General features: G+C 39.0%; 3 protein-coding genes across 3 annotated transcripts in view; 2 read left to right on the top strand and 1 right to left on the bottom strand.

Annotated features, from left to right (window-relative positions):
• The window catches only part of lrp12 (low density lipoprotein receptor-related protein 12), a 17,598-nt gene extending 15,303 nt beyond the window's left edge, over window positions 1-2,295 (bottom strand). The window contains exon 1 of the mRNA XM_056741365.1: window positions 1,367-2,295. Within this exon, the coding sequence (XP_056597343.1) occupies window positions 1,367-1,433 (67 nt within the window). The 5' untranslated portion in view covers window positions 1,434-2,295. The remainder of the gene's footprint in view (window positions 1-1,366) is intronic.
• Window positions 2,296-21,833: 19,538 nt separating this feature from the next.
• Window positions 21,834-61,958, top strand: zfpm2b (zinc finger protein, FOG family member 2b). The gene is made up of 8 exons (XM_056741376.1): window positions 21,834-22,002; window positions 31,564-31,719; window positions 34,115-34,210; window positions 41,378-41,502; window positions 45,494-45,590; window positions 57,529-57,735; window positions 58,174-58,398; window positions 58,670-61,958. The coding sequence occupies exons 1-8, from the start codon at window positions 21,963-21,965 to the stop codon at window positions 60,952-60,954; spliced, it is 3,231 nt and encodes a 1,076-aa protein (XP_056597354.1). The 5' UTR covers window positions 21,834-21,962; the 3' UTR covers window positions 60,955-61,958.
• A 3,535-nt stretch (window positions 61,959-65,493) lies between these two features.
• srsf4 (serine and arginine rich splicing factor 4) lies at window positions 65,494-71,120 on the top strand. Its single transcript, XM_056742049.1, has 6 exons — window positions 65,494-65,639; window positions 65,946-66,088; window positions 67,492-67,601; window positions 67,770-67,978; window positions 68,111-68,176; window positions 70,262-71,120. Exons 1-6 carry the CDS (start codon window positions 65,533-65,535, stop codon window positions 70,647-70,649), a joined length of 1,023 nt encoding a protein of 340 aa, XP_056598027.1. The 5' UTR covers window positions 65,494-65,532; the 3' UTR covers window positions 70,650-71,120.
• Window positions 71,121-72,089: the final 969 nt, after the last annotated feature.

The raw sequence follows: 72,089 nt of genomic DNA, 5'->3' as shown, positions 1-72,089 counted from the left end.
ATGCCGATATATTAAAGCCGATAATTCTTAAATCATTTCCTCTGGTTAAACTTCATCATCTGCACGCTGCTCGCAGTTAAAATACAGTACAGTACTGTCTTTCTGTCGTGATCCTTTACTTACAGCTATTATCAAAATATAATACAGTATGTAGATACAGTATTTATGAATGTGTAAATTAAAGGAACAAAAGCATTTTGTTTGATTTCAGACTGCTGTCGAAATGCTTTCTGTCTTGAGACCTGATAGACATGTGGCTATTGAAAAAAAAAAATGTGGACATCTATAATTTGTTTATTAAATATACTAGAACAGTTTAAAGGTTAAAGAATCATTAACTAGTGTAAAGTAGGCTTCGTACATGATTTTCAGGAAAATCTTAGGGAATTTTATATTAATATTTAGATACTGCATATCGGCCAATACATCAGTCATCGACTTCCAATGTTAAAGAAGTATCGGTTATGTTTATCGGCCAAAATGTACATAGCGGTACATTCCTAGTTTTGAGAAAGGCTTACATTATAATGTGTTGTTGTTTTGTATTGAGTGTATGGTCAATAAATAAAGGAATTTATAGAGAAGGTCACAAAAGTGATGAAATTTCCTCAAGTTTGACATGTCTCTATTCCCCACCAGTGGGGCCGCCCCATAGTTAACTACTGTAGATCAATTGGCGTAGCATTTTGTTTACAGCACAAAAGATCATCATGGCTTTGATCCCCACATCCTTTAAAAAAAAAAGGATATCTTGTAATGCACTGTCTGTAAATAGGTTTATACAAAAAAATCTGCTATGTGCATAAAACAAAGTAATTTAAAGTGTAACACTTTCCTGTATTTTACCCACTCATGTGCTAGAATTTGCATAACTTCCCATTTTTTCTTGTTCATTACTGTAAAGCGGCTTGGAACTAATGTGTATAGTAAAAAGCACTTTAAGAACCAACTGCAAAGTTTTAACAATTCCAAACAAAAGCGAAAAGATTTTTTTTTAATCCCATAACAACGTGTAGAGATTGGGGGGGGGGGCGTATTATATTATCCAGTAAACAAATCTTTGTTCCCTTTATTTACCAGGGTCTGATCTCAAACACACAGGTCGTACATATAAGAAGCTTTGAAAGAGTTGGTTTAAGAGTTACACTTCATCTTTATGGGAGAAACAAAATCAAAGCCTATTTTAAACATTAGGGGGAAAAACACAATGGCCAACAAAGTGACTCCCATAACGGCACTTCCATTTAATGATATACATGAGTCAAATCATACTTGTATAAAGTGTTATTGTGTAGCATGCAGTGCAAAACACAATCATAACCAACCATTATTAGTACAGTGAAAAACGACAAATAAAATCTCTTACCTATGAAAATGAAGATTATATGTGTCCGCAACAAACAGGTCCTCTGTGATCTTAAAGTGTAGGCCATTATAGCGTTATCTAAGCATAAAACGTGCCACTTGTAGCTTTGTATGGTTATTTATATACAGTATGTCTCTGTGTTGCTCTCTTTTAAAGAGACGCTATTCGTGTACCTCACTTAACGCAACACTACAAGGAAGATAGTTAAAAATACATGACGTGCGAACGATAAAAGACAATAAAATAAAAGCAATAAAATAATCAATTTAAAGTCATAAAAACGACAGTTTCCCTTAGCAAAAAGGCAAAAGCCGTCAAAGCAAACCGGGTTTTTTTCCACAACAAAGAAACCGCTAGTGCTAACAAGCTAACGCTATATGTCAACCTACACATCTAATGCATGATATTAACCCCATGGATGATCGAATGCATCTATGAGGTTTGCAGTAGAGTTAACGCATTAATAATGAAGGCAAATTAATTCTGTTGTCCATCGCTGGTGCATTTTAACAGCAAATGATTAAAGACACCGGTGTTTGACTAGCCGGCTGTGCTAGCGCTTTTGTTGTTGGCTCTCGAGCTCCTGCACAACAAAACCCGTGTCCCTAAACGCCTAAAACGAGATCAGCACGGATCTATTGGAGGTCCGACGTGAAAGAACTAATTCCCAGAGTTTAAAGGTGTTAAAGAGCCCTAATCCAGACAAATATAGCCGTTTACTGATCTACAGCATTATGAGACGCGCTGCTATTATCTGTAAAAACGCTGAATATGAAGTTACATTTTTGGGTTCGTGGAAACAACTTGTTCCTCTGCTGTCCTGACTGTAACCCACAAACACACGCTGAATTTTGGCCTTTCCGATCGGTTGTGTGTTGTTACAGCCGGGTATTTACCGTCACAAACCATCCCTTCCCCCTACCCACATCTCTCTCTCTCTCTCTCTCTCTCTCTCTCTCTCTCTCTCTGCATCATCTTCCGATTGTACTAAAGAGAGATGAGGTTATTAATTACACATTTTAATGCCCATCATGTTTGCGTAATCTCTCCTTGTAATCAAAATATTTTTATGCAACAGTTGTTGATGGTTTCCGTTAACAGTTCGTAAAAAAATGCTTGTCTTATAGTGAGAGAGGTCATTGCATTCAGGATCCCTAGTTATTGTTGGGCTCATATACAAGGGTTATAAAACATCTGTCTCCATTCAGGTCCCTGTGCCCCTTTCTGACCCTTCGTGAGTGACAGATGTCGTGTCAGACACTCATGCCCGAGTAAAAGGGTTTAATCCGTTAGGATGTAAACAGATGGCTCAGGATTTTTTAGCTTTTGTTGGAATGCTGCTAAAAGTGATGGTTCATCATTACATCATTTCCTCACCCTTAAGTCACGGCAAACATGTATGATTTCATCTATAGAAAACAAAGAAAGATTTTGAAGAACGTTGGTAACCAAACAATATTGTCCTCTATTGACTTGCACTGTGGACACAAAAACCACTGGAACATTTCTCACAATATCTTCTTTTGTGTTTCACAGAAGACCGATATAAGGATGACAATTATGACAGAATGTTTATTTATGGGCTTAAGGGATAGTACTTACATAACACTTTTAATTTCAAACCCGTATGACTTTCTTCAGCAGAACACAAAAATAAGATAAAGAGTGTTGGGAACCAAACGATGGCTGTACCTATTGATATTGTGTCCATACATTAGAAGTAAATAGTCACTGCTGTTGTTCGAAGGCCAAAATTCTTTGAAAGATCTTCTTTAGCATACTAAATTAATATATATATTAATAGCATATACATTTTCTTAAATATTGTCCTGAAGGTCCGGCATGGTGCATTTTTGGTTGATAAACAAGTTAACATTTTGTTTTAACATCAAGATTTTAGGTTGATTTTGAATAATAAGTTTAGCCTATACTTTAAGATTCTGTTCAGTGTGAAGAAATTTGTGCACAATATACTTTATTAATATGAAGGATGAAAATGTCTGTAAAATTGATGAATTTAGGCTACTGGCAGAACATTTACATTTTCTGTTATTTTTACAGTGTAAATGTATCTTCTGTAATTGATTACTAGTTTACAAACTAGTCTTTTCATTACTATCTCCCTCTTAAAATGTTATATTCCATATACTCCAATAATTATAGACGACTTTACGCCATAAAGGTGCCTTTCATTTTTGCTCACTAGATGGCAGCATTGGTGTATTGCGTCATTATCCTCTGTATTTCCTCTGTTTTGACATTTTTCCTAAAAAATGTCCAACCAGTTTCTTTAGACCACAGACATGTGCGGTAAAGACAATCTTGGAAACATGCATGACATCTTGACAGATTTACAAAGGAGACATGACATTTGCACCTATCGCATTCAAATCAACAAGGACATTTTCAGTATTACTCGATAATGTTGAAATGCTTTTCAAGCACGTCTGGGCGTCTGGTTTGTTCCAAAAGGCCACAAAGCTCTTCCTCGCAAATGGACTGACGGATGAAGACATTTAACATATTACATCTATCAAGATTAAAAACCAAACTGTTGTGATCTTATAGGCTGCGTCCAAATACCCCCACTTGCGGTCTTTGCACTTGACCACTTGACTACTTTCATGAAGTAATTCCTGTTTTTGGCCCAAGTGTTCTAGTGGGTGTAAAGATCCCAATTGGGTATGTAGTATTTATATGTGGTCTTTCTAATTATGTGATAAAAAGCAGTTTAACAAAATACATAACTGGGAAGTTTTCACCAATAAAATGTGCAAAACTACGTTTTACAACAAAATTATATGAAATATCTAATTATACAGTCAAGTCAAATCAGATTTAATTTTGCAGTGCTTTATTAGCATTTCATCATGCAGCTGTACCCCAAAAAGAAAAAACAAAAGAAAAACTCCCGTTAGCCCAAAATAGAATAAATAGAGATCTTACCTTAAAGAGTAGTATAGTATAACTTACACTGTAAAGCTTTCCAGACATCTCGCGAGAAGTCAAAAAGTCTTATGAGAACGTGATGCACGATCCTCCGAAGCGGTATTTAAGAAAATATTTAGATAGTGTGGGTTTATTGTGGGTTAAAGTCCCAGTGAAATAAAATAAATTTATTGCGATAAAAGTATAGTATAGTAAAAGTATAGTAAATAGCTTATAAATGTGGGTCATTCTCTTTTTAAAATTCATGTACCCTCATAATCTTTGAATAAAATCTGAAAATGCTCTTCCGCCTTGTAAATACTAGACATCTCTAATGACGTAAATAAGATGGCTTGTCCAGGTACTCCTCCCCTTTAGATGTCAGTCTGCTGCCAGTTTCATTTCAAAATCAATGCAACAGCTGTTTTTACACATCCAATCAACTCGCACTGAAAAACACAGGCCACGTCCACTCATTTTATCCTTTCAAATACCCTTTCACTCGAAAATGGGTCAGAATATGGAAGTAAAAATGATCGCAACTTCCGGTTCACAGCGGCTCTAAAGGCACAGCACTTTGGCGTTTTTAAAGCATTGGACACTCTTGCGCTCTTTTACTGTCGCTTGCAGATGGTCTCAAGTGGCCAAGACCGCACTCCTGTTTGTTCATATGATTTTGTAGTTATTTGTAGTTTTTTGATTATTGGTTCATTGTTCATTTTTGTCAGGTTTCCTTGTTTGTCCGCTTGTTATCCTTTGTGTATATATCCCTAGTGTTCTTTTATCATTTGTCAATCGTTGTTTTGGCATCCGTTTTTTTTTCCGTTTTTGTATTTTTATGTTGCACTTTGTCTCATCTTTGATAAATCTAACACTGCGTGTGGATCCGCTTCCCTTCTTAGTTCCTCAATGTTACAGTCAGTCACAAGATTTTATTATTGATGTCTGAAGCAATACCCTATCACTTATATAGGTCACTACAGCGGACAGCTATTCAAAAAGCCATTTCTTGCATATGCATGGGTTATGATGGCATAGTTGTTCAGGGAACGCTACATCATTTCTTGTGTGTGTTTTTTGTACCATAAACTAAATGTTTGTTTCATTCAGCCTTTTTTTTTCATATAAAAAAATATGAAATTGTACAACAAATGAAAAGGCCTGTAAAGGGCACTAAGATTAAAGACAGAGGCTGGTTCAGAACACATCGGTGTTTCCTCGGCTAAGATCGGTGGTGCTATCAGAGCGGTTCAGCACACTCTCATCGGTAGTAAACCCCAGAGAGAAGAGCTTAAGACACAGCCCTCGATAAGAGACTGTTGACTCCATAAAATGTCACCCTAGTCATATCTCAGTGCTCAGATGAAGGGTCTTTAGAGAGGGGGTTAAAAATAGTAACCCTGCTATACACTAAGAAGAAGAAACAGAGAGGGGGGTTAGTTGAAGAAGAGAAAGATACATTAAACATCAGAAGATGACACTGAACTTCAAGTGAACCGTCTGTCTAATCCAAAAAAGAGATATGGGAAGCATTACCATTGTCCTGTATTATAGCAGTCATCTGTGTTTTACAGACTAACACATTGTTCCTCTCTTACGCATAAAATTAGCAAGAAAAGTAGAAAATGCTTATGGATTAAATCATCCTTTTAGTTTGCTCTGTCCGGTTGCCAGGGTGTTGCTATAGGCCAGGGTGTTATGAGTGGTTAAAGTGTGTTTTGTCATTTATGTTGCACATTTTTTTATCGGTCAGCAGAAACGAACAATTGTTAGTCTGATCTCATGGGAATATATGACTATTTCACAAGGTGACTAATTCCTATGAATCTGTATAATGTCAATTTGTTCAAAAATTCTAAAAAAGCTAAAATAAAGACCCACCCTTATCCTAATCTTCAGTGGCACGCAAACAGATCGTACTTAATCGTGCTAATGAGATTCATACTGTACACCGTTTTTTTGCTGTAGTTATGCAACTAGTTGCCATATTACTGGCAACCACTAGTTTCCGGTAATACTGTAATTTCTACAGATTTTTTCAAAAGTGACCTGGTAAAAATAGGTTTAAATTGCAGTGATATTCTGTTGTCAATTGAAGAGTGAATTTACAAAAACAGATCACTGATACATTTTCAAAGATCATGTTCTTCATTGTTTTTTTCCGTCTTTTTTGTGTGTTAGTTAGCTGTATTCTTTGTGTAATAATTACCTAATCAAAACAACCCAACTGCAGTGGATTGATATTAAATGGAACACACAGTAAAAACATGATTTTTGAACCCTTCAATTGTACAATCCCAACTTCAGGTACCATTCATGTCGAATGATACAGAATGCAGGATGAGTCAAATATTATTTGAATACTTACCATCTTTAATTCAATTATGTCCCAGTTGCCCGAATGAACTTCATTTGTGTAAAGTAATAGCTCAGTGTCACTGCTTAAATGACCAAGTGTGCTGTGAACACTCAGCGCACAGCTGCTTTGCATCAGTTTGCTGAAGCGATAAGCATCAACTTTTCTGATGAAAGCTTGTCAACCCCGAGAGCACCATTACGGCTGATGACTGACAAGTGCAGAACATCGCAGGATGCCATTTGGGATTTGCTTTTCCAGATGTTTGCCAACTTCTCCCTGCTCGTTTTCAGCGGTATGGCGGGCAAATAGCGTGCAACGTGAGCGTGCCACTGCATTGTGGTCTGATACTGTAGTGCCAATCGGGAGTGACGCGTCTCTTTTGAAAGATTCATCAATTTTGACAACCATCTGCACTGATTACTGGTTTCTTTCCACACATGCAGAAGTTTGCTGTTGTCTTCTGTTGTTCTGACTGGATCATAGACTGCATGCAATAACTCTCAGATTTGTTCATAAAGAAAGTACCATATGGATTAAAGTAAATATACATATGTGTGGCATATGGGCAAACTAATTAATGATTCAAAATAAGTTACTTTACAAAGTAAAAGACACATCTAGCTACCTAATCTATTACGGTCTGTGTGCACATCAACCTAGAGAAAGAATTTATTGCTCAGATGTTTCTTTTACGTTATCAGTAATATTTTAACTTTTTAATGTATCAACTTTGTCTTACATAAACAACATAAAAAATGACTAAATAACGGTGGAACAATTTGAAATGTTTGACCTCATATTGACAACAGTTTATGAAACTGTCCAACTGAGATTCTAGAGTTTAAAACAAAATTGAGAAACTGGAGAGTCTGCATTTGCTTTTTCTGGATTTCTGTCTGGAAAAATCTTACAGAAGGGGCAGAAAGCAATGTTCAAATGGACATCTTTAATGCCATTTGTTCAATTATATATTCTTAAAGATTTGGTATGTATGCTGTTTGGTCGTGTTTGGGATGTACACCGAAGCCCAGCTTTAAAAAGAATGTAAGAAGGGTTTGCAAAACATGCAACACAACACATGCAGGCAAAGTTTATTAGGAGCCAGGAGAATGACTGCTGAAGTGTCCGTAGAGTGAATTAACAAAATATCATTGCTGAAGTTTGCCATTTTTTATTTTGTCATAAACTTCCAATTTTGATGGTTTAATCTAACGTGAGGGGCCATATAAAGCCAATATTGTATAAACATGCCCTCCGCACATCACTCGGCACATTTCCGTTATATGGGAACACCCAACACTGGATTTTTTGTCTGACACTCGCAATACAACAAACGGTTTTGAAATAGCAGGCACAGAATGGTGAATGCACAAAAATAGTTCAACAGTGCTTTTCAAACAACCAGCTCACTTCTTTCTTTGTTGCGTCTGTCAATTAAAACATCAAGTGGCATGTGCGCATGCTGTGCGATGATAATCTTCCACAAATAATGAGCACATACCATACACAAATGGCTGGAAGTATCTAATCAATGTCTCACAGGGATGAGAATTGCGTTTTTTTGGATCTGTTTTACTTTATTTTCCCCCTCCGGTAAATACAAATTGCTTATGCATCAGAACCGTCATTATCTCAGCAGCCAAGGTAGGCTGAATCTCTGAAACACATGCATTTTCCCGCAGTCTCCAGATCACAGGGATAGACTCAAGTTGCACGGCTATTACAGCAGAATACAGGCCCGGTGTCATTCTAATTATTCCCTATCTGCAGATATGCAAGCACTGTAATCTGTTTGGGTGAAATAGCCATTTCTGATCAGCGGTGCCCGCGTCAGGCTGTTTAGGAATTCGCTGCGTTTTTGATCTAATCACAACATCAAAATATTCATGACACACAATGATATCTCGCCAAGGCAGGCTGACAGCCATTAACGGGGAAACATGGGTAATTTATTAACACTTATCTGGACCTGAAAAGGCCTTTCACTCTGCTCACCACGAAGGGAAGCGTAAAATAGTTTTACGTGATACCAAATGATTTATAATGGTCAGTCGTTATTTCCCAAAGAGATTTAATTAAAACCTGTTCCCAATTTTTTCCAGAGAACTCTCGGAGGGACATCCCAAGACACTGAAATCAGCGGTAGGCCTAAAGGGTTTGTTTGAGACACTTCTGTATATTTTGTGCATTTAAATATAACGGTTCTTCCTTTGGTTATGTTTTATAGGAATGGCGTACGATACGTCTCTACAATGGGCGTATTTGGCTCTTGCTGACTTTTTCGCTCAGTCTCAGCGGCTAGTCTAACCGGCGGTGGACTCCTTGTCTTCTCGCAAGCCTTCAATTCCCCCAGTCACCCAGCATCAGAATCAGCGACGAGCTCTGATCTCGCTCTTGATAAGCACAAAACAAATCGATAGGAGCATTGTAAAGGTTAAATGATGTTATGTTGTCTTGTAATGGCACTTTGCGCGAGAGCAGTGAGCCACTGACCCGCTCTCTCCAGAATTTAAATTTTAACTTGTGTTACAACCAGCCCACCGGTAATTCATTCAAATCTTTGTTTTTCATGTTTCTAATCCAAGAGCGAGCATAACATTTGCTAATTAACCTAAATGAGACGATACATATGCATCTTTCGGAAAAGGTTGGTTAGTCGATGCTACAAAAAGCAGACTTTGGTGTTGAAGCGAACGCTTTCCGGCTCAAATCCTGTAAAGGGTCCGGCAATCTCTTCTGACAGCTGTACAGTCACTTTCAAAAACAATTAAGCCAATGACATCACTGTAATTACAGTAACTAATTACCCTCTCTAAATGAATAGCTTAGCACAACGCTCACGCAGACACACAGTTTCAGGAAAAGAGCATCCACTAAACTTCTTTTCTGGTCACCTCTCCAGACCACACAAAGGAAGCTCTTGCTTTTTCTCACGTCCGTGCCATTCTGAAGGTACATCATAAATATTTGCGCTCAGTTCTTATCAGTGCATTTGCATTAGTCTCTTATCGGTCCTTTTGCCAGGCTTAACTTGATAAGGAGGAAACGCATCACACCCCTGCTGTTAATGAACATCTGCTTAGTCTGATGTCATTCTTCAGGAAGGACAGTATTCAGCATTAATGAGTTTACGATGTTGATGGGATAGTTCACCCAAAGATGAAAATTCTGTCATGAATAACTCAACCTTAAGTTGTGCAAAACCTGTATTCATTTCTTTGTTCTGTTGAACACAAAGAGAGATATTTGGAAGAATGCTGGCGACTGAAATCTCTGGGACACCAAATGATTTATAATGAATCATTAAAATGAAAGCCATTAAAATGGCTGTCAAAGGGGTTCCAGAACTGTTTGTTTTCCTACATTTTTCAAAATAATTTATTTTGTGTTCAACAGAACAAAATAAAAGGATACAATAATTCGATCTACTATGGTAGTCAATGATGCCCCAGAAATCAATGTTAAAAAAACAAAGAAATTCATGCTGGTCTGGAACTACTTGAGGTTGAGTACTTTATGACAGAATTTTCATTTTGTGTGAACTATCCCTTGAAGTTTCCGGATAATAGTGGTGTTAACTAAAGAAAGCATAAGCTGATCCATCATAGTTGACCCACAAAAATATTATTGTTTGTTTTCGATGTAATGCAATGTGTCTACACCATTTTAGGCTTTCAAAAACGCTGTATTTACCACATACCGTGCATGTTTCTATCTCCTCTTTCAAGATAATTTACAAAGCTCATCGCTCTGAAAAGTGAGGTGTGCTATGATTGGCCAGTTAACCAGTGCGTAGTGATGGGTCGAATACTGCAAGCGTGTGACGGAAATGTAACACCTCTTACCATATTTGGAAAATCAGGTACGCCCACCTCACTTGCGTATAGATTTGGGCGGTCTTGGTCAAATCATACCACAAACTGACGTAGATTTGTGGGGGTGTGGTTGCACGAGGCGTTTCATGCATGGGCAACTTATAACATGCCTATGACCCCTTTAAGCAGTCAGACTTATTTACAGATTTTTTATTGTTATGCATGCCGTGTTTGTTAAAACTACCAAATGTCCTAATTTAACTAAGCCCTAGTCCTGAACTAATCTTAGCTCAGTGGGAAACTGCCCCATAATGTTTAATTCTCGTTGTTATTCTTGTTAATGGTTGCAAAGCCATAATCGATAGATAAAGCATCACTAAATGCAGTATGGTATACACAGGGGTTAAATTGGGCCGGGGCTGTTATGGAGCAGCACTCTGTCGTGCTGTTCCCCATTATACAGCTCAAGTTTAATGAACAATTTATCTTTTTTGTCAGTGTATACACTCAGCCTACATGCATAATCGTGGAAAAACAGATCTATGTGCAACGTAGTAATCCAATTCGCTGTCGCACACTAACCGCAGAAATTCTTTCTGCAGCGCCCAGCATATCTGCCAGTTATGATGCGTGGCTCTGCTTCTCTTCTGGTGCGCACTTCTGTATTTCATAATGAGCTGTTTTTGAAGAAAGGCTTGACTTTCAAATTATGTCATTTTAATCATATTCAAGCATTAAAAGTATTTGGTGCACAGCGTGTGCGGCAGCATCGATTCACAAATGAATGGGTCATCTTAATCATTGTGAATGTTGTAAGAAGTTTTGACAGAAAAGTACTGGAAATCCTCAGGTCATACATAGAATTCTGTGGATATTTATAAATGATGAAAAATAGGGCACAGACCTATACACAAAGATTTTATTCTTATTACATGTAGCTTTGTCCACTTCTGGAATCTAGAATATTTGGATGAAATTTTGTTGTTCATAGGGCTCTCTTTATATTTTACAGTTTGTCGAGTAATAAGATAATATTATAAACTATGTATACGCACCCCTCAAATCCCCCACAGAGCCCCACCACATAAACACAATTTTTGTTTGTTGGCAAACAGCAACAGCTTGACCTGCATTGTGTTCTGCTGCTGATGAAGTGATGTAAACAGTTTTCTCTCTCTTCTCTTTTCAGCTGATTGGAAATAACTCCTATCTCCGGTCTCTCTTCACCTCTCGCTGTGAGATTCCTCCATCTGCTTCCCCTTCATTCATCACTGAGCCGATCGACGGCAGACCTTCTCTGTGTCACAGTCACTTCACTGCACGCCACCGATCTGAAGATCACTCCCAGTTTTTTTTTTTTTGCTATTTATCTCCACAAGATTCTGCCGTACTGAGTGAAACAAGAGCCACACATCCTCAGCTGCATCGAAGCCTTTTAATAACATAAATAATCCAATACTGTGAATAAACTGATGAGGTAAAGCATGTCTGGTAAAATTAGGGGGGGATGATGAATGATCTTTGTGCTTGCTTATTAATTTCCCATCATATTACTGTGTTTATCATGTATTCTTAAAGTTGGCATGAAACGGAAGTAGCGATTGTCTTTTTTTCCGTATCGTGAAGAACACCCGCGTAAAAAGACTTCTGAAATGAGAATAAATGTAGGGCGGGACTTTGACAACTGATTGAATCGTTAAAAGGTGAAAGATTTGAACGCCAGTTTGCAATGTGTCATTCATTACAACCACGCCCTCGCGCTATTCCTCATGATCAGAAGTGAAGAGAGGTCGTTTCAACACGGGCAGAAGGTTTTTGAGGAAAGATTACAAATGCAGTCACGTGACCTATTCTGTTGAGCACTGTTGATACCAATGTACAGCCGCTCTAGCGCTCTCCTGATAGCCTGCCAAAATGGCGGAGTTCAGATTGCGTCCGGAGCTCTATGTGCAATAGGCTTGTTCGACGTGATGTGGCGCCGCAAGATCCGACAGGCGGATGACATCAAAGGACATTCAGAGAGCCGATTTAAAGAACCACATAAAGTTTGCTTTCGAATAGCTCTCGCGGTACTTTGATGTCATCCGCCTGACTGTCGGATCTTGCGGCGCCGCATCAAGTAGAACAAGCCTAACACATTCTTCTTGTATATACAGTACATGATCTTCAGTGTTTCTCACAGACATGATGCTCTGGAAGCTATTGTCACCTCACACGCTATCAGCCTTTAATCTATTGTTATGACGCAGTGATCTCCGACAGAAGCGTAATTACTGTTGAAGTTAATTACTGTCTCTAAACTGCCGCTCTGACTGTAGTTCAAGCCTCTCAGCAGCTCATTGAAACATCAGTCTCTAGCTTAAAGATGAGGGTGGCACGCCATTGTTAAACCTTTAATGATCAGGTGCATGTATGGGTTTCTATCAAGGCCTGTGAACTGTTGTCGCCCCTGTAAAGACCACATCTCGATCCGTTTGCAGCTTTGATGCATGTGATGCTGTAGGGTTGACAGCGCGTGGAGAGGATGTGATCAGAGAAAGGACCCCAGGCACATGACGGAGAATACATATGGAATTGTTCATTTGATAATCCTCTCTTCTGACCCACTTGAGAGCTTTTATGAAGCGTGCATCTGTCTCACTGCAAATGATAATGGGCCACAGTTCATTTGAATTGAAAATGTCAATGGCAGAGTGGGGGGAGTTGGGAAAAAGTTCCTTTAAGGTTTGTTGTCTTTAAGGTAAGGGAAGCATTTATGCCACTGTGAAATCTGTTTTGTGTAAACATTGTGTATGTACAGTTCGATTTAAAACATTAACCACCTATCAAACTCAATATCATGTAAAAATCATAAAATCTAATTTACTTTTTATCATTGCTGAAGTGTGCTTCACTAGCAACAGCAAACAGAATAATACATAAATAAAGAATTACAAACATTGATAAGACCCCAAACTCGCGCCATTCATTGTACTAATATAGCCTACGTTTATCAATACAAACAGTTTATTATTGGATTAATTGTTTTATGAGATTAAGCTCTGATATAGTGTTAGATTTAATCACAGAAAGATTTTACACAAACGAATGATATAATGTACATTAATAAATAAAAGACAAAACTTTGTCATCAACATCAAAACGTATTTCATGAATATGGTTGGCATACCATTACATTTTTTTACATTACATTGGCACTAATCCCGTTTTTACAGGGAAAACTATTGAAGGATTCATTTGCTAAAACAGATCATTCTCAAAAATCACTTCTTTATTGTTTTTTATTGTGTTAGTTAGCTGTATTTTTTTTATAATTAATTAATCAAAACAACCTAACAGAAGTTTGACTGAGAATTACGTAGAATGCAAAAACATCATTACATTTTTTTAAAAGAGTTGTCTGTTTTTTTCAAATTAATTCACAGTATTTTAATTTGACATAAAATAAGCAACAGTTATGATCATACAACTGTAAAAATAAACAAAATAATCTGTTGAAATTGTTAGTTCATTGTAAATAAATAATACAAAATAATCAATGCATAATAAATAATAATTAAAGGGCCACAATCCCATGTGTTTTCTGCAATGTAAAAATAGTCAGAGGTATCCCCAGAATGTGTCTTTCAAGTTTCAGCTCAAAATACACCACATATCTTTCATTAAAAGACGTCGAACATGACCATTTGCAATGGAAAACACACCGTTTTTGTGTGTGTCTCTTTAAATGCAAATGAGCTTCTGCTCCCCTCCCCGTATGCTAAATATGAGGTAGAGCGCTTACACGTGTGCTTTGGATGACATCAAGAAAAGCAATATGGCAGAAAGCGCAATTACGTGTGTTATGCCCTTTCCAACCAAAACAATACACTAACTGGAATAAAAATCACCTTAATGCCTTCATAAATACGAAATAATGGAAATGACAAAAACATAGACAGAACAACATATGCTGACCATTGCTGAATGAAATGTTGGCCATTGATGATTAATCATGTGCATGCATATTACTAACAGACATAAACACGGATACAGGCATATATATGCTATCAGAGTACTTGTATATGTCAGACAGGTGTTATTACGTTGTGAGTAGCAATTTCTGTGTAACCTCAGTGTCTTACAAAACGCAAACTCTGTTTCTATTCGCTCTAAGTATTGTCGCACTTAGGACATACGAGAAAACACTGAACTCACAGAGAAAGACACTGCTATAACTTTCTTTCGTTGTAATGAACGAGCTTTACAGAAATGATGTCGGTCACAAGTCTTCTGAACCGATGGGCATGATGCGTTTTACCACTAATGTCACGACATAACACATGTCTTTGGACCATGTCTCAGGTTTAGCCGCGAATATGTAAACAACAGCCAGTAACATGCTAAACACATTATTTAAGAAAGGCGATTTAAAAACGATGTGTAATACTTACTCCGAACAGTTGGTACTGATACACTCTTGAGAATTTTTTTTTTGGGTGAAACCCATGCTATACTGACAGGCCATCGGGTCCCGGAGCTTTGGTTTTTCAACGAACCTGGCTCGTCGGAAAGGTCTCCTCCCGGCCTCATTTTATGTTCCAATTTACATCAAACGACAGCACACATTTGTTGTTTCTTAGACATTTTTGTCGCAAGCTTGATGCGCTCTGGGCTGAAAAGGAGGACAGCGTGTCTCTGTCGGATGGTGGAACTAGGCGGAGTCTGTGAGCGGTCATGTGCAGGCGTAAATCAATGTGACTTCAGATTGTTAGGGGATCCCCAACAGCCTGTTTTGTGTCACTGTTGTGGTTTAAAGGAGATTACAAAAAGAAGAATAGATGGATTTGTTTAATTACTGGATGTTTCTGGACACATGCTGGCGACCCAATTTCAGGTAGAAAACCATTTAAAAGTGAATTTTATGGGATTGCGGCCCTTTAAATAATAAAACATAATTGTAATGACCAAAATGTAGTTTTCTCCCATCTAGCCTGTTACAACAAGAATATCCCCATTTAAAAAAAGGAAACCCAAGAAGTAGTTTAATTTTTAATCATGTTACAGAATTAAAATGGGATAACAAATGCAAAGTCACAGTGCATTAAACTCGGTGGTTAAAGATAGTATTCTTATGCACTTTTTTCTTTGAGTTCAAGTTCAAATTTGAAATTGCTCAATCTAAATTACAAAGGGTTTTGGGTCAGATTCTGATCAATTCAACATTGTAAAGTTAAAATGGATAGTATTGAAAAAGCTAACATGAAACACTTCATTACTTCTTTATAGTAATTAAAACGATGATTAACCTTTATTTACATTAATTTATAAATTAATAATAATGCAAGTGGTTTGGGACTGTGGAGGAGCGATACAACAAGAACTGTTGGTCCTTTATCATTATTCTTTGATTGCCTCTCATTCATTCAGAAGGACAAGAACTTAGCTGTCGTACAGTAATCTTTGAAAACAAGGATGACGTGAATGACTTGACCGCTGTACAAATTGTTTTCTGCAGTAAGTACAGTTGTTGTTCTCTCTAAATGATTAATAGGCAAATGTCAATGTGCACGCACAAGGACAGGCACTCACTCTGTGTACGTGCATGTGTGTGAGATTACAGCCCAACCCCATCGGGACACATATTAATGAGTTCACATATGTGTTAACAATTAATATCAATTCTTAAGGCAAGGACCAAATTAATTAAGCTCTCATTTACAGCCAAACACCGAAACCCCTCTGGATTTGACCTGAACTGAGATCATTAATAATGCTTTTTGGAGTAGAATTTACACAATTAATTCATTCTCATTAACAGCTTGTGAAATATGATAATTAGCAGACGTATAATTAACATGATGTCTCAATAATGACAAGCCGGATGCGTTACTCCCTCTATGGTCAGTCAGTGTGAAGTCTCAATGACTGTAGCAGGTGTATTTCAGTCAGTGCATTATGCCTGTCGAGATTTGAATGTTTGCAGCAAATGTTCATCTATATTTAAGGTAATTTTTAATAGTGCGGGCGGTTAAGTGCAAAGGTAGTTTGTAAACTGCATATTGTACGTTTTGAATCTGAAACTAGATCTTGTATCTTATGACCTACACATCAGTGATGTGTGGTAGGCGGTCACAGTATGTCGGAGGACCAAAGAGTGCACGTGTGTGTTTGTGTGTGTGCGAGTGTCCATGTACACGTGTGACCGCCACCAATTTGGGCCCAAGGGACTTGCTCCTTCCCATTCCATCAGCAGCCGTTCTCAGAGGGCGTGCAGTAATTTCATGGCTCGTTGAGGGTGTGCAAAACCTGGGCCACCGTCACTGTTAACGTTCCTCTTGCCTGGAGCCTTTAAATGAAGTTATTAATCCTGCAAACACAAGCAGACCAGTTCCTGTCGTGCGGGGAGGGGCGTAATTTAACTCGCACCCGCACATCCACGTCAAAGCAATTTCATTAGTTTTTCGAGATGACTTCGACGTCACCTCCGTGCATATAACCTGTCAGACGCCAGTGCTGATTCTGACTTCCTCTTGTCGTACTCTTCGTGTCTCGTCCGCCGTGTTTCCACCGCAGTGGTATCCCTACCTCCCTGTTCTAACAGCGCATCTGTTTCCTGTTTAATTGAATCAAGCCTTTCGAGTTTCCACACACCCCCTGAACCGAGTAAATGTGGTAAGACCACAGAAGTAAACATCAGAGGTTGTAGGAAGCGGCTTTTGCCATTCACCGCTTATCACCAAAGACCCATATGTTCACATAATATGCCTCCAATTTGAAAGAAGGGATAACATTGTCCACGAAATATCCCACACAGACAATGCTCGAGCAATGCGGAAAAATACATCAAACTACGTTTGTTTGCCTTACTGTAAATATAATCTTGTACTTTCCTTGTTTTTGGGAGGAGCGAAAGCACTCTAGCAGGGGTTGAGCAAGTATTTGATCAAGTTGGGGGTTTAGCATGGACAGCACACAGGTGGGGAAAAGGTTTGGGGGATGATGTTTTGCCAATTTATTTTATCAAATGAACTAAAAATGAACTTCAAATGTATCTCGTGCCAGAGGCGAAAACATATGCAAAAGCCATTACGCAGACCTCACTCAACCCCATTTCACACTATAATTCTATCTGATATCTTTTAAATGGTCTTCAGAAATGTGAAGGTGATGGAAGTAAAGGGGCAGGTAGTTGAGGGCTTCAGACAAGCCCGATAAAGGAACGGTTGAATTTGGGTTTAATTGTGCTGCTCGAGTCAATCTTCTCAGCCAGATCTTTGGAGATGCAAGCAGCAAAACCGCATCACAGTGGTCCAAAACTACACCCTGGTACAAATTGCCAGCGGGTGTCCACTACAATGGGCACATCTTAAGAAGCTGTTTTTAACCATGCAGGGTGTGATGTCATCCACACCACCACAGGTCCACTCTTAAAAATAAAGGTGCTTTATGATGCCATAGAAGTACCTTTTTTGCCCAAACGCTTCTATATAGAACCTTTAACGTCCGAAGAGCATTTCTGTTTCACAAAAGGTTCTTGTCGGTGAAAAAAGGTTATTCAGATTATAAAAAAGTAAGAAAGAGATGCTTGTTTAAAGAACCTTTGACTGAATGTTCTTCTATGACACCACTCTAAAGAACCTTATAAGCACCTTTATTTTTAAGCATGCACAACCTTTGACTCTTAACTACTTGACCTCTTGATATTTCACTGTGTGTTTTCATTTCATTTGATCTATTAATCAAAAACAGAAATTCTCATATTACAACATAAATTACATGAAATAATAAAACGTTAATTATTGCATTAAATAATGCATTTATTTCCATTTTGAAAAATATATTTTTAAGTTTGTGTTTTAATAACAAATACATTAACCTGAATACAAAGACTCAATTCAGTTAAAATAATTCTGCTTTCAGCAATGAAAGAGAAAAGTGGTATGTTTGCTGTAAACCAAAACAGTACGACAATTCTGTAGCAGCAAAGATTGTTTTAAGAATTCAGCAAACATTTCTGGAGTTCTTCTGGACATCTTTACTTCCTTTTTAACACAGTTTGAGATCAAACATTTGAAAACTGAGATCTTGATTCTGAGTAACTGAGCTTCTGAGAATGCACCCTGACCCAACATTTCTAAAGTAAAAAGAAAGTTTCCTTATAAAGGCTTAAGAGACTAATGCCACTCAAGAACCTTTTTATGTTCTCCAAGGAACGTTTTATTATTTAAATTCTCTTTACAAAAACTCAACACACTGATCTCAAGAGCCTACAGTATAATACAACTTTTTACACGATAAAAGCCATAAAGCATAAAACTTTACACAAACGTTTGCATTGAATAAAGCAAACAAAGAAAGGAATGAACCGCAACAATACTTCTTTATGAAAGCAGGATTCTTAATCATTTCAAAAAAGGGGAACAGTTCTGATTTATACAGTTTCACCTTTTCTGTGTGGTTTGTTCCATAGAGGTCATCCAGTCCTGTGTGTTTTATGAAGAGTGTCTTTCCTCACTTTACAGCACCGTTATTTACATCGCATTCTTGCTTGAGCGAGATATGAGCATAATTGCATGTTAGTTTTTAATTATAAAAGAAGTAAGGCGATGGCTTGTAAGGTAGCATCGCATTGTTCCCGTCTTATCCGGGCTCTGTGATCGTGTGAGCCTGCCTCCTGTGCTAAGTGATGATAAGCCCGCTTTCTGCTCGCCCATAATTAATCCATCTCCAGCGCGCCCCCGCCCTTATCACGCTCGCTCCCGCATCTCAATGGACCTGGAATTCTCTATTGATATCTCCCATAAAGAGAGAGCGGAAAATCCCTCCAGTTGAGCCGCAGATTGAAGACATGATTCCTCTTGCCCCCAAATCTCAGCATTTTATTATGCAAATGCATGAGATTTAACAGTACATTGTGCTTACTGTTTTGATGGCATACTTTACAAAGCATTAAGATTTGTACTTGTATGTATCTTATTTATGAAGGCTGTCACCTATTGTATAATTTCAATTTGTTATTGTAATAAGCTCATCACGAATACAATTTTGACAACAAACAACTCAAAACTTTACTTCTTCATCATTAATGAACTTTACATCTCTCAAATAGCAGAAGCAAATACCTTATCATATCTCTGATCTAACCTGATATGGTAGGTAAATGAGTCGCTTTACTTTTTCTTTTTCTATCTAATGTAGGATGTTTTTGTTCATTCCATGTAAACTGAAATGAGATTTCATGTTTTAACTACATTTAACTACATTTTTATGGACAGAATTTCTAGGCGCAGCCAGGGGCCGGAGGGCGTCGGGTTTGGGGACCACACGAATTCATCTCTGCTCTTTGCGGATGATGTCATCGTGCTGGCCCCATCAGACCAGGAGCGGAAGAAAAAGGATGGATGGATGGACTACATTTAGATTCAGTAATATACAGTGTCATAGCTTAAAGGGCTTTCACACAGGAGGAACGTTTTGGTATGTCTACTATTTGGTTGTTGTCTCACAATGGGAATAATTTTAGCTCAGAAACACACACCTTTTGGTGGGTCTAGATCCTTCACGGAAGCAGGGTCAAATCCAACACTAGGAACTACCAGTGGCACAAATTGTTGACTGGCTAAACGCATGCCACAGAACAGTATTACAACACAGACAGACAGGTAATGTTAGTGCCATTTACTTGTCGCCATTGATCTTAATAACAAATTTTCTTTTAACAAAGATGCTGCCTAGGGATTTTATTTGATAAAAACATTTCTAACTGTATCACATTTTTTATTACAAAATTTTACTGAGTAGAAATTGTTGTCAACAATGCGAAGATCCTGAGTCAGCTCAGCAAATTATTTATATTATATATATCTGCAGTCTTCCAAATCCCAATCAGACGCTTAAAAACATCAATGTAAACGCAAATGCTCAAAATAATCAAAGTAATGAAAATGTAATTTGATAAAAAAAGTTATAGTTACTTAAATATTTTAAGTTCCTGAAACACGTTTTAACTTTTGAGTAAAGTACATTTAGAGAATGATGATTTCGGATTAATTCAAAGTTTTGACTAAAGCTCAAAAAATGTATTTGCTCCTTGTTCAGTTTTTTTTATTTAAAGACGTTAATTTAACACAATTGGTCGTGAAGGATTTTCAATTCACAGCATCCTTAGGGTCAGACTGCATTAGGACAGTCAATTTTAGAACGAGATTATTTTGGTTGATTTCAGTAAAGTTAAAGACTTGTTAGTGTTTCATGTTCACTTATCTTGGATAGAAGATGTTGACATATTTTTCAGTTTTGTGGTGGTTACCATCGTTTAGAACAGTGATGCATGTGCTTATCCTGTGGGAGGCTAACATGTGATGTATCATTAGTGAGCAATGACTAACACCAGACCTGAGATCAATCACTTCTTACTCATTTTGAGTTGCATAAGTCAAGGTTATTGATTTATGCACATAAAGACTAAGAAATATGTTAAATAAGAAACTGATAAAATAGAGTTTAGTTTAGGCTACTTAAAAATACTACTGTGTACTTATTTTACTTACGTTATGTCTACTTAATTTCATAAGCAGATGAATGAAATATTTAAGTCACACTTACTAAGACTTAGTAAGAACTTTAATTTAACAGTAATCACAATTTAGAGTTGTGCTTACTTTAACATAGAACCTATAAAGCAAAACAAAAATTGAGGGAACGAGTTGCTTTAATTATATTGAGTATTGCCAACTAATCGACAGCTTACAGAATTCTAGCATAAATGGAACATACACGGTCTATTTGAAAATAAACCACTATGCAATGATAATAGTTAAAAACTTACATGATCTCATTGCATCCTTTGTTTGCTTCAGCAGCTGACATCCACTTAACATCTCACAGATAGGCTAAATGTTTTTTGCATTTTAAACGAATTGTTGTGTAAAAACTTTTTGTCAGTCTACTTAAATGACAATCCAAAGATGTTAAAATTCAAGGCTCATATTATTTGGTTTATTAAAAGTGCATTGCAATTTCGGATATGGTTTCCCATGCAGTGTGCACTGGTTGTAAAATCAATTTTGATCCAGTAACATCTTATCGAGAACATACATGAAACTCATGATACAAAGCATGATTCACAAAACCAAAACTATCATTTTTGAAATGATCAAAAATGTAGTAAGAGCACACCTCACAAATAAATCAAATGTACCAGCAGAAAAGCTTTCCAGATAAAAATAGAGAAAAACAGCCATTAAAACTATAACGCAATCTGATGTTCATTGATATGAATAGTTGAATGAATGCCTTGAGATCTCAGCTGTGGCTCAAAGCTCCTCCTGCAACAAAACCTCATCACGCGCTCGTGTGCGCTGTCAGTGCGCGCTCGGACCACAGCACAACCTAAACCTCTACAGGACAGATACACCCGGACTGCGATCAGACACACGATCTGAAAACAGTGATCCGTCTGTCTGTGTTTGGATGAATCGCAGTGTTGTTTTATAATCTCCAGTCCAGCGGAATGTCCCGGAGGAAACAGAGCAACCCAAAGCAGTTCAAACGTGAGTTTTCAAAAGCGGATTTAATTGCTACGTTTTCTTAACACGGGCGTTCAAACTGCGTGTTTGGTATATGTATTAATTCTGCATAGTTTCATGAGAAATGTCTGATGTATCGCCCATAAAGAATTGCTGCTCATTCATATGTTGACGTGAAGTCGGAATGATTGTTATCTGACGCATTTATATTTGCAAAAGATATTGTTGAATTGTGTACACTGACATAAATGACGCGACGCAATACCGAGATGTTTGAAGAACAGTGCGAGCTCACAGGGGTTTGTGAGCTCGCACACAAACCCCTGTGTGCGAGCTCAGGGGTTTTCATCATTAACTTCTAAGACAGCATAACAAATTTAAGACAACTTCTTTGTTTGAACCATGAATTAAATTCATTTGATCCTAATATTTTTGAAATAATCTGCAGCAAGTATCTTGAACATTTTAAGTTTTTTATCCTATGTTTGAAATGAAATAACTGTCCTGCCATCTTTCAACTGTAGTTGTAAATGCACATTGGATGAGGCAAGCTTGTAATATAACACCCAAAACGAGCTATTCTTTATCTATTCAATACATGTTCATTATCTTGCTTATCAGCATATTGCATAAGTGCTGAAATAGTTTACCTGGCAGTCCGGCCGTATCTGCTCACATCATATCTGTTTTGTGCTTTTCAAGGTCTGCGTTTGTTGTGATACCTCAAACATTCTGTCGAGCGATCTGAAACACTTCTTGAATTTGACTTTCGAGTCATTTACTGTAGGCTAGAGAGCGCTGCACCTGTAAGCACCCGAGCTTCCCCAGCCACCTGCTCACAGCAAAGGACAAAGAGGTTGTTATGGGTAGAGACACTCCTCATTTTTTTGACATTTTGTTCCCAATTGAACGCACTTTGCCCTGTTATCTGAACCCCGGCGTTTCAACCTGGATTTTCATATTTTGCCTATTCCATTCTCTGGGGTGCCCTCTGTGAGGCAGATAAAGCCTGAGCACTGAAAGAGCTCCATTAATTTGCCCCGATGACTGTGGCGATAAGGCCAGATAATGGGGTAGATAAGCTAGGGAAGATATACCATCAGAGACCCCATTATTACCATTAGAATTCCAGCCCAGCAGTCTGCTCCAGCCTGATAATCCCTCCCCCATCCTCCACTTCGGATGATAAGACAAGGAATTGTCAGTCCGCACTCTCTTTATTAGCCCGCCTGGATATTCTGATAATATGGTGATAAATTATGTATTTTCTCTTCTCCCACTATTTCAGCGCTATATTGGAAGATCTCTGTCCCTCCTTATGGAGAGATAATAAGTGCGTTCGGGGTCATCTTTTCTTCTTTTGCCAACCCTCCCCCTTCTAGTGGTGTTTAGGCTTTTATTGTAATAAGAGGTTGATGGTAAAAGCTGATAGGACGGTCAAGGTGTCTTGGTGGGAGAGACGTCACTGCTATCAGATCTGCATCACCAGTGCAGACTGGCACCAGCTGTTCATCGCTGCCTGTTATCACCCCACTGTGGCCAAACACGCTGCACATGTGCCCAGATTGGCAATGGTTCGGAGTGGCGGGTTTGCCAAATTTATGACAGTGGATTAAAAGGCCAGAACAGTTAGTTATGGTTCTCCTTAGAATGAGATAAAATGAAATGAAGTAAAGTGAGTGTTGTTCAGGCTTTTGAATACTTTTAACTCCAAATTATTGCAATACGTGCCTTGCAATGTAAACAAAATAATGTCTTTTCATGAATGACTAAAATGACACACAGAATGACATGTTTTATATGATATTTATTTCAAAACAGGAGCTCCGTATATCGCATTTGGACACTTAAGCCACAATGGCGCTTGATTAGATAAGAAAACAATAATCATAATAAAGCAAACCTTTAATTATTAACATGTCATGAGGTATAACGTTTTAAAAATATGACCGTTTAAAAAAGATTAGTGGGCATTTATGAACTTATCATGTAGTCGGACAGGTAAAAACACGACTTCTCTCCCCAAGTCTTTGCAAAAATGTCTGTTTTTCATATGGTTTTGTATTTTGTTATTGTATTTTATCACATCTAATGTAATGACATTCATACATTTGAAGTGTGACCGTAACGTCCAGAGATGTTTGGGGGACTCTTGACATGTTTTGAACTATTTGCGGAATGAAGTTTGGGCACATAACCATTTCTCTCTTTCATTGTTTTATAATTTCCCAATTATTTATGTAGCGGCTGTCATTTGTGTTTGTCACCGCTACCTTTGGATGTGTCAGAAAACGAGGATTTATTTCATTATAATACCCTATCAGCGATGTCATATTTGTTGCCTCTCCTTTATTCATTTTTTAATCCGTTTTGATTAACTTCATCTGCCAACTGTCAGCGTGAGGCATCTTTCAGTCGCGATCTATCTCTCATAGATCAGTGCAATATAAAGAGAGGGCTTATTGCGTGCCAACTTTCTCCACAGCATCTGTTCGGCACTAATGAGCTATGAAGTGCTGTGGCTCACTAGGCTGCAGAAAGAGGAGGAGGAGAGGTGGGATGCCAGCCGCCTGTCTTACCCTCCTCCAGGAACGCAGCGAGACAGTTCAGGAATGCTGCTACTGTTTGTCTTTGTTAAGCCGATAGTTCCGCTCCAACAATTCCAGAATAGCTGTGCGAGAGTGATTAGTGATACGCTAGGTAAGAGAGAACGTATTATTATCGCCAAATAAACTCCAGAATGGATGTAACGTATAGATTTGATGGAAAATGATTTGTATTAGGTAAGAAGAAAAGAACAGGGAGTGATTTGCTGGATTGACAGCTCTTTATTGTCCCCTGGGATAATAACCTTTAATTGGCCAATCAGAATCAAGTATTCCATTGCTGTAATTCTTGAAATTGAAATACAGTTTCTAAGACAAGATATGTGTTTTATAAATTAATCTGCAGGTGATGGAACCTGTTTCTGATGCCAGAAAAGCATAATTTTAAAGCAGTCGTAAACACACATATCGGTAAGAGACATATTTTATAATTTTGCTGTGATCGAGTTAACCATACCTGTTTATTTCAATTTCGAAATATACTGACAGCCTTCAGTGAATGTTTGTTAGCATTCAAACAGTTGACTTTAAAATGACAATGGCCTAATGGCCAATTTAATGCAGTTACAACATATACATGGAATTGAATAACACGTAAGACACAAAATTGCTAGCAACATAAATGATAATGATGATTTTCTCAAAAAATTTCCTAAAATCGATGATCGGCCACCCTGCAAACTATAATCAAACAAACATAAAAAAAACCCGATTACATTCACACGTACAAAAGATTGTCCTTTGACCGTATCCGCGGCCGGCCCACAGGACCCACCGCTTTAAGAGAGGCCGACGGAATCGATGGCAAAAACAAGATAAGCCAGATGTTTATTTGACGAGACTTAATCATTGATGCCCTGCTCGGCGAGATCTTCTATCAGTGATGTCCAGCGGCTCTAACAGAACACAGCACTTTTATTCCTCTCACCTTCATTAAGCCTGAAGAGTTCAATGATGGGAAATCGATAGCTGCTGTCAGACGCACACATCCGTGGCTGGTTTTGAATGGGAACAATAAGACGGCTCAATTAGGATGTTTGTATTGAAAACATTGTTGAAGCAGTAATGTTTGGAATCGGGTAATCTTGTTGTTACTATTGTCACTTACACAGGAGATCTCGACGGGTCTGTTCTGATCTGGTCACAGACAGCAGGGTACAACAAAGCTAAACGCAGGGAGCTGACCTGGTGCCTGGAGTCGAAGGCTCAGTTCCCTTAAGTGTGATACTGCGATTAAAAGAAAACAAATGTCATATCCATCATTTTAACATGTGAGTTTAATATTTCATTGAATGACCTGAAAATGTACTGCTACGAGTCGACTTTTTGGATCTGGGTTGGTTGTTTTAATCATTACAATCCAAACGATTCAAACTACTAATTTATCAAGAACCTCAGGCTATAGCTGTAAAAACCTTTCCATAAAGTTATTTAAGTAGCAAAAATATTTGCCGTTGCAATAAAAGATTTGTTTGTTGGCATTACAGAGCTCTGCCGGCTCATTTTAACTCCGGCACTTCCACAATGACTGTGATGGCATTCGGTGCTTTTAAAAGCGCAGCGGAAAACCGCTAATGGCACAAATCTGAGGCGCTAATAGATGAGAGCTGAAGTTTGGGAAAGCATCTTTTGCCAACTGTGCTTAAAAGTTCATAATTCAGAGTGCTTTGGGGTTGAGTCTGCAAAGCTGTTGATACCAAAGGACAGACTTTAAGTTGTTTAATTACCATAGCGATTGTACAGTCAGCTTGTGGGATATTGGAATACTGTTCAAGTGTAATTATTGGTAGTTTCAGTTCATATCATGGATTTTCTTAAACATTGTAGCCTAGACCAGTTATTTGGGTTGGTTTCTTTGCTTTAAAGAATGGCTATGATTAGTTTTTTTTTCTGTTTCGTTGGTTGTTTCTCTGACACGGTGAGCAAATAGTTCAAGTTGAGACTTTTGCTTCGATTTGTTATCGTTTGTTGTATTGTTTTCCACAGTCTGCGCTTGAAAGAGAGAGGTTACCAGATGAGGAAAATGATACAATCCACATAAATGCAAAACTCGATACTCCTACTTTGTCAGCATTTTGTGTCTATTTATTTCAGCTACGAATTTGTAGGAGAAACGTATATGAAGTTGATAAGAAATGAACATTTCTGAGAACTCAATTCTCAATGTCTACAACTCTAAAGGAGTTAGAAAGTAATTCCACACATTCTCTGTTTCACAGTATAAACAATGACTGATGCATCTTCCCCCATATGAAATGACATTATATAAATATATTCACACTTGTGTGTATTAAATGCCGAACCATGCTCTGAACGCTTCTCTTCTAAATGTACTTGATTGATTTATTGTGTATTTTATTGATTTCAGGTTTAGGTGTTTGTGAGCAGATAATGCAAATCTTTAAAGTCAGAAAACCGTTTGTCAGACAAGGACATTGTAGGTCATTGTCTTAATAACAGTTTATTATTCCCAAATATCAGGAGCAGTGTTATCTGTTGACTTTGAGAGCTGAATGTACAGTTTATAGCAGATGTAATTTATGATAAAAACTAGTGAAGGCTGGAATTGGATTCATGAATATCACTGTGCTTCTTTAATGCCAACAGCTTTTCCATCTCTTATATTTTCAGTCTAAACTACCCAAAACAAGGTTGTTAGGTATATACTACGGTCTGTTTATGGGTGTATTTATTAAGTATGAGCAAAACAAATTTCTTTTTTAAATCATTTTTTCTTGTAAATGTAAATTAGGAATTGTTGTGTGAACTGTATATTTACGAAACATGTATATTGAATTGAATGCACATGTGCGTCTGAAACTTTGCAAATCCATATTTAGTGATTTTTATTTTTTGCCATAAATCATTATTATTAGAGACCATTTATGTTTGTCACTGTGTTTTGCAAATATCTCACAAATAAAAAGTATCAAAAAGTGCTTCTCAACTTTGAAAACACAGTGTTTGTTCATAGACAAAGTACAGTGTTTTTCCTTTTGCTGAAAAACGTGGACATCCAATGTTTGTGAAGGACAACAGTGACATGTAAGAATATGTTTTTTCTACATACTTATGGAAAATAGGATTCATGGGTAAAAATCTGGCAATATGTCTTAAGGTCATGTCTACTTTCTTTAAAAACCCACTCTAAATTAGCTGAACTTTTGTTAATTTACCAACAGAGAGATTGAACCGTTTTACACACCATCATGACTCCACTTCATTCTCATTCATGTTAAAATAAACCGTGTCTGAGTCAACCGTCACAGTTCTGTTGAAGATGTCAGAAGATGTCAGGTAAAGCACAGTCCTTGGCCAGCGCCCCGCTCATTCTTTCTCTTTTTTCATTCTCTTCTTCTGTCTGGTCCGTTTCTCCTGGGAAGGATTGGTCAGACAGATGGAGACAGTGGGGAGTTATGCCAGTGAGGTGATCAGGTGGGCGATACAGAGTCTGGCTGCCACAGCTGTTTGTTTGATGCTGTGCCGACGTTTAGAATGAAAAATCCAAATCTAAGACATTCACACAATGGAAACGATTCTGTAGAGATATGGATTCAAACATCCATAGTCTATATAAAGCAAGCATAGACTATATATTTTATACATCATCTTTGCTTTTAGCTTTCAGGTTATTCTCATACAAATTTGTTGCACCCATTGCACCTGGATAATCTCTACTGGAGGGTATCATACTTGACCATTTATTATTTGTGCTATACACTGCATGTATTTGTCTGTTCTCTGGTTATGTTTACAATGCAACAGTAGTATATACTGTACTAATAGTAGTATCCTGCATTGTTTCGGCATAACAAGGATGTTCATTGAGTGAATAGCAATAATCTTTTTTTGCATTCAGGTTACCAATATTTTTTAAATTGTAACACTTTACAATAAGGTGCTTTTGTTAACAGTTATAAATGCATTCCATGAGCTAACAATTAACAATTGATGTTTTCTTTATTTATTAATCCCATGTTAGTTCATGTCAATAAGGTTATTTATGTTAATTCATAACTGATGTCAACTGATAACGACTTTATCAATATATAAGTAAATGCTGAAATTAACATGAACTAACATTAATAAATGCTGTTTTATTATAGTTCATTGTAAGGTTTTTGAGCTAATGCAATAACTTATTGTTAACAAATAGCACCTCATTGTAAAGTGTTAGCAAGAATTATTTTAATTGTGATCTGCGGTTTCAATCATGCTGAGTGCATTGCATTGTGGGATTCAGATTTCCATGCACTCTGCACTATAGTCGGAGAATGTAGTAGGTCATCGATTGTCTGCATACAGAACAGAAGCATACCTTTCTGAAGTGTTTTATGCATATGGAAATAGTTAATGTGATCTAGCTTAATCAATTGACTCGTCCCGGCGGGCGTAAACGTCCATCTTTTTGGTCAGATGGAACTACATACAGTAGGCAGCGGAGAAGAGAAAGAGATGGAATGGGAGGGAAATGCCTGTGATTAGCTTGCGGCTCGGTCCTGTCGGATTGAATTAGCTCAGGTGTAATTAGAGCAGCGGAGAGCGTCCTGCTTTGGCTGCGGTGTGCGACGGGGCAGCATGGCTGTGCACTGAAGCCAGCTGATACTGCACCGCTCCGCTATCACCATGCAAACATACGCCTCCGACATTGCAGGCAGGCGGCAAATCCAAGCATGAAATTAGCAGTCACTCAGATCATGCTCGCATTCTTGCATATTTCTCTGCATGTGCTTTCTGCTTTGTGTGTTTGAGAAAGAGCAGGAGCGTTTTAGAGGGTAGCTAGAGTTGAATCATGACCGTGTTTGATGGTGTTTCGAGGTCGGAGGTTGCAAACACATATTCCATTCCACACATACAATGTAGAGGTCTAATTACAGACCTTGTGAATGTGATGTTTTTTGTATTATTTAAATGTAAAGGTCTTGGATCTGAATTATGCGGGAGTCACATCCGTGAGGATCAGATTTGTTTGACTTTAAAACACCGAATATAAAAGTACAGAAGAGTTGTTTTTAATATCATAAATGCGTCTCAAAGATAGCATTGAGATTAAATGATAAGCAATTCAAAAATAAATACTATTGCCTAATCTTTGGATTTGTGCCCATAAAGGCAATGGGCGGCAATGTTTGGCATCAACGTTCTTCAAAATATATCCTTTTGTGTTCTTCAGAAGAAAGAAAGTGGTACAGGTTTGCAGTGACATGGTGGTGAATAAAGGATGACAATATCCTATTGTTTCCCCTAGACGGCAATGAAATTCACTGTAGATTCAATCAAGTTTAGACTTTTATGTCTTCTGGTAAATTCTAGGATGTTAGTCATAAGAAAAAGACCACAGTTGCTCATATGTTTCTTCAGTTTATAAGAGATGTCAACAAAGCTGTTACAAGCTTGCTATCACAAGATCTCAATATAAAGTCGATCATTTGTCATCTAATTCTTATAAGACAAAGCTCCTCTTTTTACATTTATTTTCTAGCTCAGTGTCTGTTTTAAATTTTCCAAAGGAATTGTCGACAGAGACGTGCGAGACAAAGTTAAAGCTGACTTTGAACACCATTAGGTCGCATGAGATAATCTGAACATATTTCTCTGGGCTGCGCTGGACACTTTTGTTTTTGCTATTAGATCAAATAAGGCAAAATCGTGACCTTGTGGAGCGTGTCTGTCTATAATCATTTTATGCAAGATTACAGCTGGCGTCTACAAAGGAGAGATTCATGAAGCTAATGAAAAGAAAGCGGTTCCTCGAACAGATCACAACCCGTCCCCCTAACAAACAAGATATTTGTTACGGAGCACAAATATATGCATTTTTAATACTTTCCTTTTTAAAATAAAAAGTGGAATGAATAAAAAAAGAATATATATATATATATATCCAGAATAAAAAAATTGTGTACTCAGCATAGTAATTTTGTATTTATTAACACACACCTTCATGCACATATTTAAGAAAAATCTAAAAATGTATAAACATTATATATAATATCAATTATTGGTAAATATAAATAGATACATGTAAATATTTCCTAAATATGTGTACATGTGTATGTTTTTGTATTTATAAATACAAAATGAATATGCACAGTACATAGACATATATTATGTAAACACAACTTTTATTCTGGATGTGATTAATCGTGATTAATCGTTTGACAGCCCTAATATATATATATATATATATATACATTTAACCTTACAGTTTTACTGTAGCTCTGTACAAATGGAAATTTTGATACCAATTTTTTTTTATATCAAAGGGGAAAAGCGGATCTGTGTCATTTTGTTCAGGTGGCTGCTGTAAGAAAAATAAAATTAATATGCAAATATCAAAGTACATGTACTGCTGGAAGGAAAAGGTCTCTCTTGATAGAATGTAGCCAATGTCTTTTTTTAACAGAGGAAAGAAATTAATCAAACAGAGAAAAATTAACTTTGTGATTGCACGGGTGTACCACCCAAAGGCATGGCAAGCAAATGAAAAATCAACATTGTACCCACTGATAAGCTCAAATGAATATGAAAGTGTGCTGTGTCTACCTTCAGTGCAGCTGCATGCGTGAACAAGTTATCTTTGAGCAGACGTAACCTTAGGCTTTGAATCGCTTCGTGCGTCGGCTTTGCTGTTGCCTTCACTTTAACTGTTAAAGGTACAAAAACAAATGACAAAACACAGTTGTGGTGTTTTGAGGGACACGCTGCTGTGAACATGGTGATAAATGAATTGTTAATGGTAATAGCTTTGGCAAGCATCAATTTAGCTGTTGTTTATATTTGCGGTGAGAGTCTAAACATAACGCTAACAGTACTTTTTCCTCCGTCATGAATGAAGGACCTGAGGCATCTAGGGACCACGATATCCTAGTGACTTTTGCACGCGAAAGCATAATTTACACATATTCACACGTATTTTCACGATATTGACTTTCAAGTTGAATTTACGCCAGCATCTTCTGTTGTTTGTTTTTAACAGGAGTGTTTGAAAATGGGCTTGAGACAGACTCTGAGGAGACAGTGTGTAAGAAGAGAGATATACTGACAGAAGATGACAGATCTGTTGAGGAGGATCCGCTGTTCCTCACTGACCCAGACAACATCATTTCTAAAGATGAAGATCACTTGAGGAATGGTGAGGTTATTTCCATTTATGCTTTTTTACATCTCACAGCAGTACATTTTTACGAGGTGGCGATTTTGTATGTATTATTACGATGTGAATCATACAAAAATATAAAATGCAAGAATTGAGGCCCCACCCTTAAACCTCACGCCACCGGGGTGAGAACAGATATTTACATTTACATTGTAATAGTTACGAATTGTCATGAGACTTTGTGATAATTTGAACCCAAGAATTTGAAATCTATTTGTATATTTTGAACCATCAGCTGTATAAAATAGATAATATGCATTTCTGAATACGCTAGAACTATACCAGACCTTTTTCTAGATGCCACCATTTTCCCCACCTTCTCTCTGAAGCGGTTCACCCCATGCCTGTTTAGCTCAAAGCGATGTTTGGTTCAATGGGAAAATTGAATTTAAATATGAAAGAGGAGATTCCAGATGTGTGGCATTTTGAGAGAGCACCTACTGTATATGTTGCTAACCGGGTTATTGGTCATAATAAATAACAACAGAGTTGCTGGTATTTGCTCCAGGGTTCAACCATCAAAATCCAGCTAATAGCATCGGCTCTTTGAACTGAAATTCAATTACCGTCAGTTCTGCCGGCCACACCTCACCGTCACAACAGAGTCCTTCACAAGCCCCCCATCACCCTGAGCCATTTGAAATTCACTCGGCATCCTAATGCATTATGCTTTTTATTTGTAAATGATGAATCTTCTCTTTGAAATGCCTGCCTGTGTTCCAAAAGTTTGTGACGGCAAAAGTGAACTGCGTAAACTACCTGTTTGCCTGGAAGCGGGCAATCTTCAAAAGAATAATCTCTCACTTTTTTGTTCGAAATTGGCAAAACGGAATGTGACGCTTTTCTTTTGTTCTTGTTGAATAGAAATAAGGGGACTTCTTTTATTATGTTTTTGCATGCTTTGACCTACTAAGTTTTGAAAGGAAAGGGTGAAACATCCTCTGAACATCTGTGAATGTTTCAATATTTTTGTTTGCCTTGGTTTTTTTCTCTCTTGATCACATAGTTGTGTTTTGAATCGGTGAGCTGTATAATGTAAATGTAAGAAAATAAAATTGTGGCATACACTGGGCGCATTGCGGCTCCAGGCGCAACGCAAATGTTTTTTATTACTTTCAACCTGACGCAGTTTTCATTTTCACGTCCTGCGCCGCTTCGTCAGAAAACGTGGTGTGTTCTGGCGCATTGTTGGCGTTTTGCTATTTTGAGGCAATTGAAATAGACTGCACATATTACTAAAGCACTCTTTAAATACCAAAAAATATTGCGCACAATTTTTTTAATTATTTAAAGAGCAAGTTAGTAATATGAGCCTATAGGCGGTTGCACAGCGTGAGTACATTCTTCTTAGCCTATCACACACAGAGGGATCCGCAGCAGCACACAATAATGCCAAATATTGCCAAATAAATGGATTACAATGTAAAAGATTATTATTATGGACATAAAGATAAATATCTGGCTTGTCCTGTAGATGGTCCGCTCGTGCGCTTTAACCTCAAACACGAGCAGATGCGTTTCCTCTCTGGTCACTGGTTAAAATATAAATTTTTCTCACGATTTACAAACAGTTGGAAACATTTGAGACATTGTAAGTACTTAACTTTTTTGGATATTTTACTGCAAAAAAGTGTATTTTCGTTTGTTCTTTATTGTCAATATATTGCTCTCGGTTACGATTTATTATTTATTATTAAGTACTCGATGGTTTGATCACACACGGGCTTAAAGTGCTATTTTGGCTGTGGGCTCTTGGGTCTTAAAGAAGGTTTAATACTTGGTACTGTTCCTGTATTTACTCACCTTGAGTTTTAAGATCATAAGGTTTTATCCACTCAGTCTATAGAAAGGAATCTCCTGTCGGCACAGACGGATTCCCTTTGTGTGTTTAAAGTTGTGCGAGCTAGCCGAGGTAAATAACCCTGTTCTTTGAGTTAACTTTCTCTGCCTGGCGACTGTGTTTAATAGTACTTTGCCCGCGGTGTCAGAGCCGAAGGCAGAAAATCCTTAATCACGGCTTCATTAAGGAATCATCTTGTAGCTTAATTTCTTTCCCAACATTGTAATTAAACATTTCCAATAAGTTTCGTCACAGGGCTTAACGAAGGGAGCAAGTCTGTGATCAAGGTGGGTCCAGGGACATGCTCGGTCTCCGTTCTCTCCCGAAGAGGAGAGCGCGAAATCCCACAGCAGACACTTGAAAGAAGCCAAAATGAGAAAGGCACATTGGAATTATGCTCCTTACAAGGAATAAGGTTCTTAAAGAACAAGCAAATGCAGTGCATGTAAGCGAAAATCAAGTCGTCGCTGTCCTGGGCTTTAATTTAGATGTTTCTATTAAAAAACACTTAACTTTGATGTCTTCATGCAGGTGAAATGATTGGAAATGTCAAGGTGGGACAACAAGACAACGACGGACAGGAAGAAAAAGTCCCGCCCAGCCCAGCAGAGGAATGGGACGGCCCAAGTAAGGATTTTTTCAAAATAATTGGTAAAAATGAATCCATTTAAATCCAGATCCAAGGTCTGTTGCACACTTTCATTCCCTACGTTTTCAGATCCCTGCGTGTCCCTAACAGTTTCACAGAAAGAGGAATTAAAAAATGTATATTTTTTGTTCTGTTGAACACAAACAACAATATTTTGAAGAATGCAGGACAGGAAACAATTTTGACTTCCATTGTATTTTTTCCTACTACGGGAGTCAATGGGGGGAAAATCTGTCTGGTTATAAGCATTCTTCCAAATATATATTTACATTTACATTTAGAAGACGCTTTTATTCAAAGCGATTTACATTGCTTTATTCTATACATTTATACATAGGTATTTGCAATCCCCTGGGATCGAACACACAACCTTTCGTTGTTAACACAATGCTCTTACCACTGAGCTACAGGAAAGCTGTATTACATAAAAATATATTTCTCTGTCTTCATCAGAATTAATAAATGTATACAGATTTGTAACAACTCGAATGTAAAGTAAATGACAGCAGAATTTTCATTATCGGGTGAACTATCCCTTTAATGAGCCTGAGAGGTACAGTCAGATAATAATGTAATAAGCCTTGTTTCCAGTAAAAGCATGAAATCTGATAACATAATAATAGCATTTTGGATGGCACTTTATCTTGCATGTTCACGCTAGATTAAAACAGTCACTAGTGTCACAGCTTCAGTGTGTTTGTCTTCATATCTCATGGTGTAATCAGTTCTTGATGATGAGATATCTGCACACTGATCTATACACTCTTTCTATGGATGTCTGTTTCTCTCCTTCTTATCATCTGAATAAATACGATTAGTTTCGACAGATTCATTTGAACTAGAATGGATCCCAGTGTGGTCTTGTCTGACTAGACTATCCAAAGAATCATTATGTCATGCAAATATACAGAGAATGTTTGGATCCAGGGATTCATTTTCGGCCAAATATTAGTAATTTCATTTTAAATAGATATTTCCAATTCTGTTTGCGTGTGCATTATACATTTCCACGTATTCATTGAGCAGATGCTTTTATTCAGAGTGACTTTTAACATTTTGTCAAAGAGCTAAACATAATTTCTGAAAGAAACCGACGCAGAAGGTTTAAACACATAAAGAGAGCTTAAATACGTAGTTAGGGGTAAGTCAGGTGTATTCGGAACAGATATGTTGGGTAAGGATGGGCAATTCATTTGCGCATCGTAGACAGAGGCATGGGAAAGTGGGGGTGCTGCCGGTGGCGTCAAGCAAAAGAAAAACTAAAACAGTGTCAAAATTTGCTCTAGGTCCATCCACCAATATGTGATTGGAATAGAGAAAGTGTAAGAATGACTCCATTTCGAAGAGTGACGGAAGGTGTAAAGTTTGTAAAGAGTGGGGTTCTAATCCTACTCTCTCTTCAATTCTTTTATTCATAAAGTTCAGGTTTAGGGTAGAGGTATAGGGCTTTAATATCTCAATAAGTTGCCATCATTTTAATAATGTTTTTAATTATAATAATAACGTTTAATGCACAACAGTACTGAGATGCAAATACTAATGTTATCTGCCACTATTTATAAGTATCAGTAGCAAATAACTACTATTTCAACTTAATCCACAGAAAATACAGCTATTTTCGCTTAGTGTAAAAAGCAATGCTGCCTCGGCCGGGCTATTTCAACTCAGTGTAAATAAACACTTGGTAAATGAACATGTTTTATCAAAAATAAATGTAATTCATTTTATTAATGTGTCTGTCCACTAATATCCATGAAACCATTATTAACGTTCCTGTTACAATGAGAACACAGTGAAGGTCAAGTGTCATGAGCGGTCTCGTCCAAATGGCGCAAAAATTAATTTCAGACTTTTTTACTGAACATTAATGTCCTCATGCAGGACTTTATCAGTGTCAACCCAGAAAGAAAGGACACTTTTGGAGTTTTGCATGCTGGCCAGCAGTAATTTAATCTAATTTTATTTGAGATTGTGCATATACATATAACATACATCTGTTTGTTTTTATGCTCTATCCTATAAACACACTGGCATCCTTCTTTATTCTCGACAGTAACTAATTTTTGAGAGAGTAAACAACTATATTTACGCACATAAAAAAGTATTATTTACTAATGTTCACTACTGGTAGAAGTCACTGGACGGAAAAGTTTTTGTTATTACCTGTATGCCATATACTGTATGTTTGGAATTAGATATGTGATCCCTTACATAAATCTCATGGTTACATTTTTGCTATTCTTTATTTTGGGATAAACTTATTTTAACTTATAGTAAGTGTAGAGTAGGCCCCTAAACGTTTGAACAGTACGTCAATGGATGCCTATGTCAGAGCTTTATTTTGCAAGGGTTATTTTAGTTATTCAATCTTAAATATTTACAAACACACCCCACACAAATCTGCTGTATGGAACGACTGTCAACATCGGAAATTTCATTTGCATCTACAGTTTCACTTTTCCTTCTCAAAGAAAAATGTAAACAGTTGTCATGAAAGAGGGAGAGAGAGAGATGGACGAAAGGAAAAAGATTCTGTCTGGGGCGTCTCAGAAGAAGACAGGATGGAGTGAGGGATTTTAATGAAAGTGTAGTGGATTAGAGAAATCCCTGGAACAATATGAAATCATTACAGCCCCAGTCGACATCAAAGTCCTTCTGATTGAGCCCCCTAAAGCCTTTTCACAGAGAGAGCGGAAACACAGCCGAGCACATGTAAACCAGAGCTGAAAGTGGCTGACCACTGCACTCAGAGAGAGAGAGAGAGAGAGAGAGAGAGAGAGAGAGAGATGTACAGTTTCCAGACTTTTGACATTTAGATACAGCATCAAGGGATATGAACTGAATTAAACAGTGATTATTTGATATCAGTCTGGCTTCACTAGAAGTTTTATCCTTGTTTTGAGATTATATGGATATTCTATTTCTAAACTCTTTAAAGGGCCAATATTATCGTTGAGAAAAGTTCCTCCAGAAATAAAAACATTTTAAAATGGAATTATTTATTCACCCTAGAGTCCTACTGAATCTGTTCGATGTTTGTTCTTCTGTTGACAGCACCCATTTGTAATGTTTCATTGAATGGAGCAGTGTGGATATTTTAGCGGCATCAAGTGGTGAGGTTGCGAATTGCAACCAATGGCTCTCTCCAACCCCTCCGTTTCGATGCACTATGGTGGCTGCAAATGACAAACATGCCGTCACGTTTTCACTTCTTTGCCGAAGCGGATAACATATTTACAAAACGCATTCTGTAGAGCAGTTTGTCTGTTTAGGGCTACTGTAGAAACAACAAGGTGAATTCTATGTAAGGAGACTATGTATGTAGATAGAAATTGTTCATTCTAAGGTTAGAAAAATATAATCCTTCATTATGTAAGGTCTTTATACACCTCTGAAGACATAGTTACATATATTACATTGCATTTCTGTCTATAGATCCTCCAAAAAATTACACACTGGACCTTTAAAAAGTCACACTTAAAATGGTAAAAATAAAATGTTACACTTAACCGTAAACAACATGCGCCAAAGGAACAATGATCTCTTAAGCAAAAGCTCCTCACGCTGGGAGATCTTTTACTGTCGGACAAAAGTTTTAATGCTGCTCTTGACCCCAACCTATACAGACACAATGTGCCTTATTTATTGTCTGTAAGATGCGCCCGTCCCATCTCATGCCTGGAGGAGGGGGGTTGCGGCTGTCAGTTGAATTAAAACACCACGTAATAATAATAATAATATAAATAATGACATTGATAAAAGGGCTAATCTACACGAAACAAAACAGTGTGTTCCTCCCTGATTGTGTGGGTTGTTGCAGTATTCAATTAGACCATTTTCTCTGGCATATTAATCATCTTTTCAACAAACAAGCCGGCGTTAATTAAAGCGGAGCGCGAGGATAAAGACGTGTTGCTGGATCATCACCCTGTTTATCAGCTGCGCGCACACACCCCGCCGTTTAGCAAATACTGCGCAGCGCTGCAAGGGGAATTTCAATGCTCTCGGGTTCGGAGCTGGGTTTTTGGGAGGGGAGGAGGTGGATTGTAAGAGTTTCAGATACAGAGCCTGTCAACGTGAAGCCCTCTGCCCTTCACCGTGGGGGGATGCATTTATTCTTCGGTTTTATTTATAAAAAAAAGGAGCTGGTGGAGGAAAGCGCCTAAACTGAAGTCTCTTTTAGAGGCCACAGTAGGAAACAATAGAAAGAGTCTTTTACACGGGGTTACAAATGAATTATGAACGAACATTCATAAGTCTGATGGTAATGCACAGATTTGCATGCAAGATTTCGGAGCCCTCAGAATTATGTTTTTCAATTACAGTACGATCACCATATACCAGATTGTCTGCCACAATAGCGTAAGATATATTTTATTTCTGTGGACTGGTAGAATTATGTTGATTTGCCAATGGTGCCAACGGCATTTATAACAAGATAACTCATAAATTCATATGTTTTTTTAAAAATGGGGACAAGGGGAATTCTTCTTTTTATCAGCCAAGCATGGTTATATGTTATGGTTATGTCGCGATAAGGTTGATGTCGCGATGATGTGCAAAGACATGTTCTCCTACTGTATTATAAAAGAGGCGCGTGATGATTTACTACTCAAAATCAGCCAAGCCATATTTCTCTATGAACTTGATGAATGTCCATACACGTTCTGGACTTGAACACAACTCAATCACACAGTGCACTTCCAGCCCCTGAGTCTACATCACACAATCATGCCACACTCCCACAATCCTTTTCTTCTCCGGATGCTTGACTTGAAGCACACTCGAACAGCCTGCTACACCACACTGACTTATTCTGTCCTACGCTCTCTCTCGCTCACTCTTTTCCAGTCTCTCTCTTCAGGAACTCGTGGCAGAGAGTGAGAGAGAAGTCAAAAACCTTCGACAATGTGCCAGAGAAATATCAGAGTGCCTTTTTTTCCACTCGTCACCCAAGCCAAAGATGGGCCGTCTCCAAATCCTGCTGCCCTATCAGACAAATTAAAGTAAATCAAGCATGAAATGAAGCAGGAGAGCCCGGAGATAAGGTCCCTTTAAGTCCCTCACAGATTAGACCACTGAGAGAGAGAGAGAGAGAGAGAGAGAGAGAGAGAAGAATATGGAGGTGTGGAAGAAGGCCGGTTTGCTGGTTTGATTTTGTTCAGTTTGCCATTGATGTAGAAGGACAGAGGAGGTATTTCCTGAACATTTTCTTGATAATGACCATTTGTTTGTTATAGTGCTCGAACGTTTTAAAGTGCTTTGGAGTGTGACCGAATTTTCAAGATGAAATGTCGTTCACTGTGAGTGTCCTGATGTTCATTTGATGCATTGAAGTGGAACGGTACAAAAATCTTTGTAAAAGAAAAACTCCTTTGCCATAACTTGACATACTAGACTGCTACATGAATGATATTTCTTCACTATTAGGTTAAGTCATAAAATCTTTCCTAAACTTAAAGTCAACATGAACTCAAAATTGTCTGTATTTACTCTCATACAAATTTCTTATACTATAAATGAACGATTGAACATGTTATTCCGTTGAAAGAACATTCTTGTTAAATCAAAATGTAATAACTTGTCCACTTCTGAAATTACTTTACACCAAACCTCAGGTGATGCGTCATCACGCAGCGCAAGACTTCACAGAAAATATATTTTGAATGTATTTTTTTTAAGGTTTCTGTCCCAAATAGTATTTTCTGTGTAACCTTTGTAATACTGTTTACAAGGCAAAGTATAAATGCTATCAGTAGATATTGTTATATGTATGTTTATTAGGGCTGTCAAAACAATAATCGCAATTCGTTTGAACATCCTCATGCTGGGTTCATACCAAACACGAACAATCACGTTCCATGCTCTTTATTACTCGCGGGAAAAGTTTTTTGTGTGAGTGACACGATCTGAAAAATATTTGTAACCTTCGCGGAAGACGTGATCAACGCACGTTCGCACCGCCCGCTGCAAGTTCTAATCTATACGTGTCTTTGCATTGACTTTGTATGTAATTTACTCGTGCTAAATGCTTAATTTGCGTTAGGTGTACCCAATGTAATGTTTATGTAAATGAATGTGTTTGTAAGTAAGTGTATACAGCTAATTTTACAGAAAATATGTATTTGCTTGTTTCTGTTTGTATGTAAACAATATTGTTTGTCGTAAGAGAATTTTTTTTGCGAAAATGCGAATTTACACAACAATTTCAGATGGATTTGTACAATGTGAATCAAATTTTAAAAACATGATTATTAAAAAAGCAAGAACTAATCTCCACCCCTAAATTTACAGTCACTTGCACGAATGTGGATCATCCTCAAACGTACAAATCAGATTTGAACCGTATAAAACCGTTACAAATGACCAAGATATCGGTTACTGTTGTTATTTCTAAAACAATATATCCAGTATTTATGAACTGTGCCCTCACTTGCATTATTCAGTTTTAAAGACATCTGTTAATCCAAAGAGATGATGGGTATAAAAGCTTAACCCTCAGCCCTCATCCAGTGGCTTTAGATTCTCTTTATTTATCACTGCATCTTCAGGCATTTCACATCTCCCCCTGAAACGGGATAATTTAACACACTTCTGCACTGTTCACATCAAAACTTCCCACAGAAAGAGGCTTAATCCACCTTATCTGAAGCCCTGTCAAAGCAGCGAGTCGCAAGCCTAATCAAAGAGACAGGCGGGGTCACCCGGGAGAGAGAGGCCGATAGAGCGCTCTATGGCCGGGTGTATGATCTCTAATTGACTGCAGGAGTTGGGGGGCTGATCACATATCTGAGGGGTCGTAGCCTCCTCATGGGGTGGTGCTTTGGTTAAAGATCTAGGGTGGTAACTGAAGGGTTGCAGATTTGAACACCCTAAACCTTTTGACTTTGAGCAATGTACTTAACCTTTAGGTGAATGCGTAGGTTTTTGAATGCAGTGAATTTCTTTGAATAAAAGTCTCACTATTGTCAGCGATACCGTATGTATTCATGCCAGTTGATGCCAGCGAATAGATCTTGATGACTGTATCTACGGAGCAAAGTGGCAGATGTCCATTTTACCTACAATGTATGTGTTGCAGCTTAATTATGGCGAATGATGAGATATTGAGTTGTTAAATGTAAAATTTGGGAAACTTTCTACAGGGGAGCTGAAAATAGTACACGAAGAAGGAGAGAAAAGGATTCGTTCCTGTCAGGCACTTTCTCTGGGGACCACATGGGGTCCTTTCCCCGGGAAGATTGAGATGGCCACAGGAGACGGGGACAAGGTGAGTTTTGTGTTTTTAAGCTTCTGTATAAGAAAAGATTTGGAGAAATTATGAAGTAGTGGTGTGGATGCAGTGCATTTCTTTTGTTCTGCTTACAAACAAACACAAGAACCCTTTAGCGCCAAGGCAACATACTGTAAGCCATCAAAGCTCAACGGTTGCCCTTCTTTCATAGCTCAACATATTAGATGGATTTCTCAGTTGTGTTCAGGTAAACACAGTTAAGCATCAACTTAACTGTTTTAGATGTTTTTCCCGAAATTGTTTAGAAGAAACAAATGGACAAAATACATGAAGATGATGGAGCTGTAAAATGATATGGGTAATTTGTCTACATTTTATGAATATTGTCATTGTTCGTATGGAAATAATTAATAATACTGATTCATTTCTAGGTGAGTCTTTTGTAATTTCTATACAGTGTATTAATGTTCGATGATTACAAAAAGACTTGAGACAGACAGACAGGATAGACTGACAAGAGAGCAATGCAGAGAAATAAAATCATTTGGTTTGATGCACGTTTGTGTCCATTTTGAGGCCTTCAAGAAGGCGGTGTTGTGTTATGAGTGTGCATGAGAGAGAGAAAGAGAGAGAGAGTCACGGGTAATCTGTGCCCGTGGCAGGTTTACTCTGTGAAGCGGACTGGTATCGCAGGCCCCATTGTTGTTGCTCCTGTCAGAGCGGGAGAGGCCGATGGAGGCCTGTGCCGGCCTGATAAGAGGAAAGAGGATTCAGTAGAGAGAGACACAGAAAGAAACAGAAATGACTCCGGGAGAGTGGAGTGCTGTGGAGACTCTGTCTTTTTCAGGATGTATTCCCACACAGACTGATCCACACAAGCTCGCTCTCCTCCTGCAGGAATTTGAAGGTGAGACCGTATAGCCTACCTACTGTAAGTGAGAACACAGGTGAAATGCAAACAAAGCAAATGAAACCTTGTGTTCAGTTGTTCTGAGGCTCAACCGGTAGAGCACAAGGTCATGGGTTCAATTTCCAGAAAACACACATTCTGAAGAAATTGACTGCACAGCTTGCAATTGAACATTCAGATGCGTGAATGTAAATGTTGTCATGAGATTTTAAAGTTTCAATAAGTGATTTAACTATCTACTGCCATCTCTGTTCGAAAAGTAAAGGTGCAGGATACGTTTTATCTTTAGGTTCTGTGTCCACCGGAGCATTTTGTCCTGCGGCCGTAGTATTTTTAAAAATGGCTTCCAACTAAAATGCTGCACTTTTTACAAAAGTTATTGAAAGTGAAAATTAAACGTACATTTAAAAAAAACTATGCTCCAAATGGCATTTCGGCCGCAATTTATTTATTTTTGAGCTTGATCCTGCTCGACCAATCTCCTTTCTTGCATATTGTTATGGAAACGAATGGTCTTGCTACTCGCTTGTCCTAGACTGATTTTACTCTGTGCCATGTTGAAATCGAAAACCAGAAGGACAGATAGACTGCAATGGTTTGGACTACCATCAGGTGTCTGTGAGTGAAAATTGTTTTAAAAGAACGTTATATTGGCTGTGTGCGCGTATGAAACTCACTTATGGAAGTTTAAACAGTCAAGTGGTCAGGTAAAACATCTTGTGTGACGTGCATCCTATACACTTATATTGTCACATTTAAGATCATAAATCGTTTTAATAACTTCAGGTTAGCTGTGAAAAAGATGTGAGATTCAAATAAAGAAATCAACAGCTCACATTATACCATTAGAAAAAAATACCAGATGTCTTTAATATCTCAATTACGTTGCCTAGATGAGATTAGAGATTAAAATGAAGTGAAAAGCAAATTAAGACTTTTTTCCTTAGAAAAAGATCCAGAAATCTCACATCTCCACTAGAGTTTCAGATCATCGTAATAATGTAACAAATTGACCTTAGATTTGCCAAATCGGCAATTCAACGTCAAAATTATTGAATATTACTGAAGAAATGAACTCAAACATTTTTCATAAAATTGATGCACTTACATTGGCTGTTCAATCTACATTTGACATTTTCTAATTTATTTTTCTAATAAACACTTTTGAATAAGCAAGTTCTGGGAGTCTCGAACATTTCTCATCAAATTCATTCATGTAGACCTCCAACAGAAAAATGAAAGGTCGAGCAGAATATCACATTTTCAGAGACAGTATATAAGCAGTTCAGTTTTACTATTCTCCTTCACCGCAATGAGAAGACTTTGGGTCAGATCAGTCCTGTCTGAGGTTGAGCAGCCGGCCGGAAGATGATACGATTCAGCAAAAATGCAGATTTGGCCAGATAGAGAAGGGGGGGAGAGAGAGAGACACAGAGATAGAGAGAGAGAGACAGAGACAGAAAGCGCGAGAGAGAGAGAGAGAGAGAGAGAGAGAGAGAGAGAGAGAGAGAGAAGAGAGAAAGCGAGAGAGAGAGAGAGAAAGCGAGAGAGAGAGAGAGAGAGAGAGAGAGAGAGAGAGAGAGAGAGAGAGAGAGAGAGAGAGAGATTAGTGCTGTGATAACAGATGAAGAGTCTGGAATGCGTTTGATTTCCTCTCCTCCTCCACAGAGAGATGAAAGAATGAATCTGTTTAACTGCTGGACTTCTAATGAACCCTACAGGTAGATGAGAACATGTCCACTTGACCCCAAATGCCTGTGATGAATTCATCTAAAATGAGTACACATTTATGACATAGAGGTCTGCTTTGGGTCCCCAGAAAATTTGATAAAATACAGAGCGAGTGATTCCCTTAAAAATGAAAATTCGGACATAACTGAATAACACTTTTGTTTCTATCCAGTTTGTAAATTCGAAACAATTATTTCCGTTTCGGTAAATAAAATAACCCACTTACTGTATATTTAGTATGATACCATATGTAGTAATTTATTTATTTTATTCAATGTATTTATTTTCTACAGAAAGAACACAATTTACACGCATTAGCCTTACAGTGATTCTGCTTTAGATGATGAAATCTAAGCCTCAGTCCAGGCTTTTGAAACCCACACTGGTTCTTGAAATTCCCCATGTGGTGGTCTCAGGAAGCTGTGATGCTGGTGATAGAGGGGTTCAGTGTGTTTAAAGATCAGTGCTCAGCATTCCACATCTTCTGTCTCTAAGTCCCACTGCTTCATTCTGGATTCCAGCTGTCCCAAAGGAAGAGATCTAGTCAGGTGGAACATTCAGAGGGTCTTTAACAATACAACCATTCAGAGGCTGGACAGAGTACACACACACACACACAAGCATAAAGATTATGTTTAAAAGAGCCTCAGGGAATGATGATTTGAGAGGTTGACCTTGTTTAAATGAGTTTTCTACAACACGATCTCAGCTTCATACGGCCGGTTCACTTATTAACCATTCGCCTAAAATCACAGAATCCAGATTGTAAGTGACAATTTCTGGAGTCGGATAAACAGATTTTGAGCTGTTCTTAAGCAGGAAGCAGGAAGATTCAATGAGGCATTTTGATGAATATACTGAATTGTCGAAATTCTTTGGTTTAGTGACATCACATCCGTTTTACTTGTTGTCTTTTTTAGCTGCTAAACTAGATACATGTTTCCTAAATACTCTTTTGATCATTTTGAAACACTTAATTGTGCTAATTTGTTTCTCATTATCAGTCTTTTGTTCTCAACTTTTCCAGACAAACCTGTTCATTTGCAGGTCAATCAAACAGTGTTTTTCTATACCAAATGAGCATTCATTTTGGGACAGAATAAACTGCAAAGTAGACTATATTACTATATGCTGATATGCAAACATCTGGATGAGCAAGTGATGCTGCTGACGCAAAATTTCCCATAAACAAGTCTAGACAGGTGGAGGTAGAAGAAGCATGCATTATCACAGCTATACGTCACAGCATTATCACAGCTATAAATAACCTGAAAAGTCAATCGTTTGAGGATGCACTTGATTGGCTGGCGGCTCACAAGAGTTTCATGACATACCTATGGGTCATTTGTTTTAATGTCTGAAGGGAATCTGTGTTTTCTGTGGCAGGTTTCTCTGCTGCTCAGTGGAGGTCCAAGCTGGCTGAAGGATGTGATCTGGGTCAGTTCAGAAGATGGCAGATGCAACTGTGCTGTGTACAGCAAAGGTGAGAATGCATGGGCCAACAATTTTTAATGCGCTACAATTTTATTTTGTCCATTTTTAGGAGTACACCGGCACCTAAATAGACCCAAAGACAACTAAAAGCCCCAAATTTGATTTTATGCAATAAATACATTTCTCATGAGACTCTTTCGAAGATAATGCAATGGCAGCGTTTTTACCAAAAGAAAAAAGAAACTGTATCGCCACAGCCAAATACTCAAAGTTTAAAGAGCAGAAAGATAACTCTTTGTAACCCGTTCTCTCTCTCTTTGACTAAAAGTGATATTTCTGTTAAAGCGCTCCACTTTTGTATTATCTGCCGCAGCTTAATTGATTCATCTAGTTACAGTACATGTGTAAGTTGAACGGAGAACAATCCCTACTCCATTCTGGAAAGAAGACTTGAGGAAATGAAAGACTTAAAAGCCTTTATCGCACTTATCTGAGAACACAGAGAAATGAAATAATGGCTCAACATCTCCAGCAATGTCAAATTCCATTATCAGTGTATTCAAACAGTGCCGCCCCCCGGAGGAGTCGACTATCCACCAGCGTGCAGCGCAGCGATTGCGTTTAATTAAAAGACAACACTGATGAACTGAAGGGCTTTCAACTGAGAAGTTATTAAGGGACCAGGATCGATTAGGCCAGGCTGCTGGGTATCTCCCAAACTCTCTGGATTACTATACTCAACCAGATATCAAAGTTCCAGCTCTCACATTAATGGTCACATCGCTGGGTTTTCTTGGGACATGAAAATCTTACACAATAAATGATTTCAGTTCTCGTAGGCATTCTGTTTTAAACAGCTTTACATTAAGACAAGAAACATTTGGCATATTTTTTTGTCCACACAACAGTCCAAAAACTGTTTGCGTCTTATTTTTTATTTGGAATTAGATCATTTTTCTTTACCCCAATGGCAAACAGATTGCTTTAAACGGAAAACATCACAACATTGTGTTAGGTTTCTTTGAAATAAAAAGCACATTTTGCTTCTTAAGTAACTATATCTTGTTTAAAGGATGTTAACACCCAAAACAGATTAAGAAAAAAAAAATCTGGCAAAATAATGCAAACCGAATGACACTGCATATGTCAAATTTCGCAGTTAAAAATAAAATTTAACAGTGGTTCACTTCTGTAAATTAGGATATATTGGGAACTTATAAATGAACAATATGTACGCCGACGTCAACAAGAAACTTCGTTCTGAAAAAGCTCTCAGATCAATCAAACAAACTGATTTCTCGCCAAACAAATAGACTTTGTACACCAATACTCAATGTTGTTTTGGAAGCCTGATGTTTAGTTTTTTTCCTTTTAAACAGTATTGAGTCGTTGAATTCTATGATATGAAATGTCGTGGCAGTAGCAGCTCACGGGTGCTTGTGAAGGGGGCAGTAAAATTCTTAAGCATGTGTTTTATATGTCCTCTCTATCCTGTCAGAGGGCTTTTGGCTTATCTTGAGTGAATGTCGAGACTTGAAATGTCAGGCACGGGCAGAAAAAAATATATGAGATTATGAGGCTGCTGGATGTTGTCAGGGGGTTGTGATGCGTCATAAATCCTGGTTTGATGGTAGTGAATGTTTGGATCAGAAGGGACACGGCTTAAGCACTGCAGAGATTTTGAGCTCCTCCAGCAAACAGGAAAGAGGTTTATTCTGGTCATTAGATGATGTAGACCTCATCTTGTGATTTATCACCCCCCCACCCCTAACTTTCGCTCTCTTCCCTTCATATTTCATGCTTGCTGTCTCCCGTTCTCTCACTCTCTGTCTCAGTTCTTGATGGACTGATAACTGACAGGCTTATGGTTGTTTGTGATGAGAAGGTGCTGCTCTGTTAAGGTGATTTTGGGGTCAGTGGAAAGAAAAAAAATCTTGGCACGGCACTGCAGAGGGAAGTAATTCTGCTTGGCTTATCACTCGTATCCTGGAATAACACTAGGGGATAGAAGCCAGAAGATCGCATGGATCTTGTCTAATTTTCGTTAAATGCATACTGTGGTGTACCAAGTCCTCCACAAAGTAGTCTCACCCCAAAAGAAAGATGTAGATAAAATAAAAGTGATACTTCACCCAAAAATGAAAATCTGTCATCCTTTAGCCACCTTCGAGTTGTTCCAAATCTGTATAAATGTATTTGTTCTGATGGACACCGAGAAAGATATTTGGAAGAATGCTTATAACCAGACAGATCTTGCCCCCCATTGTTATGACTCGACATGGTTAGAACCCAATTGCAGGCAGAGGCAAGACGGATGAAGACTTGACAGGATATATTTATTACAAATAACAAGACACTACAAAACAGGCAAAACAAAACCCACGTGGGGGAAAAACAGGACAGGGATATATATAACTTTATACAACGAACAAGGACACTAACTAACTAAACTGATAAAACAAACATTTGATACAAAACACTAACACTGACTAAACTACACCTACTTTGACACGGAACAGGAACAGGAAACGGGAACAGCATATAGCATACGAAAGACATTCAAACAACGTGAAGTAAAGACAATCACATTCACATTCAATGCACGAGCGACGAGACAAAGAAACAAGAGGGCTCTTTATAGGGGAAGGTAATTAACACTAACTATGAAACAGGAGGGTAGGAAAACGATGACGCGACTCGGGGAGAGTATGGAAGGCCAAGAGTGTCAAAACCATCTCTCCCCACAAGAAACAGAGGATTCTGTATGATTCCACCTCTAAACCAAGAAATACCTGACAAGGAGAGGTGAAACCATGACAGAACCCCCGCCTTAAGGAGCAGCAACCTGATGCTCCTCAAAGGCACGAACAAGACAAGGCAGACTGGGACAAAGACAAGAACCAGACAGACAGGGTCAACATGATAAGGGGGATACAGGACATGACAATGATTGGACTAGGGTGTGACAATAAAAATAGTAGACAAGGGAGGGGGGGTGGAGGCAAACAAGAACACATCGGGGGAAGTCCAGAAGGGGCAGGGCTGGGAGGGGAAGTCCTAGCCCTGGGGAACGCGCCAGAGCGCGGAGCCCCAGAGGGCTTGACAGGGCTGGGCGCCGGCTGACGGGCCGGCTGGACAGGGCTGGGCGCCGGCTGACGGGCCGGCTGGACAGGGCTGGGCGCCGGCTGACGGGCCGGCTGGACAGGGCTGGGCGCCGGCTGACGGGCCGGCTGGACAGGGCTGGGCGCCGGCTGACGGGCCGGCTGGACAGGGCTGGGCGCCGGCTGACGGGCTGGCTGGACAGGGCTGGGCGCCGGCTGACGGGCCGGCTGACCAGGGCTTGACGGCGGCGGCTGGGCAGCCGGGCTTGACGGCGGCGGCTGGGCAGCCGGGCTTGACGGCGGCGGCTGGGCAGCCGGGCTTGACGGCGGCGGCTGGGCAGCCGGGCTTGACGGCGGCGGCTGGGCAGCCGGGCTTGACGGCGGGCTTGGTGCCGGTTGCTGGACCGGGCTTGACGGCGGCTGGGCAGCGCTCTTAGGCGGCTGCTGGACCAGCCTGGGTGCCGGTTTCTGGAGCGGATCTGCGGCCGGGCTGGACGCTCGGACCGTCACCTCCCCACAGCGCCCCCCCAAAAAATATTTGGGGTTTGGGACCGCAGGACTCGGGACCGCAGGACTCGGGACCGCAGACTCGGGACCGCAGGACTCGGGACCGCAGGACTCGGGACCGCAGGACTCGGGACCGCAGGACTCGGGACCGCAGGACTCGGGACCGCAGGACTCGGGACCGCAGGACTCCGTTGCCTCTTCTTTCTCCCCTGCTTGCCAACAGAGCTGGTTGGCGGTGGAGTGGCTACAGGAGGCGAGGAGAGACCTAAGAAACCGATCTGCAGGGCACGACCCTCGGGAATCGAGGCTAGCCCAGATGGAGAATCCAGTCTGGACCACTCACGATCCAGCAGGGTCTGGACTGTGTCCGCGAAGCCCTTGGACTTCAACTGGCGCATTTCAGCGGGTCCTAGGGGCTCATCGAGGCAACTATTAAAAATAGCTTTTAACTCCGCCTCGTTGAACCCCGAAGACCGCGCCGCGGCCAGGAAGTCAAAGGCAAAGTCCTTCACGAACCTTCCCCGCTGCCGGAGGCCAAACAAAACGTGGGCTTGGTGGTCTCTTGTGGCAGCGATCTCCCCACGGCACCCCCCCAAAAAATATTTGGGGCTGGATAGCTCCGGCTCCGGACTGGGTAGCTCCGGACTGGGTAGCTCCGGACTGGGTAGCTCCGGACTGGGTAGCTCCGGACTGGGTAGCTCCGGACTGGGTAGCTCCGGACTGGGTAGCTCCGGACTGGGTAGCTCCGGACTGGGTAGCTCCGGACTGGGTAGCTCCGGACTGGGTAGCTCCGGACTGGGTAGCTCCGGACTGGGTAGCTCCGGACTGGGTAGCTCCGGACTGGGTAGCTCCGGACTCGGGATCGGTTGCTGCACCAGACTGGACGCTCCTCCACCCTGGCTCCTCCTCCGGAAAATCGGACCCTTGGCTGGGCCCGAGGAGGACAGAGGGTTTTCTGGGACAGAGGAGTCTACTGGCAGCGTCCCCGAGTCTCTCCTCCCCCGTTCATCTTGGGCCCCACCAGAGGAATCGGCGACCATGGAGCTCAAGCCAGCGGGTACGGAGTCCCCCAGGGCTGCGGTGGCCAGGACGAGATCCTTCGGAGCGCTCGACCGCGAGGTGGAAGTCCCAAGTGGAACCTCGCCTCCGGGATCACTCCGGTTGCTCACGAACCTGACCATGTCCGCAAACCCCAGGGGAGCCAGGAGCCTCTTCTCTGACGGCGTGAGGGGCCGAGTGAGGCAGCAGTTGAAAATTGTTTTCAACTCTTCCTCTCCAAACTCGGTCATCACCGCCGCCGTCGAGAATAGCTTGGCGAACTCCCGGTCACCGACACTCCCCTGGCGGAGTCCAAGCATTAAGTGGGCCTGAAGAGACCGTGGAACTGACCCCTTACCGTCCATGCTGCCTGCTGGGTTCGGATCTGGCTCGTGCATTCTGTTATGACTCGACATGGTTAGAACCCAATTGCAGGCAGAGGCAAGACGGATGAAGACTTGACAGGATATATTTATTACAAATAACAAGACACTACAAAACAGGCAAAACAAAACCCACGTGGGGGAAAAACAGGACAGGGATATATATAACTTTATACAACGAACAAGGACACTAACTAACTAAACTGATAAAACAAACATTTGATACAAAACACTAACACTGACTAAACTACACCTACTTTGACACGGAACAGGAACAGGAAACGGGAACAGCATATAGCATACGAAAGACATTCAAACAACGTGAAGTAAAGACAATCACATTCACATTCAATGCACGAGCGACGAGACAAAGAAACAAGAGGGCTCTTTATAGGGGAAGGTAATTAACACTAACTATGAAACAGGAGGGTAGGAAAACGATGACGCGACTCGGGGAGAGTATGGAAGGCCAAGAGTGTCAAAACCATCTCTCCCCACAAGAAACAGAGGATTCTGTATGATTCCACCTCTAAACCAAGAAATACCTGACAAGGAGAGGTGAAACCATGACACCCATTGACTTCCATGTATGAAAAATTACTTTAAGATTGTTTTCTGTTCAAGACAATAGAAAAGTTCTGGGGCACTTTTGACTACCATTGTGTTTTTATGGCATTCAATTAGGGGCAAAATCAAGCTCTCTTCCAAATATCATTCTCAGAACAATGACATTTATACAGATTAGGAACAACTCGAAGGTGAGAAATGAGTATCCTTTCAGTGTACATTATTTTATTCAAGACTTGTTTGCTGATAACTAAGCAGGCCATTTCTACGTTGGCGTGACTTCAGGGCAGGACTGTCTAACTGACTAATAAAAGATGTAGAGTAAGAAAAAGTTTGAGCTTCATATTTTTGCTTTTAACCCACCAGAACACTTGCGTCTTAGACTTCTGCTGCAAATGATCATGCGCTGTTATCGACATTGTGCCACAGAATGCTACACGATGGATTATTAATAAATTGGTGTATTTCTTTAAAGACAACTTTCTCTTATATTTTCAAGGTTTAAAAAAGGAATATCTGAAACACCTCATGCGGTTAGAGCGTTATGTCAGAGAAATGTCTGTTTGATTCTCAATGAAGACAAAGTCGACGGAGAAAAAAGTTTAATTGAGTTTTTTCCTGAAACCAATCGGGAGTTTTGCTAGAAGGTATAAAGCAGAAGCACATAATCCTCTTCCAACTGAGGCGCTCGCTTAAGGGGTCTCTCCTTCCTTTCTCCCAATCTTTCCCTCCTTCCGTCCCTCCCACCCTCTTCCCTGCTCTATCCCATTACCTGGAAAAAGGAAGAGGGTCCCCTGCCACAATACTGAATATGCCAAGATAAAAGTAAAACATTTCCATTCCAGATTTTTTCTGTAGAAGCCGCAGTTGTTTTTCACAGACGCAGATCAAAGCCGCTCAGTCTATAAGGTCAGAAACATACCTTCCCCAGTGGCATAAACCTCCCCATTGTAGCCTCAGTAAACTATCTGCTAGTGCAATAACAATGAGATTTGCATAGCATGTCAGTCATCCATCCTCTTGCGAGGGCCCCCACAATGTCCCGCTGCATTCAGAATGAATCCCCAGAGGAGCAGATGGGAGAATGTTTAAGTTTTTGAACGGAATCATCCACGCTACTAGTCTACAAGTTTGGACACATTTAACTGAATTTAAGATGAATGATCTTAAAAGGGTTATGCTGGAATGCTTCTTTATACGTTTTGTAATCGATACGTTGAAGCATGAGGGATGAAAAGCAGCCAACAAGTGTCCAGCATGTCTGGAAAATCTGTTAATGCGATCTGTGAAGCGTCTCAGAATGCGCCTCATAAAATCGGTTACTAGAATGGCCACAAAGTACCGATATGTAATTTAAAAACGCTAAAATATAAGATTTGTTAAAAAATTGTTATATGGCAAGCCGAATAAACTTTATTAACTTTTATTCATTCTCACGATATTAGTTTTGATATCAACAATTCAATTTTTACTAGTAAAAATGATCATTCTTGATATCACAAGTAAAAATTGAATTGTTGATGTGAAACATTCATATCCTGAGAATGATTCAAAGCTTATTCGGCTTGCCGTATCGCTACATAATTGACTTCTACACAAAGTTACTATTATTCTGAAATGTGGAAGTAGCAATAATGAGGAATGATTCACATTTAGGTTGACCTTTACTTTTCTTCTACCTTCATGTTTACCTAGTTTCCTACCAATACCATTTACGTTGACCTTAATATCTACCTTCATCTCAATGGTGTGTCGGCGCTGATGGCAGTGTGCAGCTTTTTAGAAGCCGTAGCGAAGCCCTAATTACATATCCGCGTATGGAAATGAAGTGCAGCCTGTCACTGTGGCTGTGATGCGAATGCTTCTCATGTACCGCAGACGCTGTCAAGAAAGACTTCAATCAAAAACAACCGTCTAGCTACACTTTCCTCTTCCTTTATTAAGATCACCGCAGTATGAAATGCAGTGAGGGGGAGGTAAACACAAGAGGATGATGAGGTAGGATTCTGGGGTGGGGGGTGTCCATCTCAGGCAGAACTGATGTGGTTCTATCCATATTCATATTCAGCAGCAGCTGTTATCGCTTAAAAGGCTTTCTAATTACAACAACAAGACAAAAACTGCTTGGATACGGGCCAGACCCGCTAAATGATAAAATAAGCGCTCGTTCTCTCGTGCGCTCTCCCCCACTTTCTCCCTCTCTCTTTTAATCTCCACAAAGCACCTTGGATTCTGCTCACCCAAATACATGCCAATGAACAGGGAAAGTGCCATTCAGATATGCAGGTGTCACATTTGATAAGAAACTTCTGGATTAAATATGCTCTGGCTAATGAGCAGCCGGGCGAGCCAGCGAGGGTGCGACCATGGGCACGATTGTTCTCGGGCTGATAACATTCTGTGAAAGAAACAGCCAAATTCCTTCATTTAATAAACAGACCCGGCCTCTATCAGAAAGAGTGTCTGGATCCCAGTGTTAAGTGGGAGACATCGCTGTTCATTACGGCATCTCCGGGGATTCCGTAAGGTGTGGAGTTGCCGAGGCAAACAAATTGCACCATATTTGTCCCTGTTGTTTTTTTGTGTGCAACTGTGTTTGTGTTGCTCATATAGGTTTAGAATCATATTGACAAGAAGTGAATGATGAACACATTTTGGTTGAAGGAGTAGTTCACTTTCAAAATAAATTGTCATGTCATCCAGGATGTTTATCTATTTGTTTCTCTAGTCGAAAAGAAATGAAGGGTTTTGATGAAAACATTCCAGGATTTTTCTCCACACAGTGGACTTCAAGTTTTTTATCACTTTAAATGGAGAAAAATCCTGGAATGTTTTCATAAAAAACCTAAAAAAAATTAACTAAAGAAAAAAAATCATTAACCATCTTAGATGACATGGTCGTGTGTAAATTATCATGACAACTCCTTTAAGACTTCCTCAATAGAGGTCAAAGGTCGACCTCTTCAAGGTCATACTGACAGGATACAAATTCATGTTGGACCGGACTGAAAGAAAGGAAAAAGGAAAAGAGGGATGCGGGTCTTGACCTGTCACTCATAAGGAGCTTAGTTCACCCAGCCAGTAAAATCTCACATTCTGCCAGCATTGGCTTTACCCGGACCAGTGGGCTGGCTGTCAGAAAGACGATTCATTTCTCAAAGCTCACATTAAGAAATTGGAAAATGGCCGGATAATTCTTTTGGCAGACCTGTCAAGCTACTAGCGCTCCTCAATTTGAACCTGAAAGCCAGGGGAGGGGCGCGCTGTGAGGAAAATAAACACAAACTTCACAGCCTCATGAATATACAGAAGATCCTCATAACTTCACACACTGCTGCCCCAGCCAGATGACTGGCCGTGCCTCACAGGAAGCGGCGCGATGCCCCTCCGGTGTCTGTTTGATGTAGCGTGCAGGCCTGTAGATCAATGAGAGCACAGGTGTGTGGGGCAGATGGTCCTGAGGTGATACCCGTGGCGGTGAAACTCGGCCTGGCCAGGAACACTGATGCTCCATCAGGGCAGGCCCCCGGGGAACAGAGCTGTATGACTGATGCACTCGGGGATACGCTGAGGCAGAGATGAGATTTATGGAATGGAGTCGTAGCAGTGAACTTCCTGCAGTCTCGCGCACACTTGCTGCTGCGTTTGCAAAATCACAGTCGCTTGCTGTGTAAACCCTTCTCTTCAAATTCACCAGTGGTTACTATAGTTTACTCCATAACACATGCTTTATGTACCATACTTGACCTCCTTTTCTCTCTCCAACAGTTCTTTCAGAATGTTATTTTGTTTTATTTCTATTTTTTTCGGATGACTGTGCTGCCCTTTCTACTGTATTAAGAATAACTGTAGATATGCACACTACTGAATTCACTGGTTGTTAATGACAATTATGTGGAAATGTTTTGATATTTTTGAATGATGTTTGTTTGTCTTACATAATGTTTGTGTGTTATGGATAAGATCATGTTGTGGGATGTCTGGCACAGACATCTGGCTTTCCATTAGTATTTCATAGCCTATCATCCTGTATACTGACCAAAATAAAAAACGGGCTAAATCAGACAAATTGTATTTCTGTAGACGCCTCAAGAAGCTTTTCACATAACATGAGAGGAATTGATAGGAAAAAGGAAAACAATTCATACTGAGGTTTTAACGTATTAGGTGTTGCCCTGATGCCAGAATCAACTTCATAACACGATTAAAAAAAAATACATAATTGCAATGATGAAAAAAAGAAATGATCTGATGATAAACAATGTCATTATTTTACTCTCTGGGCCGGGTGTAGACACGAGGTGTGCGTAACAGTATAAATGGTATTTAACACAATCAGAGAGTAACAATCAATTTGTTTGTGTTGATTTATTGATAAATGACCAATATTGATATTGGTCTCGAAATGGGTGAGGACATCGCCACCTTGTGGGAAAGACATGACTCAGATACCTCACAGCTTTTTTCAGTTCAGACAAACTCTTTGAAAGATCCAAATATCGGCATTGATTGATAGGTTTAAAAGAGGGAGGAAAGATGAATGTGCATTTCATTTATATTTCTCATCGTGCTCACAGTGTGCCGTGCCAAAATAAGCCCTGTCTAGGCGAGTTGCTCTGTTTTACTGCCAGATCTGAGAACTGATGAATACTTTAGTTTGTGAATGTTGGTGTAGTTTTCTCTCAACGTATTATTGTAGCTGTAGTCTCTAATACTTACTTCTGTATTTACTAACCTTCTATTCTCAATTAAGAAGATAGAATTATAGGAATATCCTGACACTGTATGAAGAAATTAATAATTACACTGTGTATTTTGGGTGAAATTATAGGTTTACCATAATCAATGTTTGTAACTAAAAAAGGAGTAGCGCCTTTTTCAAAAGGCAAATATTTTTATTTGTTTGTGTTAATTTACTCAGTTTTAGTATATTCCAGTACACCATATTGATTGAATAAAAACATGTCAACTCCTCATGTCAGACCCACCAAATATCGCATCCAAACACACGCTCTCCACGAGGCATGACAGCCCACCCCAGGTCACCTCCTCTTCCGACACGCTGTCAGAGAACGTTCACACATCTTTCAAAGGTAGCGTCGAGTGTGCTACATGCTCATTGTCCAACTCTCCAATTAGTGCGCGTCCTAATTCTACCATTTAGCGCCGGCGTATCATGTCTCTTCTAGTTATCTCATGTTCCAGACTTTTGTAAATAGTCATATTTAAAACTTTAATCCCCTCAATGGAAGATGACGTGCAGACAGTAAGCCTGTCATTTAGGGAGATAAATGTTATCTCAGTCACAAAGCCCTCCTCTCCTATTTAAATGCCTAATGAGTTTGTTCTGTGGACTCCAGTGGAATGTTTCATCCGCAGCCCTTCAGTTTGATAATGCTGTACTTTTATCCGAGATGTCCATTCTCTTTAGCAATAGGGAAAATGTACGGCAGTATACTGTCCCGCACTTGTTTGTTGCAGCTTCAAAGGCTTCCACACATACAGTATGTGGGCAGGATAGAGCTGTACGTGGGCTCAAAGAGCGAGCGGTTATTAAGTTTGTATTTGCAGATTCTCAAGTATTTAGTAAAACAGATAAAAAGAGAAGCTTAACAAGGCTGTTTCTGCAAACAAGCCTTTGAGGTCTTGCACTGATACCAGACAATGGCAGAAAAAGTGATTCATATAAATATATACACAGTCAAATTTCCAATATTATTATTTTTAACTAGTTTTTAAACATTATTGCTTATCTACTTCAGTAAAATGTTCATTCAGTGAAAAGGATTTCCAAACATTAGATGTTTTACAGCTTTTATGATGTGCATTTGCATGTTTTTTTTAAGATGTTAATAAGACATTTGGGCAATTCCAGCGTTAAGGACGTGACATTTGCGTTATGAACGTGACATAAAAATGCTGAGAGAATGAAGTTGTTATGATTATATTAACCCATCTGTTTATATTTTACAGAACCCTTGTCTAAACATCAAAAAATGTCAGTCTATGAAAAAAATATTTATTTAAAAGTAGGGAAATAAACATGCGTTATGGATGTGACAAAAAAAGGACGTGGTTTTTAGGAGATCATAAACTTTGTAGGATTTCTGTAAAATAAAATGCACAATCCTGAAGCAATAATACGCAATGAACGGAGAACGGATGCCTCTTTATAGAAAACCAAATAGTTTCTTTATATTCATTTTAATGTGTCCATTTATGAGGAATATGTAGCGTTATGGATGTGACAATCCATGAAGCAATTTTCACTGATGTGCTTAAATATAAAAATGTCCTCTCAGTATCAAAATGTGCTGTCTTCCTTAAACCTCTAAGAAACAAAACTGCCTTTAAACTCACTTAAAGACCTTGCTTTGCTTTTGCTCTGTAGGAGGACATGTGTGGTGCTCCACAACAAAAAATCTTCTTGAGGGAGACGAACTTTCTGCCTGTGTTGTGGATTTGCAGCCTCATCTTCAAACACCAGCCCGATCTCCCTACTGTCAAGGGATGTACCCGGCCCGACTACTGGACGGCATCCAACTCCTTCCTCAGCAAGCAGCCATGGCGTCCATACTGCCCGGCGCTATCATCAACAGTGAGTGCCGCGTTATCAGGCCACCGCCACAGTGGATACACTGATTAATGTCCTTGGTTAAAAATGGAAATCCATGTCAAAGAGTCATCACAGCTCTGATGCGCATGTTTGTCATGGATAAGGGAATTACGAAGGGTCGAGGATGACCTTCAGCTTTCTGCAGGAATTAGATATTTACCCTCTTCTGTTCTCTAATCGCAGCTCACAAGAGTTTGATGCGAACAACAGCATATTTGCTTTGATGAGGTCTGTAGGGTCAGGTTATGTGCTGATGCATCTGATTTGCGCCTGAGTGGAAGCGTTCCTTTTTGATTATCATGATTATTTTTGATAATCAATTTGCAGGATTCATATTTTGTGAACTTTTTAGTTCTTGATTTTTCACAAGCTTCAAAACTCAGTATGGATGTGCTTGTGTCCCGTTTTCTGTCTTTGTAGAAGACATCTTCCCCTGCAAGGCGTGTGGCATCTGGTTCCGGAGTGAAAGAAACCTCCAAGCCCACCTTATGTATTACTGCAGTGGGCGGCTAAGGGACCCTGAGATGGTGGCAGAGAAAAACGCCAATATCAGCCATCAAATGCTCCGCAGCTGCACATATCCACAATGCAATATGAGCTTTGCTGGCTCAAATGCCCTTGAAATGCACTTATCTACACATCATAGTGAGTAGTTCAAGTTCTGTTTATTAAAGTCAAACGCTATAAGTTTGTTGCCGTTATATGTTTTTTTAAGTATAGCAACTTAGCCCAACCGAGGTGGCAGTCACCAATGCTCTTGAAAAATGTCATGAGTTGGATATAAACTCACTTGTAAAGTGTAACATGTCAAAAGTATATTGACTAACCACTCAGCCCTGGCTTAAAATGCACTGACAGTTATAGGAGTGATCATAAACATTGTATTAACCCTTCTATTTATCTTTTTTGTTTACAGGTCTCAAGTCAGATGACATCTCCACTGGAAGCAACTTGAAATGCACAATTTGTGACTACACTGCTGAAACACTTATGGTACTCCAGCACCACATCCTTTCCCACCTGTCCCAGACAGGCCTGAGATGTGATCACTGCCACTTTACGTTCCAAACCCCCAGAGAACTGGCCAAACACCAGGAATTACATGGACATGGAAGTACGGGCAACAAACTCATCAAAGAAGACAATGCGGATAACTCTCGTAGTATTCCTGCAGGTAGCCCTCAACAAGGTGAAACTAATGCAAACATAAAAGACCTTCAGGAAAGTGCAATACAACATTATCTTGGTGAAGTCGCTGAACAAGAAACCACAGAAAGCGGTCAGTCATCCATAAAGAGCGAGGGCAAGGCGGGAAACAAGGCTGGCGCTTCTTTTTCCAGAGTAAAGTCAGAACCCTCCAGTCCCCGTTTGGCCTCCTCTCCCATTCAGCACCACCTGCCTCCTGCCTACCCCATACCCCCTTTCATGCCACATGTCCCATTCTCACAGGATATTACTGTGGGACCACAAGCATCTGAGATTTTGGCCAAAATGTCAGAGTTGGTGCATCGCAGGTTACGCCATGGGGGAAACTCTTATCCTCCAGTGATGTACAGCACACTTTTGCCAAAAGGAGCGACATGCTTTGAATGCAATATCACCTTCAATAACCTTGATAATTATTTGGTGCACAAGAAACATTACTGCAACAGTCGCTGGGAACACACACCCAAGCTGAATGATTTTGCCGGACTTTTGGATAAACCAGCAGGCACCGCTAGTCCTAAAAGTGCAGCCGGTTTGCCTGTTGTGATAAACTCTAACAATCCTACTAAGGTTAAAGGTCATGAGTCAACTCCTGAAGGCGGAAAAGTCTCTGATGAACCTTCAGTGCAGGTTAAAAAAGCATCAACACCATCCGGTGCGCAGGAGAGGCCAAACGGCACCAAGTTGGATTTGCAAAGCCCCAAAATGCCACCCACCGAAACTGACATTGACCCTAACCAGACAACATGTGAGGCATGCAAGATCACCTTTAGTCGACCCGAGAACTACATGGTGCATAAACAGTATTACTGTGCCACTCGCCATGATCCTCAGGTGAAACGTGCAAACAATAAAGGACCAGCCAATCAGAAGACGGTTCGTGCTCGTAAAAGAAGAAAGGCGTATGAGCTGGCCACTCCAGAACAAGAACAAATGCAGCATATGGGTGTGCCATCGTTCCTGTGTATGCCCAGCCTAGGAGCTCAATACATGCCAAAAGACACAATGGAGAGTTTCAGGGACCATCAGAGATACAACATGATCCAAGGCCTAGTACCCAAATATCCGGAGGCTTCATTGACGGTTACAAAATCGGCTCTTGTCTCAAAATCCATTACATTATCTAAGGAGGAGTGCGACGCGCCGATAGATCTAAGTAAAAAATGCACACCACAGTTTGGCAGCACCCCACTGTCACCCAAAGGGCTTTTGGATTATCATGAATGCGCTGTGTGCAATATAAGTTTTAACAAAGTTGAGGACTATCTTAAGCACAAACAAAACTTCTGCCCAGGCAACGTTCTGCAAAATTCGTCCTCTGAAAACAAAATACGTACAAGCATCAAAAAGGAAGGACATGGAAAGACAAGCAACCTCTTCGAGATCCCAGCTTCGCATGCAAAGAATGAGCATCCAAATGCAGCGACATCTGTCAGTGACGCCCATCAGATCCCTATAAAAGATGACCCCAGGAGCGTGTTTCAACCCCCCGGGGGTTACCCAAGTGCTAAAAAAATGAAGCCTGGTGAACAAATCTGGCCTTACTATGAAATCAAACCCACCGACTATGCCACAGGGATGCTTGTCACGCAGAGCGAACGAAGGCAAAGTCCAAATGAGGGCTGTGAGGGGGAGAAAGACCAGCCGATGCCTGATGGGAGCCATCTTAGCACAGATGAACCTGAAAGCCAGTGCAAGACATCGTTCTTAAACAACAGCCTCGAACTAGACGACAAAGCAGGAGACACACGTTCCAGTACACCAGATATCCACACAGACAGACCCATCAACATTAAGGAAAGCACAACTTCGATGCCATCTCCAAAGACCGAGGAGGTCTCAACAAGCATCAAGAGAGTATTGACTGGGTCAATTGCCGCCACTGGGAATGTTAAGTACTGCCGTCCTTGCGACATCCAATTCAACAATCTGTCAAACTTTATAACACACAAGAAGTTTTATTGTTCATCACACACAGCAGAGCATGTGAAATAGTCTTGTCTTCTTCTTTGTTTAAAAGCCGTTTCACACTAATAAAAGAAAGTCAACCAGGGCCAAACGTTTTAAAGGTGGTCCTCAGCCTCTAATGCTGTCAAATGCCAAGTGCGTATAATTTCTCACGCAAAATTGGACGTACGCTCTGACACGGAAGGTTTTCACTTAAAAAAATCTCTCTCCTCTTGTGAAGAGAGCTTGCTTGCACTTGTGAATATCTGTTTCCGAGAATCTGCTCTTAACAAGTGTGTAAAATAAACTGTTGACAAAATTCTTCAACCATGCACATTTGACTTTTCACAAGCTGCAGTTTTTCTTAGTAGTTAATAACATTTGTATAATTCTGTGCTGGTTTACACAGCAGCAGGCGGACAATCAATTCAGAAAGTTTATTCTACAGTCATTGAATGGATAATTGTTTCAATATTTGTTGGGTATTGTGTGTGAATACTTTTTAGTGTTTGCGTATTTATTTATTTATTTAATAATAGTTCCAGCTCTAAGTAATGCAGATTTGAAATAAAAGTTTACAGATTCTCTTAAATGTCTTATTTAGAAGTACAGAGGGAAGCCACAGAAATAGTAATACAACTATGAAAAAAATAAAGGTCTACTAAGGACATACTGTTGATATTGGAGGAACTTCTTCCTTGACCACTGTGTCAAAACAAGTATTTCCTGAATAATTATCAATACATGTAGAATCTAGTTTGTCCTTGATGTTTCTTTATGCTTCAATATGATTTTTCTTGTTAATGCAGAACTCTTCTTACAAAGGTGATCGTCCGTGTGTTTGTTGACTCATGGTATCTTTTTTAAATATTTGGCTTCTAATGCAATACTTTTTAAAAGATCGAACATTATTTAAAAGCATCATTACATCTATACTTGGGCCCCATAAATTGTATGAAGTTTTTATGGAAGTCCTGCCGAAGGATGACGTTTACCCCTAGTGTGGATGACAACTTGTAACCTTTGCTAAAAAAATGTTGTCAAAAATGTGTTGCTATGCATGTACCTGTATGGAATGAAATTCCAGAAATGTTGGAAATGTTATTTTATGTGGCATAAAAATTAAAATTCATCTCAGGACAGGGGTGTGTTAATTGGAATATATAATAATTGTATATATTGAATGTACGTAAATTAAGCCTATAGATTACCTAAACCAGCACACTACACAAAACACTACCACCACCTAGTGTTAGCCACCATTCAAGACCTATTATTACCTTTTATTACCTGCAGTTTTATACAAACATACAAAGATATTAACCTCTTCAGCCCTGGTGCATATTTTGCTTTTTTTACCTGAATTTAAAAAGTGTACGACAGAAATATCGGATAAATTTGATAAACACTGTCTCACTTGACAGAAAACCCACTACATTTTTACAATTTTACAATAATTTGACAATTACTCTTATTGTACTCTAAAGAGTTAGATCGGTGAAGTATAGAGGAATATTTTCGAGACTGAGAGTCTTTATTTGATATATGACTCATTTACATCTACGCATTTGGCAGACACTTTTGACAGGAAGTAAAAATTACAGAGAAGAACCCTTGGTGACACAAACTGCTGCATACAAAGGTTAGTAACTCTCTATAAATGTGAAATAAGCTCGGGAGGGATGGCGCTAGGGGTGGGATATGGGGGCTGAAGCCACAAATGTTTTCACTAAAGCCCAGAATGTTTTTAATACCATGCCCTGTTTGAATCAGTTAGGGGTCGTTCACATTTGGCGTCTATTGCACACACAACTGCATTATTTTATATGTAGACATGCGGCAGGTGCACATGCATGTGGTGCGTCACGCTCCTTTTCGTAGGCGTGGAGGATCTGAATATCCCTTTATCCTTTGCCTGAACCTTCTCATCTTCAGGGCAAACGCGGCTCATGGTCGCTTAGCAACGGCAGATGCCACCACAGCCCAAGCTCTTGGAAAAATATAGAAAATGACTCGGCTCGCATTGTAGACACGAAATGTATTCTCACATGTGGATGTCTCTGGGCTAAGGATTATTCCCATCAAGGCCATATAGGTGTCAATTGTTGCCTGTCATATAAGATTCCATTCCATTTTATACCGCTTATCCGAACTACCTCGGGTCACGGGGAGCCTGTGCCTATCTCAGGAGTCATCGGGCATCAAGGCAGGATACACCCTGGATGGAGTGCCAACCCATCGCAGGGCAGTCATATAAGATTTTAAATTAAAATGTCAAATAGTGTAACCGGTTACACCTTTGGACTTTTATCACAAACATTTTTGTTAGGGGCCAATTTAGTCAAATATCACTAAACTATCACTAGCGGCCTTCTGTCTCGCTTGGTACAAAGAGGATTAAGTGAAGGATCACTAGTTTGTGATGCTAATTAAAGATGTAATATAAACTAAACTACTATTTGGAACTATTTTCAATTCTTCAATGTTGTAATTATGTTGCTCAACATAAGTTGAAATATTTAGCTTGAATGCATATTTCTATTCCACTCATTTCAAAGTTTAAGCAATATATAATATAATGTAATATATACATACTGTAGGGGATTCAATGAGGAACAGTATTATTTAAACACTATTCTTCACCAAATGTGCAAGAATTATCATGAGCTTTGATCACAGTTATAATTAATATATTCTCCACCACCCTTTTTAAGGGAAATAATCAGCCCAAATTGGAATGAATTCAATTGATTATGATCAATTTTAATTATCTGGATCAAAATTCATGATGTGGGGAAATCACTTTTACGAGCATCTAGCAAGAATCTGCATGTTTAGGGACTCCGGATTATGAGCATGAAGTACAAAAAACAGGACTTTATAGACGAGACACAAACTAATCCAACATACACTCACATACAGTTTAGCAAGAAGGTTGAAGTTGAAGCAGAGAGAAGAAAAGAGCATGGATTTATGGCAGTAAAATTAATGCTCTATGCATCCATTAATAAGACTAAGTATGATACTTGCATGTGTTGCCCATCAAAAGAAAGAAAGTGTCCTGATGTAGTTTGTTGAGGCTCCAGTTTATATTGACTGGAAGTGATCAGAGAGAACCAGTTTTATGCAGAGGAACTGTATCTGGATGACAAGCCGAAGCCTAGCACAAACTTAGGGGTCAAAGGTGAAGTATTCTCTTAGTCCATCCATTAGAGATAGTTCTTCTCTTGTAGATCTGGCAAGGACAGATCACAAACAAAAAGAAAAGCAAAACACAAGAAGAGATTGGAGAGAAAGAACGAACCCCTGCGAAGCGAAGAGACTCTTCTGGTGGTCTCTTTAAACTGTAAGGATGTCACATCCTAAAGATGTGACTGACCCAATCAGGAGATGGCAACTTCGAATGTTAATTATCTTTGTCCACATAGTGTTTTGCATGTGGAAGCTGATTGGATGTTCACAAAGAAAACTTCGTTATTTTAATAAAACTAATATGAAAAGAGTTACCATGACACAACAAACATGAACATCGCAAATGCGCCTCATAGACACCAAACATGATCTACATATCATGGCACCTGTGCCTAGGTGAATGGCTTGCTGGTTGGATGAGGGGTGTTGTTGTTATATTTAAGAAACATAACTAGTTATTGCGTATCTGATCAGTCTCAGGCACTACAATACAGTACACGATTTAATAATGTAGCAGAATGTAGTGAGATGTTTTGTAATGTAGGATGGTTGGGGTGGAACGCACTACTCACACAATAAACATTTTATACTTTTCCATAACAAAACACTACATACTTTTAGTGCATAGTATAAGTAGGCGGATTGGGACGCAGCATCCGTGAAAAGTTGAATTATAGTAAAATTAGAGATCGGGTAACACACTGAGTTTCTGACAATCTCATATAAATCTTGAGTACCTATACAGTAGTATTGCATGCGTCATATCTTCGAAGAGTATCCAGTTTGATCAGATTTATAAAAGAGAGATAAAGCTGTACGATTATTTCCGAAAAAACACGAGCAGCTGGAGGCAGGCAGTGGGACAGAACTACAGCCAGGGTACACAACTTATCATCCCATTAAATAACTAATTTTTAACAAGTTGAACATGGTAAGCATGAGAATATGTATTGAATATGAGAATATCTGTATTCTTTAGCATAAAAAAATATTTAAGAGTAATTATTATATTTGACAAATTATATTAATAAACATCATTATGTCTGTCTAAACCTCTAAAGCCATAGAATTAAACGCTGCAATTATTGCGTAAGAAGTTCCTCAACAGCTATTTCACCCCTACACGATAGGTGGCAGACCTGGGAGATTATGCAGCTTCTCTGCGAGCATAAATAGTGTAAGAAAATAAAGAGAACGAAAATAAAAAATGTCTTGGTAGAAATAATAAAATCAAAACGTTACAAATATGTTACAATTTGTAACAAGAACAATTGATTTGAAGGAATAGGGCCAAAACCACTTTAATTTTGACTATAAACATTTTTGCCTGAATACAAACGACTTTTAATTTGAAAACATATCGAGCTTCCACGCTTTTATTATGAATACCGACATTGTTGTGTTTTTTCCACGCTGAGCTAACGCACCGAGAAAATGTCTAGAATTTATGTGGGAAAATTAAGCTATCGCGCCACGGAGAAAGACGTGGAAAGGTTTTTTAAAGGTTATGGAAAGATACTGGAAGTGGACCTGAAAAATGGGTGAATTATATTCTCATGCAGGCAGACTACATTTAACGTTAACGTTTCAGCCGATGCAGTTGAGGATGCACTGTTTGTTCTTTGCTAAAGATACGTTTCATTATACACTGATATTTAACTCATTATAGAAATACAGAGTGGGAAATAACATAAGAAAAAGAAAACTAGCGATAATGCTTATATTTAGATTCGTCTGAAGTAATATTTTATATACGGAATGGACGGTTTTCTAATCGCTAGAAAGCCAAATGTACCTTTTTGTCCTTTCAAATGCACATTTTACATCTCGTCTCTCACTTTCCTCAGGTATGGCTTCGTGGAGTTTGATGACCCTCGTGATGCAGATGATGCTGTGTATGATCTCAATGGTAAAGATCTTTGTGGGAAGAGGGTGAAAGTGGAGCACACCATAGGACAGAGGCGTGATGGTGGCAACAGATATGGAAGAGGTAAGATATTCATGTAATCTCCATTAAACATTTCAGTTAAACATTTGTTCTTTTGTACAATGTTAAAACTTTGTTAAGCTTCTCAGCAAAGATGTTTAGTTTAAAAACACTGAATCACGTCTTTGTGTAAGCAATGAGAAGCCTGAAAAATATGTGTAACATTACTGCAATTGCATTTACTAAGGAAGCAGAATTGTTTCCATTGTAGTAATTTCATTCATGGGTGATACTTCAGTTAGAGGGACTTTTTTGTTCCTTAACATGATTTACAATGATATTATAGCCCATATTACTATGGGTTTGAACATTTAATTAGTTCTCAATTATTACAGATTTAAAATTTGCCAGAATTTCTTCATTTTAGCCATGTCCCTTGCTTGTACGAAGATAATCAAGACCGTTTCTATATAATTAACCACCATGAATGTTTTTTTTATATCTGATATACAAGAAATAAGTGACAGGGTAAAATAAGTGAATTTAGAAACCGTGATTTTTTTTAAAGTACTTTTAGCTCAATAAAGTATAAAAAGTAAAGTATTTTTTAAAATAACATTTTTTTAGACTTTTGTACAAAAATGAAACCTCATACAACAAAAAATCACATCTTCGCACTTGAATACTAAAGCAGATACGTTTGATTGTTTGCTGCGATCTTTATTTCAAGACACAAAAATAATCATATTTTACTGCAGATAAGAAATTTCAAATCAAGCAGTTAAGTTTCCTTTTTCCAAGTTGTCAAAGCGCCTCTAATTGAAGAATTACCATGATCTTTGTGTTTTCGTGCACAAGAAACAAAGTAATCCTAACACTGTAAATTCTGCATGATTATTTGCAGAATGTTTTTGCAAATGCAATAAAGTGAACTATTTTTATTTCAATTTTTTTATCAAAAATATTGTCAATAAAGATTAGAAATTAATTGAATAATGTTTTATTAAAAGAGCCTGCCCCTTTTGCTGGCCATGGTGTCTCCCCTTCCCATGCCTGTGCCACTTTGACCAAACTGGGCCCCTGGGCAGACCATTAAGCGAGCCAAAGTGAACCAGGACCACTTTTCCCATTAAGCCAGGTGGTGAGGATGCCAAAATGTTTAGAAGATGTGGGTTAAGCTCTTTTTGGTGTCTAAATTATTTGGTTTAATTTCTTTTCCTCTATGAAAGCAGTTTAGATTTAAGGACAGCGTAAGTATGGTATTTGGTGAAGTATTGTTAAAAGTACAGTACAGTTTGTAATGGATGACAATCTATTAAAATAAAATTTGTCTAATTGTTTATATTAGAGTTTTTGAAGTATTGATCTTTTGTCTACACATAAAATTTCTTAAAAGTTTGTGTTTAGTACTGTATTTTCTATCGTCTATCTAGACCTCTTTACATCTTATTCTCATCACTTTGAAGGTAACCGGTTTGGTCGTGGAGGGGGAGACAGACATGGCCCACCTACACGCTCAGATTACAGGCTTATAGTGGAGAATCTTTCTAGCCGCTGCAGCTGGCAGGATCTGAAGGTACAGGGCACACACCACTGAAAAAAAATAGTTTGGCTTCCTGCAAGCTTCTTGGCTGTGATGTAAACAATTTATATTGGCTTTCGTGTGTCAGCACAGGAATTTTAGTAACTTGCTATAAAAGATAATTCTGTGCCATGAGACTAACATGTCACTGTTTCATACAAGGACTACATGCGACAGGCTGGTGAAGTGACGTATGCTGATGCTAATAACGGCCGCAAGAACGAGGGCGTCATAGAATTCAGGCAGTACTCAGACATGAAAAGGGCCCTTGAAAAACTTGACGGCACCGAGGTCAATGGAAGAAAGATTCGTCTCATTGAGGACCGTCCTGGTGCCAGACGCAGACGGTCCTTCTCCCGCAGCAGCTCCAGGTGAAAATAGGCAGTAGATAAATATTACTCGTAGTATTCTGATGTTGGGTAATTGTGGTTAAGTAAGCTAACTTTGTACACATGATCTCTACAAAACTCTAAAGTATCTGGCTTCATTCACACATCTCTCAGGTCTCGCTCTAGGAGCAGGAGGTCTCGCAAGAGCAGAAGTCACAGTCGAACCAGCGGTCGCTCAAGGTAGGCAACTAAAACATACGTGGTTAAAGACTTAGGTCCTTAATACACACTAAGTTTGATGTGAAACGACAATGTTTTGGGGAAACTACAACAGTGTAGTTAAGGTAACATTTTAAATCAGAATAGTATATGGGATGTTGTTCCATGTACTTTTTAAAGGAATAGCTCTCCAAAAGATCAAATATATCCAATAAGTTAATAACTATTCATGCCAGCCTGGTGAACATATAATCTATTCTTCCGCTGAACACAATCGTAGTAATATATAACATCCCGACTCTTCCTACAGCTTTATTATGCCATTAAAGAGTGACTGTGTTTGTGAAGCTTCATCATAAAAATACTCCAAACGACTCCAGCAGATTAATAAATGTCTCCTAAAGCAAAACGATACGTTTGTGAGCAAAAACTGTTAATATTATGATCTTATTGAGCCAAGAAAGGTCACAATAGAATTTGAACAGGTGTATAGGGGAACTACAATCAGTATGGCATGCCGGCCCCACAAATCTCAACAATGGATCCTACTGATTCTGAGACACATAAGTTCACTGAACAGTCATCTTAGTATAATTGTATAGTTTTTTTGGTCCTTTGCATTTTTATATAGATAGGACAGTGGAGAGTGAGAGAGGGAATTATGGGATGTGAGAGAGGGGAACATGAGCCGGAAAGGACCACGAGCTGGGACTTGGGCAGCGCACAGTCCACTGGCACCGACTTGTATACTTTTAATATATCTCTCTAATGCTTAAATGTGTTAAAGGTAAATTAATTAAATTTAGATTACAGAAATTGACATGTATGTATCGTTTGTATACATATGCGTTTAATAAATTTTATATATGTAAAAGGTCTATAAAAAGCTAATTGAATAATTACAGAGCATCTTATAACAGCTAAGGGGCGTTAATAAAAAATGTACATTGCATGGTGCCTAAAACAAACTTAGCTGTTATAAAATGTACTGTAGCCCACTGCGTCCTGGGGCTTATTGCTTTTATAAACCGATTCCATATGCGTAGCAAGGCCACGCAACAGAGGCACAATGATACTTATGTTAGTGATGGCAGAAACAAAGCTTTGAATCAATTGAACCAATCACTTCCCAAAATTATTCAGGTTTTCGAAGTGTTCGAAACACCACCAGCTGGTGCCATCTGCTGGAGAAAAGGTTTTAAAAGTATCGAGATCTCAGGCCAAAGTCAATGACAGATTACACAAAACATCAACAATGTAACGTTTGTTATGTAAGAATTTTAAAAGAAATTATAAATCTATACATTTCATTAAATATTAGTGCCTGCATTTTGTGGTATTTTATTATACTTATTAGAGCATTAACACAATTAACTATATCACTTTCCTCACGTGTTTGTCATTACAGCTGTGTAGAGACAGGTTGTGTTATACATCTGGAAAGGGACGAAGTTAAAATGATTTAAAAAAAAATTCAGTGTTACAGAAAGTAAGCTTTATCTTTATTTCCAAATTGTAATCCCTTATGAATTTTACCATGTTTTTACTACTGTTAAATCCAAAAAAAACATGGTTACTGTAGTTTTGATAACCATGTTTTTTTGTAAAAACCGTAGTAAACGATGGTAACTTTAGTAAAACCATGGTTTTGCCCCAAGTAATCAATGAACCAAATAAACATGGTTACTACACTTGTATCACAAAAAATACATTTTAGTAAGGGATTGTGAGAACTCAACATGTTTCACATTTTGTTTTAAATCCCTCAGGCTTGTGTGTGAAAGGGAAATTATGTTTTGAGAAAAACAAACTTCACAAACTTGTCGTAGTGAAGAGAGAAAGAGTCGCGGCATGAGTTTTCCACACGTTTTTTTTTAACGAGATATGTGAATCGAGCCTTATGCGGTTTATAACTGCTTAGAACCCAGCTCGGTTCTCTGGACCGAGGCTCCACACAGAGTCACATGATATGCTTGCCAATATGTGCGCTATTGTTAGGTATATTTGGTAAGAAATACGCTATTTCTATTTTTTCAGAAATATCTGCCTTTCCCCATTTGTCTATTGATTTGATGGTTTTTAAAAACTGTTTTCCATCCTTTTCAGACATTCAGGCTCTCGATCACGCAGCAGGTCTGTCAGCAAGAAGGCAAAGGACAGGAGCACTAGAGGAGAGATGGAAGAGAGCAGCAGTGGAGCTCGCAGCCCCCACAACAAAAAGAGCAAAAGGGATGACTCTCAGTCTCGTTCCAGGTCTCGATCAAAGTCAAGGAATAACTGGTCTCTTTCCAAGGAGTCTAGGAACAAGAATCGGGAAGGTCAGAGTGATGAAGAAGGCAGAGGGGCTGAAGGGTCATGCTGGTCAAAGTCCCGCTCTCGATCTAGGTCACAAACGCCTCCAGATGCTGATCTGCAGAGGAGGTCCAGATCCAAATCTCGCTCTCGTTCGCATTCTAAATCTTATTCTCGATCCCGCTCACGGTCTAGGTCATAAGATTAGATGTTATCCTTTCTTGCCCTACATTCCTCTTCTGAAATCCAGTTTTTAGTTTTTTCTTTTATTCTTTTTACGTAAATTGATAAAGATTTGGTCAAATACTTTGTTATTCATTGTTGGTTTTGCTGATTTATTTTAGTCCCAGTGTTATCAAGAATGTTCCTCATTTCTTTTCTGTTAAACCCAATTCAGGTTATTTCCAAGTAAATGAGAAAAATTACTTCTTCATTTTATTAATCTCAAGCATCCTTCTTAGTATTTTTTGTTAGAATGTTGCTTGAATGTGTGTTAAGTCAAGAAAAGGAAAAGTGATCCTAGAATAGATGTCTAAACCTTTGCATTGCATATATGAGACGTTGCCCCAATTACAATTAAGTTTTAAGATGGGGATGATTTTATGTTATTCCTTTAGATCTTTTTACTATGAATTTCTCCATAAAAATAATAAAAAACTGCCTCAGAATTTGTTTTCCGTCTTGTTCATTTGTTGCTCATTATTATTTACTTTTTTGCTAAGTTAAACATTTTGCAAAAATGAACAAACAGTTAAAAGAAGTTATGTCAACTTGCAAGATATAAGGTTTCTAGAAGTTCTGAAGACTATTTTTGTTTTTTAGGGCTTCCATGGTCAATTTTTGGTAATTTGTCATGTGCTGTGAACAATTTATTACCAACAATAGCGGCATACAAAGTAACGATTTTATTGCTTTTAGCCTCACTTTTCAGTCAGGTCAGTACGCCTCCAGCCTCCTTAATGTATGAACCAATCAGAAACAGGTGCGTGAAGTGGCATTTATAATTGTATGATCTGATACGGGGAAGTTGGAGGAATGGGCCATAGAGAAGACATAATCAATGCATGTTGTGATCATGAGAGGATGTGGTGTGGCCCAGGACAGCTCAGGAGGTTCATTGGCTGCATTGCACTCACTCAGGACCTTGCTGGCTGTGATGCCCTCTCTGCCTATGGAGGGTAAGATGATTTCTCCTATATTATTAAGTGCAATGGTACTCAACTTCAGGCGATCACATTTCAACCACATCATACACAAAGGTCCACCAGCTTGCTCCAGACCTTTGTGAACACTTAGTACGGTTTGCATTAGGCAATAGATTACAGATAATCTGTTTCTTGTACATATCAATTGTTTCACTTTAGAAGACCTCAATAAATCGCTGGGATCAGCAAGTGTTTTTTGTTGCCTGTATTTGCTTTATTGACTCTCAAAGTGACTGTGTCAGGTTGCTCAGACTGAATCCAAAGAAAGCAAAAAATCCTTATTAAATAAACACAACAAACATAATGAATGAATGAAGAGTCAAGTGTTCACTCACAGTCAGAATCAGCATAAATACAAATCCTGACACTAAGACCGTGAGTCAGATGTCATGCCCTGACACATACGACTTTGATCCTGTGCAATAAAAGCACTGGAC

This window comes from Triplophysa dalaica, chromosome 25 (genome assembly GCF_015846415.1).
Source record: "Triplophysa dalaica isolate WHDGS20190420 chromosome 25, ASM1584641v1, whole genome shotgun sequence".
NCBI lineage: Eukaryota > Metazoa > Chordata > Actinopteri > Cypriniformes > Nemacheilidae > Triplophysa > Triplophysa dalaica.
This window is presented reverse-complemented; position numbering and strand designations above follow the sequence as displayed.

What these genes read in the sequence shown, in the direction of transcription:
- zfpm2b (XM_056741376.1), top strand. Translation starts at nt 21,963, where the DNA reads ATGTCCCGGAGGAAACAGAGCAACCCAAAGCAGTTCAAAC. An exon ending in CAACCCAAAGCAGTTCAAAC is followed by an intron (nt 22,003 to 31,563) that starts GTGAGTTTTCAA and finishes TGTTTTTAACAG; the next exon opens with GAGTGTTTGAAAATGGGCTT. An exon ending in TGAAGATCACTTGAGGAATG is followed by an intron (nt 31,720 to 34,114) that starts GTGAGGTTATTT and finishes GTCTTCATGCAG; the next exon opens with GTGAAATGATTGGAAATGTC.
- srsf4 (XM_056742049.1), top strand. Translation starts at nt 65,533, where the DNA reads ATGTCTAGAATTTATGTGGGAAAATTAAGCTATCGCGCCACGGAGAAA. An exon ending in GCAGCTGGCAGGATCTGAAG is followed by an intron (nt 67,602 to 67,769) that starts GTACAGGGCACA and finishes GTTTCATACAAG; the next exon opens with GACTACATGCGACAGGCTGG. An exon ending in TTCTCCCGCAGCAGCTCCAG is followed by an intron (nt 67,979 to 68,110) that starts GTGAAAATAGGC and finishes CACATCTCTCAG; the next exon opens with GTCTCGCTCTAGGAGCAGGA.